The 69,945-nt window shown below is 62.2% G+C and overlaps 1 pseudogene; it reads right to left on the bottom strand.

The window, feature by feature from the left end:
- Positions 1–40,220: 40,220 nt before the first annotated feature.
- Positions 40,221–66,545, bottom strand: LOC123819510 (annotated as a pseudogene).
- Positions 66,546–69,945: the final 3,400 nt, after the last annotated feature.

Here is a 69,945-nt window from a genome sequence, read left to right as displayed (position 1 = left end):
ACTCAACAGACAGACCGCACGGAACAGAGAGAAGAGTCCGCAAATAACCGCGGTCCTCGGAGCCAAGGACCTGCCCCGACCCGTGCCCCCTGCCGTGTCGGGGTCCCGAGCTTGGCTGGGAAACTCGCTCGGGCCCCAGACGCCTGAGCACGGGAGGACGGAGTCGTGCACCGGAAGCAACTGAAGCAGCTTCAAGTGGCTGAGCCGCCGCACAAACCGAGCCACCCCCAGATCACGCCTGGAGTGCGGAACAGGGAATGAACGCCTCCGCAGCCTGAAGACTCTGCCTCAGCCTCCTCGTCTGTAAAGTGGGGAGAGAGCCTCCCTCTCCCGGAGGCCGCACTCTCCACGGCTCCCGACTTCTCTCAGAGTCGGGAGGTCCCCACGAGGCCGCTGGGCACAGTCTCATCGGTCGGGCCTGGGTGAGCCCGAGGTCCGTGCCCTCTGATCCTCCCGGGTGGTTCTTTCCCTGGTCGGGGGGGGGGACCCCCTCACAGGCAAGCGGGGACTAGTAACTCCACTGAAGGCTCGGGGGACGCTCTCCAGCGACCCTCCGTCTGCGCCTGCACAGCTGCCCTCTCTCTGGTCCTCGGCGTCCCGCGTCCCCTGGAATCCGACCTTGGTCTCCGCCGCCCAGCACAACAGCTGGACCCTGCCTGCGTTCTCTCTTCCCGAGCAGAGGGGGAAGTTTCTGGGCAACTGCCCCGTTCCTCTCGTTCGTCTCCACCTCAGGGACCACTGCCTTTCAGCGCCCGGGGTCTGGGTCTTCGAGACCACTGTGCAGCCCTCGCATAGCTCCCCCCACGCCCCACCCCCGTCTCGGGAGGAGGGTCACTCTGGTGCTGCTACCCTGTGTTGGTCAGACATGCAAGTCCTCATAGACCGGCGATTTTCAACCTTTCTCGTCTCACGGCTCACCCAGACTCAGGACTAAAATTCTGCAGCACACCAAGAAATATATTTTTTGCTGATCTGACAGAAATATAGGTATAATTTTGATTCATTCATACTGAATGGCTATTGTTGTGTTGGCTGTTGTCATTTTTTTTTATTCGACAACCTCAGGGAAAAGAGGTCCATGCCCCTGACTCAGTAGTCAGGTACCATGTGCTTTAAACACTCCAGCGGCACGCCGGCTGAAAATCACTGCTACAGACTCTATTCTCATCACGTCAGGACCCACAGTCATGGTGCCCAGTCCTGCCACGGGATTAGAGGTCAGGAACCTCGTCTTTATTGTAACACACGGGCCAGGGGACAGAGAAGGTGAACGGCGACAGAAGTCGACCTCCCTCCCTCCCCCTCCCCGCGCCCCCGGGGCCATCCACAGGCCTGAACTGACAGCCGGTGGCGTGATTTCCTAAGGGCGTCGAACTGGAGTGCTGGGCGGTGTCGTGAAGGTTTAGCATTCCATCTCCGGGAGTGTAACAGGGTGCAGCCGGGGCCCCCCTCAAGGGGGATTTGTAATGGGGTCCAGAACTCGGGGTGTGCAGGGAAATATTAAAAATACATAGGATGTCCTCACCCCCACCAGCCTGAGCTGGGGGATGGGATGCATGGAGCAGGGCCACGGAGAGTTGTTTTATCTATCAACAGTTTTGCAAATAACCCCCCAAATGGTTATTTAACAGATCTATAACCTTTGACTGGTTTCATGGGTATGTTGAACAGCTGTGGCCATGCTCTGAGCCAGGGGGATGGGAGTGACTTTGACCCAGGATGTAACCGAGAGGCAACTCCCCCGGTCACAGCGCCTGCGTGAGAGCTTGGCGATGACTGGCTCCACCCCACGGGGCCACGCCTGCCCGGACTTACTACGGCAGCCCAGGGAAGCTGGAAGAATACAGCAATGCTGGCGGGCCCAGCCAACTGTGGGAGGAGTCGGAAATGGGGCTGCAGAGGGAGATTCGCACCCAGATCTAAACCCAGACACGCAGGCATGTGGGGGGAACCATTTGGTTTTGGGGCTGCCTTTGCCACGCAGCTCAGGGAGCTGGAAAGCAGATGTAGCAGCCATGCGGGGCTCTCTCTCTCAGCAGTTTGGAGGAATGCAGAAGAGACCCTGTGGGACGGAAAGGGGTGAAAGGACTGTTTCTGGTGGGCCAGGAGAAGGTGCCGCGTGGGTTCGGATTAAGGACTGGAGGTCGCAGCAGCGACACAGCTGATGGTGCCGGGAACCTAGGGAGGCCTGCCAGCTGAGCACGGATTACTGGGAAGGACCAGGGGCTGCCTGAACCACGGACTTCTGTTTCTTCTCCTGAGATGCAGTGCCCCGGACCGGGCAAAGGGGGGAAGGAAGGACTGTGTGTTTGTGGGTGATTTAAGGGACTTTGGGATTTTAATGAAGACACCAAGTCATTACACTTAAGTCTGTATAACTTTTGAATAAATAGTTCCTTTCCTTTCCACCAAACTCTGGCATTGATAGCCGTAATTCTCTGGTGGTGGGCAAGGAGAACCTAGTTCAGGGGGACCCTGGGAGAGGGGGTCGTTTCAGAAACAGTATCTCATCCACCCCCACGGGTGCGTTCTGGAACAGGAGGACACTCAGGGACAACAGGTGTCCCTTCGTGCACAAGAAGGACATCTGGGGGAGAGTCCCACCCAGAAGGGGGCGTGTTTCAGAGGTACCACCCTGGGCCCCGACTGGGACGGAGCCTCGCTGGCTGGCGGGACCAGACTCCGCAGCTTCTTCGACTCCGTCCTTCTTTTACTTTTCTGTTTGCAGTGCAGGGACAATGGCTACCAGCTTTCTTAACCAGAAAGGCTTTTCAGTGTCGGGTTCTTGTTTCACGGACACTTCACAAGCTAGAGCTTCAGTGTGGAAAGGAGTGGAAGGCTATCGGGTGGAACAAAGTGCGAGAGGCCCGCCCGGGAGAAGCCCCGCCACCGTTAGTGTAGCGAGAACGGTGTGCACCACGGCGATGTGGCCTGGCAGCCGAGGAGGGTGGACTGGGATGCACATGCGTGAACGACGACGACTTCACTGCACTAGTCAGTGGGGGTGACGGACGCCACTGAGTGAGCATGTGCACTGTGTGGCCGTCGCATTCAAAGTGACTGAGTAGAGCCATGAATTGGCATCAAATTTTGTGTTCAGCTTGAGCATTCCTCCACGGAAACTATTCAGATGATCCAGAAGGCCGTGGCTATGGCAACTGGTGATTGGCAGCTTCATCACGACCATGTACCTGCTCATGCATCACATCTGGTGCAGAGTTTTTTGGTGAAACATCAAATCACCCAGGTGACTCAGCCCCCTGACAGTCAAGTTGTGGTGCCCTGGGACTTACGGCTTTTCCCAAAACTAAAATCTCCTTTCAAAAAGAAGAGATTTCAGATCATTGATGAGATTCAGGAAAATAAGACGGGGCAGCTGATGGTGATTGGGAGAACTGTGGGAGGTCCCCAGATGCCTGCTTTGAAGGGGACTGAGGCGTCCTTGTCTTGTGTACCATGTTTCTTGTGTCTTCTTCAGTAAATGTCTCTGTTTTTCATAGTACACGGCTGGATGCCTTCTGGGCAGTCCTCGCATTTCAGAACGTTGTCGCTCACACGGGCGTGGGCTGGGGAGAACGGGGGGAGGGCGGCGGCGTGGTTTCAGGGACAGCACTCGGTCCCAGCCGTCCCCGGAGCCCGCTGTCTCCCTTCCCTGTGTGCGCTGACGCTGACGTGACCCCGACGCCTCTTTAAGCGCCAACATCCTCTTTCCCCCAGACGTGTGCCGTCTCATCAAGTAGCGAGGAACTGAAATAGAAAGGGAGAAAACTGAAGGAAATCTGGGTAGGAGAACAACACTGGATTTAAGAATCAGAAGGTGGTTTTGAGTCAACAATCTCTATTATGCGGCCTTAGGCGGGGAATCCTGTAGCCTGTCTGGGTTTCATTACTACTTCTATCTCTTGAGCAAATAAATGATCCATTCAGCTCACCTGCGATGGGAGAATATGTGAAATAAACATAAAAGTACCTTGGAAGCATAAATTGCAACTGCCCAAGGCCACAAAAAGCATTACTAAAGGAACTCAAAGCAAAGATCCCATGTCGAGGGTTCCAGACATCAGAAACATCCCGACACTGTAAGCATCCGGCTCAGTTGATTTTATGTGAAAAACCGCACGAGGGGGATAAAGGGAGGGGCGAGGTGCTGCGTCGCGTGGCCCGCGCCGTGTTGCTCCGTGGCGGTGGCAGCCGCATCTGTGGCAAATGGCGGACACTCATGGTGACATGGCCGTGAGGTCAGGAGGTGATGCTGTGCACGACGGGATAATTCTGCACGGTTTCCTCGCTGGGCCTATTACAAATACTGAACTGTTCCCTGCGACTCTGGTCGTGGGGCGGAGCCTTCCCGTGGCCATTGTTCAGACTCTGAGCGTCTGGGTGAACGGCCCCGGGGACCCCGCCCGCCCGCCCGCCCGAGGAGGGTTCCATCCCTTGCCCAGCCACCCCCCCGCCCCCTCTCCCAGGGCGAGTGGAGAACCCAAAGCGGAGGCCTCCTCCCACTTCTCATGGGGCAGCGAAGGCGAGGCACGTTTTGCGTGCCCTTCTTCCCGCCCCCACCCTCCCGCCCGGAATAAACCGGTTAGCAAGGCAGAGTGTGTGAAAAGCCTCGTGGAGTTGCGAGGCTGGGTTTAAAGAGGAAAAGGGTGAAAGCCATCCCTGTGTGGGGCCTGCTCTTCCTCTCTGGCAGGAAGGGACGCTGCCCGGGGGCCCCGGGTGGTGGGGGCGGCGGCGGGGGCGGCACATGTGGCCCCCAGCACCGGCCGGACGAGGCGGGGGCCGTCCGCTGTCCAGGCAGGGAAGGCGCTGCCCCCCCCCGCCCAGAGCTGGACGTGAGCGGTGCTGGGGAGCAGAGGGAACAAGCAGGGGGCGGGAGGGGGGGGGGACTCTGTAATGACCAGGGGGTGGAGCCAGACCTGGGCTCTGCAGAAGGGGGCGGAGGGCCTGTCCCACCGATTCCGGGGGCTGGCAGGGATGACGCCCGACGCCCGGGAGGAGCAGGCGCTGGGCCCTGTCCTGCGCTGCAGAGGTGGTTTGTCGGGGGTGGTGGGGGGACCGTGCCTGAGAGAGCATGCAGGTAGGGGTTGCCTGAGGCATCCAGGGCGGCCCGTGGTGGGTGGGACCACAGCACATGACGCGGCTGCAGGCCGCACTGTGCAACAGATGCCCCGTAAGCACATGCACGGTGGGGGGCCGGGGTGGGGGGTGGGCACCAGGAGGTCCTCGGGGCCTGGCCAGCCGTGCCTGCCATCCACTCTGTGACCCTGCACTGACCCGGCGGGAAGCCCTCTCCGAGCTGGAGGAGAATGGGGAACAAGGCCGTGGGAAGCACAGCTGGGCGCGCCCGGCCCTGCCCCGACCCTCCGTCCCTCCACACGCTGGTGAGAGCCCGGGGGCCTCCCTGGCCTGCAGCCCGGGCCGCGCTGCCTCCCGGGAAGGGCCTTGGGACCGTTCGGCCTGGGCCTGCGCCTCCCCAGAGCTCACCCTGCGGCCGGCGGGCACGGCCCCGTTCACGGAAACAAGGAATCCAAGTCAGCTGCCCCTGTCGGTGGCTGTAACCGAAAAACAGACACCCGGCGCTGACCGTGGAAACAGTGTCCCCGGTTAACTAAGGCGCCGGCAGCCGCGCACAGAAGGGCGTGCGGAGGGCGTGCGTGAGGGGAGGTCCCCATCGAAAGGGATGTGCGGCGGTGCGCTCTGCTACGGTAACACGGGCATTTCAGTGTCTGCGGCACACACACACACACACGGTGAGTCAACGCAGAACAAGCTACTTTTCCCGTGTGCAACAGCAGTGAGGTCGTCTTCCTTTAGAGTTTCAAGTGTGCAATGATGGTGTTTCCCAAGTGCAGCCGGGCGCAGAAAAGATGAACCACCGCCACAGTACCGGCCACCCGCGGTGACAGATGGCAAAGACCGTGGAGCGGCAGAAGGGAAGGACCCCGGCCCCCTGATGGAGTGGGACGGCCCCCCAATCCCGCGGGGGCCCCCCAGAGCACAGGTCCCCAGCTCCGCCGGACGTCCGGGCTCCCGGTCTCCGTGGCAGCCGGCTGGCAGTGCTGCGGGAGTGCAGGCAGCCGAGCTTGATGGGCAGTGAGTGAGTTCCCATTAACGCCTCCCGAGACAACTCTCTTTGCAGACACTGAAATGGAATCTCTTGTCATTTTTACACGTCCCAGAATAGCATGCACTTTAACGTTTATTGTCAGCCTTTAAAAAAGACAAGAATTCTCAGACTCGGGCGTACAGGGACAGGCGGCCGGCCGGCCGGCTCGGTGGGGGCGTGCTCCTGCCCCGGCACCCGCCGTGCAGCCCCAGACCCCGTGTCCTTTCAGGCTCTGTGCACCCACGGGGAGAGCCTCCCTGTGTGGACTCGGGGGGCTGGGGTCTGCTGTAACCGGCAGAAGCAGTCCCAAGAATAGGCAGCTGCCGCAGTGCTGGGGGGCTGCACCCTCACGCCCCCCACAGCTGGTGGGGGAGGTCCTACATGGCCCTGCCAGGATCTGCCCCCGGACCCCCCCCCCCCGACACGGCAGCTTCGCTCAGCTCCCCCCCCTTCCTGTCGTTTCCCACTCATCTCACGCGACTCCCCGGGGGAGCTCTCTCTGCACGGTCACCCGCACGGGGACCTGTGCCCGGCTCGGCTCTGGCCGCGGGGACCTAGTGGGCAGCAGCCATCCTCGCTCCAGGGGCCCTTTCTTGGGCTTCACTGAGCCAGAAGGGGCGGCGGGTGGTGGCCAGGGCGGCGGGCGAGGCCCCCGCACACAGTGGCGAGCGGGCGCTCCGGGGCCGGCCCGCTCACCCTGGACCCCAGCACAGCGCTCCTGAGCCTCAGGTTCTGCGTCTGCGACAGGGAGACAAGGAGGTCCACAGGGCTCTGCCCAGCACCCACAAGCACTCCGTGGAAGTGAGGTGTGAGCGTCGCTGTCAACATGCGGTCCAGGCCGCTGCAAACACTGTGACTCGCAAACACCCACGGTGCGTGTCCTCTGCAGACACTGCGTGTCTGCTGCTCGGTGGGGCGCTCGCTGGACGGCGTCTTTGCGGGGACGCAGGAGGTCGGGGCTTCTATCTACAGCACGAGGACAGGGTCAGGCGCAGGTGCCGCTCTGAAAACCCAGCAGCGAGTCAGGCCAAGGGCTGTGCTCTGAAGCCAGCCCCGGCCGGACCGCACCCCTGCACCGGCTGCTCCCGGGCTCCCTGGGGATGTTGGTGTTGACCGCTCGGCCGAGGTGCCGGGACTGGAGTCCCGAGGTTCCCGTGCAGATTCCACGCAGCCGCACACGAAGCGCGAGCCGCCCCTCGTCAGAACCACCTGTGTTCCGGCGCTGCCAGCGAGAGGTGTTCCACACGCCGCTCCGGCCCCTTTGCTCTGGCCACAGTTTCCAGACGACCTGTTGGGGATAACCGACTGGCTTTGTCCTTGGCCATGGAATCCAACCCTCCTGGGTCAGTTTGCTGGACGCCAACCCCGCCGCCACAGTGAAACGTTGGGGGGGGGGGGCGGGAGGGGACAAGTGGCTGCCCTGCTGCCCCCCACAGGGACAGCGCCGGCTGGGGTCACACTCGTTTGGGCTTGGTCCCGGCGACTCTCCCTGGTCACTGCAGCACCCGACACCCAGGGCACGTTGTAGGCGTCACTGCATCTCCCTGCGGAAACTGCGCTGCAGCCACTCGGGTGCCTGCGTGAGCAGGTGGGCCACCCCTGCTCGGGGAGGACGTGGGTCCGCTGTGCGGTGTGAGACCCTCCCCCAGGAGCCTGCTGGCTGTGCCAGTGGGGGGCGGGAGGGGGCGGGGGGCGGGGACGAAGCAGAGAGAAAACACTGCACATTCCCGGTGATCTAATCCACACGCACATCCTGCCTGACTCACCGGCTTGGGCCGACCACGTGAGAGTCCCCTGACTTAAGTACTTAATACGTGACCAATAGTGGGACGGTATTTCTGTGAGCCAGAGCTCTGATTCAGTGGCACAGATTTTTTTTTGTTAAATTCAACCTTCTTTTTTGTGCCACATTCAGCAGCTGCTCTCGGTGCTGAGCGTGTGTGGTCGCTTGCACACCCGGCTTCCCGGTCACACACGCGCTCTGTTTTCAGTGAGTCGGCACTTTTTGGGTTCTGCACGGAGGCAGGGCGGCCCCGTGAGGCCGAGGAGGGCCGGGGGCCTGGTGCGGGGCCCCGCTGAGACCTGGGGGCCCAGCTGCGCTCGTCCTGCCCGGGGGGCTCGGTGTGAGCCGAGCTGTTCATCAGAGATCCACAGAGCAGGACGCTAGTCACAGTGGTGAGGACAGTCACAGTGACACGTCATCACTGCTGTGACAGGGGAAGGAGTCTGGTGCCATCTGAATGCAGACTCTGGCGAGTCTGGTGCCCTCTGACTCGCACAGGCTGCTGTGGGCGTCGGTGGGAGAGGGGGTGCGGGGAGGGGAAAGCGTCCTGCTCAGTGGGGATGCAGCTGGACCAGCTGTGACTGGGCGCTGGCAGCCACCACCCCAGGCAGGACTCTGTCCTCCCCCAGGGACCGGGCCCCGGCCCTATGATCTCAGGGATGGCTTCCAGGTCCTTGAGAAAGACACTCATGAGTGGCAGGAGCTACGTGGACACGTCATGGGCGCACGGGAAGGAGTCAGGGGGCCGCCCCTTTTCCGTGGATGCCCTGAGAAAGGGCGGGCAGGGCCTGCCTCCCTCCACCGCAGCCCTGAGCTCCCCGGGGACACCGTGCGGGGGGCCAGGGTCATCCCAGGGATGCGGCCTTGAGCTGGCAGAAGCTACGTGTGTTTTTCTGCTCGAGTCCTCCAAGGCCAAGGCCGAGGCCCCGCTGAGAAGCGTGCTCCAAGGACCTGCCTGGGGTTCAGTCCTGGTCAGTCCTCGCCACCGTGAAGCAGCAGCCCGAGGTCAGCCTTCAGCAGCAAAGTCCCTCACGACCTCTGTCCTCTGGGCCACCACCGCCCTCGGCCCCCAGGCCTCCAGCTGCCAGCCAGGGTGGCCCCTCAGATGTCCGATGTCCTTGAAGAGCATCTGAGCTCCAGGGGCTTCCTTCCAGCCCAGCCTGAGGGGCTCTGGGCACAGGACGTGGGCTTCCTTCCCCTCCCGCACCCCGCCTTGGGAGCCCGCGCCCGGCTCAGCCGAATTCCGTGCGCTTGCCTCCGCCTGTTCCCAGAAAAGCCTTCCCTGGCCTCCAAGAGCGGGGCCCGGGGGTCCCACATACCGCACCCCCACCCCCCACCCCGCCCCGCTGTGCCGTTTATCACTGTGTTTTGGTCCCCGTTTAAGCATCCCTCTCCCCGACGCAGCTGTGCCGTCCCCCATGTGCCTCCAGCCGCGGGAGGCCCTGCCCTCCGGCGTCCCCTCGAGGGGCCTGTCCCACACGGGGGTCTGCGTCCCGGCTCCCCGCCTCCTGGACGGGAGACCGTGGGCAGGCCGAGACCCCTCTCCCTGCTGAGTCCCGTCACCTGTGACGTGGGGTCATGGCGGCGTCCCCTCGCAGGGCTGCCCCAAAGGCGGGGCAAGGGACGGGTGTGCCAGCCGAGCGAACCGGCGTGTGCCCAGCGTCTCCGCGAGCCCGAGTCCTTGCTGCCTCTCCCCGTGGGCAGGGTTGCAACGCTTGCCTTCCCTGCTCTTGTTCTGTGGCTCTCAGCAGTGAGTGAGGGACAGAGGGGCAGAGCGCCTTCCCTCCCCCCACCCCCGAGTCCCAGCGGCCGGTGTCTCTCTTGAAACAGAGGAGGAGATGGGGCAGGGGGTGGGCAGAGTTGCCCCTGGCCGGGCGCTGTCCCCGGCCCCAGCGGCTCCCTGCCCTGCGTCCCCAGCGGTTCCTGCCGGAGCTGTCCCGACTTGGGTCTGGCTTTCCCGGCCCAGCACACACCCTGGGGCCACATACACACACTCATATACACACTCACACACGCACACTCACATACACACACACGCACACTCATGCACACATCATTCACTCTCACACTCATGCACCTGCACACTGACATACACACACTCAAGCACACACACTCGCATAGAGTCATATACTTACATGTATACATACACAGTCACACACGCATGTAAACACACTCACATATACACATATTCATATTCTCACACTCATTCTCACATATACACACTGATGCACATGCTCACAGTCACACACTCACATATACATACAGTCACACACTCACACATGTAAACACACACACACATACACATTCATACTCTCACGCTCACACACACACACACACACACAGTCACATGCTCACACTCGCTCCAATGAAACACCGTAGCCAGGACGGAGTTCCAGCCCGCAGCTCCCAGCCCCCTGGAGCGTGGTCAGAGATGGGGGCCACAGGCTCCCTCCAGGACACTCTCCTCCCGTGGCTCCCGTGGCCCGGCCTTCTCCTGGCCCCCCGCCCCGCCCCTCTGGCTTCCCCCCAGCTCGCACGTGGGCTCTGTCCTCCTCTCCCTCCCAAGCCGTCTCAGGGGCCGGGCGGGTCACTGCACCCTTAGACTTGACGCCATCCTGCGAGGTCATGCCTACTCGCTCCAGGTCCAGGCACCTCGTGACGGTCAAAGGGCACACGGGCCTCGGCCGCACCGCCCAGCCCCTCGGGTTCCAGAGGGGAGACGAGACCCGAGGGACCCTGGCCGCCCCGCACGGAGAGGCAGGAGGGAGGGACGAGGGACAGTGGAGGTTGACTGCTCCCCCGAACCAGACTGAGGGGACCCAGAGCTGCCGAGGGACCTGGGCGGGGCGGGAATGCGACTCCTTCTACAGCCGGAAGTCCGGGCTCCGGGGCCCAGTGCAGTGGCGAGGGAGGAAGGTCGCCTGCCTGCACCTGCCGCCCAGGGAGACGCCCAGTCCCCTTCCTCACTCCGTCTGGGCCTCCGCGTCCGCACTGGGAGGCGGGACGCTCTCCAGACCCGTGCCCCTCAGCGTGGCTCTGCACGTGGCCGCCCGGGAATCCGGGGGAAATGGAGACTCTCTCTGTGGGACGGGGTGGGGTCTGCAGCTCCGTGTCGCCACCGACCAGCCCCCAGCGGCTGCCGAGGCTGCCAGGCCCTGCACCGCCCTTTGAGTGGTGGCAAAGGGCCGGAGACAGCGCGAACGCCTGCTATTGTGCGGCTACAGATTATCCAGGGGACACTGGCCTCCTTGTCTCGTGCCGAGGACCAGCCCTGCCCGGCTAGGGACGGCCGCTCGGTGGGGCCGCTCGGTGGGGCCCCACGTGCAGCAGCGGCAGGCGGCGGCGGGCACGGGTCTGGAGAGCCGCCCGCCCGCCCCTCCCTTCCGCTCGGGCCCCGCATCCTCCGCAGCCCCGCTCCCACCTCCTTTTCTTTCTTTTTTTATTGCTTCGTGATGTCCGTGGCAAGCAGGAAGACGTGCCAGGGCAGCCAGGCCAAGGCCGAGGGAGTGCGCGAAGGGCCCCACGGCGGCGTGCGGGCAGGAGGGGGAGGTGCGTCTTCTGGTCTCCTTGAAACGAGCGGTTCCGGGCCACGGGGGAGGGGGCGGCGAGCGTTTCAGGGAAAACCCAGTCGATGGTGCAACAGCTCAACGACACGTGACGAGGAACGCTGAGCCCGCATATCCTGTTGACCAACTCGGAAAGTGTGTTCCCGTCCGCAGTGTCTGACACGGAGATTGTCTGAGAAAACTCGCAGCAAACGGTGGCCGGGGTGTTTGCTTTACGGAAGCTGTCACTCACCACCCCGCTGTCCCGGGGGAGGGGGGGGAGCAAAGGGGGAGGGATGTGTGGGCTGCACCGTGTACACGCACACAGATATTCACACCTACACATGGACCTGCACACACACGAACACACACACTCACGCCTTTTAAATGGGCAAGGAAAGAAAAAGATTGACCGAGGAGTGACCTTGAATAGGAACCTCACCTCCTTCCTCCCTCAAGAAATTACTGTCCTCTCTCTTCAGTTCCCCTCCTCCAACCACCCACGTGCCCCGGCGCCCGGGCCTCGTGCCCGTCTGTGCCTTGTCGATGTCCCTGGGCGGCTGGAGGGCAGCGGGTGCCGCCGGCTTCCCTCTGACCTGCGTGGGGCGGCCGGAATGGCCAGGCCTCCCACGGAGTGTTTTGGGGGACGCCGGGCCAGGGCCTGGTATCGGGGCGCGCGGGCCAGGGGTCCATGTGTGCCTGACCCGCGCCCAAGACCCGAGCCGCCTCTGGTCCACGCCCAGACGGACCGGAGGGTGAGTCCCCCGCGCCCCGCAGCGTGGGCCCTCACGCGGAGACGGCTCACACAGCACCCGGCTGTGTCCGTCCGCTCCTCAGGGGCAGGCCGGGTCTGACCTGCAAGCCTCTGACGCCCAGGCCCACGCGGCCCGGGGCAGCGGCCCTGAGTCTTTGGGTGAGCTTCTTCCATATTTTCCATCGATTCCTCCTCGACTAGAAGGGGTGGTTCTCGTGCTACTGTGATTCCTAATAAGCAGTGTGTGCTGGGAGACGCGAGCCCATGAAGGGGACGGCAGTGTCTGGCCTGGGCTCAGCGGGCCGCCACCCGGCGTTCCTGGGAGAAGGGCCTGAGCTGGGAGGTCAGGTAGCTGTGTAGCTGAGCACAAACTCCCAAATAGCGACGGCTCGATCCAGGCCAGCAGGAAATTGGTGCAGAGCTGATAGGGCAGCTTCACAGTCGTCAGGGAGAGAGGCTCTTTCTTGCCTGTCACTCCTCCATCCTTGGCGTAGCTTCTGTCTCCTGGCACAAGGTGGATGCTGCAGCTCCGGTGGCACATCTGCATCCCAGCCAGTAAGGAGATAAGGAAAAGAGAAGGACACGCTCCCTCCTTCAGGTGGCCCTTCCCAGAACGTGCACACACCACTTCTGCTCATATCACGTGGGCCCAGATTTAGTTACAGGGTCAGATGTAGCGTCCAGCATGGCCGTGAAATGTTGTCTTTATCCTGGGTGGTCAGAGGCCCAGGTAAAAACTCGGGGAGAGATGGAAAAAGAGAGAAAGTGGATGGTGGGGCCACCCTGCCACTCAACCTGGTTCAACCTCATCCGGGTTCTAACCCCCCGAAGGGCAAGGTGGAGGCGTCTGCCCGTGGGCTGCTATAAGAAAGTGACTCGGGCTCCTCTGTCCCTAGCGAGAGTCCAGCAGCTGGAGACGACCCGGGGCGGACAGGGTGCGTCTGGGATGGGTCACCAGGGGGGGTTCTGTCGGCCTCGAGAAATCCACCTGTGTTGATTAAATATCCCTCTTTTTTTTAAGATTTTATTTATTTATTTTTAGAGAGGGAAGGGAGAAAGAGAGAGAGAGAGAAACATCAATGTGCGGTTGCTGGGGGTCATGGCCTGCAACCCAGGCATGTGCCCTGACTGGGAATCGAACCTGCGACACTTTGGTTCGCAGCCTGAGCTCAATCCACTGAGCTACACCAGCCAGGGAATAAATATTCCTCTTATTTTCAACTTTCCCTTTGCAAAACGTCTAAAAATTGATTCTAGAGTTAAAACACCAAACGAAATGCAGGCTCGACTTTGCAGTAAGTTAGACGGAAACCCGTCTGTGTCCCTGATGTCCCTCTGGCCGTGTGACCTCTCATTTCTGGAGAAAACGCTGAGACAGAGGTTGCGTAACCTCACGGGACTCCTTTGCCGGTAAAGAACCGAGTCACCGCTCTTAATCCAGGACAGTCTTGCGACACCCGTCACATGACACGAGTGCTCAGAAAAGGTCTCGAAACACTTCTCCTGGAACGCGGAACTGGGGGCGGCCTCTTCGAAGACCCTCGGGGACTCGGGGGAGCGCCCCGAGGAGCACTCGCCTGCCACGACCTCTCCCCTCCCCGGTGGCCGGCCTCCCTCCCTCCCTCCCTCCCTCCCTCCAGGGTCCCGCTGCCTGGAGAGGTTCGCCCAAAGCGAGTGGGCCGTCTCTCTCTCCTGCTGTGGGTCAAATGGTGCGGGCTGCTGGCTCTGCTCCCCCAAATCTGCCCCACGGCTGGACAAGGGGGTGGCACTCCCGGACCTGCCCCTCCCGCTCCTGTCACTGGCCACCCTCCCGCTCACCACCCAGTTTCTCGGGAACCTTCAGCACCCAGCCCCCTGCCTTCGTCCTTGGTGAGGTTGGGGACCCTGCGGGCAACTCGTCCGCCGCCCTGGTCCTCCTCAAATACAGCAGCCGTCCCCTCTTCTCCAGGACCCCCAGCCCCCTCCGCACACTCCAGGTCTCGGCGTCACTGGGAGCTGCTCTGCGGCCTCTGGGCTCACCCCCCACCTCGCCCTCGGACGGACCGTCCTGCAGCGTCGGCTGCCCCCTGTGCTCGCAGCCCCTGCCCCGTCCTCCGCCCCGTGCGGGTCTCCGGTCCTTCGATGCCTCGGTTCCCTTCCCGGCTGGAGCTGCGCCCTGGCCCCTCCTCAGACCGTCAGCCCGAACCCAGCAGACGCCCTCCCACCCGCGCTGCAGGGGCCCTTGAGGCCCGTTCTCCCCCCGCCCCGTCTAGAAGGATCCGGACGCGGCCCGGCCCCCACGGCCGCTCCGCCCTCCTGCCCGGGGTGAGGCGGGACGGGCGTGGGTGCTCAGAGGAGCCGATTGGGGCGGTGGGGGGTGGGGAGCTGTCCGTCCAGGGCTGCAGACCGGTCCCTCTGGAGGACCGGGCGCTGCCGCTCTGGGGGGCTGGCAGACAGGGGGGAGGGGCTGGGGGGAGGGCGCCAAGGTGACCGCAGAGGCCTCGGGCGGGCGACTCGAGGGCAACGTCCCAGGTGGGGCAGGTCACAGGGATATCGCGGTGCCTGGCGCTAGTGACAGAGGGGAGCTCTCGTCACCCTTCCACCCGATGGGGTGAAGGGAGGGGGCCCTAAACAGAGCCCCGAGGGGGAATCTGGGTGGGGAGGGTCCCACGGGAGGGCCCCACCCCGGCGGGACGGCAGCCTGAAGGCCCACAGGGACCCACGGGGAGGAGGCGGGACCTCGCTGTCCTCAGGCTCAGCATCGGCACAGGAGGCCTGAGGGCGAGGGGGCCTCTGACTGCGCCCGCACAGGTCAGCCCCCCGGGCGCCTGCCGGAGGAGGAGGAGGTGTGGGGTGCGCACGGAGGGACCACAGGGGGGCGAACTCACAGGGGCCCACTTCTGGGGCCCTCCCTGCCCCACACCCTCCTCTCCTCCTCCTCATGCCCACGACGCCCACGACGCCCACGGACACTCAGGGCTGTGAGGCTCACCAGCACTAGTCGGGACCCCGGGAAGGTGACAAGTAGCCACCATTCATTCAGGACGTGACATGGGTCGTGGACCGGAATCAGTGTGTTCGTAGGTTAACTGACTTAATCCTCACAGCAACCTTAGCAGGTAGGTTAGGGCTCAACAAAGTAAGAATAAAGAAAGGAAAAAGGATAATTCACCCAAAGTTGCCTCTGAGGTAAGTAGACTCAAAGGGCCCAGGGTGGTGCCTCAGGGCGCAGCGAGTTCTGGAAGAAGCGTGGCCATTACCGTTCAGGCCGCCGTGTCCCGGAGCTGCCCCCAGGATGCTGTGAGGGAGCCGTGGCTGTCCCCACCCCCACCCGAAGGCGCCTCCACTCCGGGAGGGCCCAGCGCCTGCCCGCAGCGGCCTCCTGTGTGGTGTCCACCCCTGCTCGCTGTCCCAGCCGCCCGTCCATCGGGCAAAGCTCACGGTCACTCTCCCGGTCAGCGGTGGACAGGCCAACGTCCCAACTGCCTTCTGTTTACTCTCCCTGGAGTGTCTCCCAACCCCCAGTGACTTTTCAGGAAAGGTGGGCGTGGGCTATCGGCCAGAGGAGGCCGTCGGCGTTTCCGTGACCGATTCTAATGCGGACTCACCTCCCCAGCACCTGCGAGATCTCTGCGTCGGCTGTAACCTCGCCTGCTCCTTCCCTGGGGGAGAGTGGACGGGCCCGCCCCGCTCCAGGCAGGGCCGCGTGGGAGTGGCCGCCTGCCCTGGGGCATGTCGACACGGCCAGCCCCCACCACCCCCGTCTGGGTTTTCCGGGCCAAATCAGACAACTCGCGAAGCTCACACGGGCTCAGCCCTTCCGGCCGCGTGAAACGTTTTCATCTTGCAAGGGGGACCCAGAACCTCTTGATGTGGAATGCACGGAATTCTTGCGTACAAGGCCCGGGACAAGGAGTGTCCCAGGAGCCCCACAGCGAGGCTGGCTGGCGGCAGCTCGTCCGGGGACGGGTCCGGCACCGTCTGGACTCTGCGATCTCGGGCAACCTCACTCACTCGTTCCTCCTTCCAGAAACGAGGTGACCGGGGCAGGAGCAGGGCCCGACGACCAGGGCGCAGTCCTGGAGCACCGCTGCAGGCTCCTCCCCGCCCCGCCCTCCTCCCCGCCCCGCCCTTCCTGAAGCTCCCCAGCTCCGCCACAGAGCCGTAGGGGCTGGTCTGCAAGGGTCTCCTCCGCACCCAGGGTGCCTTTGGGCTTTGAACCCTGCCCCTGCTCTGCCCACATTCCATCCACGCTCCCCTTCACACTCCCAGTGGAGGGGCTTGCTGACCCCTCCACTGCAGAAGCCCCCCGCCCCCCGGGCAAGGCACAGGTCAGGGGCGGCTGGCCCAACACGGCTGGAAGTGACGGGCCAGATCCCAGTTCCCCCCGTCTTCGGGCAGCTGTGCCCTCCTGACGGATTCGGGTACATGTCGAACCAGATGGGTCTCCACCAAAGCGTCACCGTGTTTCCCTAGGGACGTGGCAGGACCTCCGGCCGGGCGCAGAGGGAAGGTGCGCACTCTGTGACTGCTTCGGCGGCGCTCTGTGGACGGGACATGGCCCTCTGAGCCCAAAGTACCTCCTGGCCGGCCGTTAACCGGACACGCCTTCATTCTTGGGGTCCCGAAAATGCAGGGCACATGACGCGGGTGGGGGGCAGGTGCTCCCCTCGAAAGTTCACAGAAGAAAGAGAAGAAAAAGTTAAAATAAACTTGGCAATTACTTCACGGAAGGAGGGAGAGGCTCGGGGTTCCACGAGGGAGTGGGGCCACGGGAGTTTTGTCCTCAGGGACGGGGACGCTTCCGAGGACCAGGCTGCCCCTGCTCCCTGCCCCGGAAGGTTGAGCCCTGGACCAGGACCCCCCCCCACCCCACCCCTGTTCTCACCCTGGGGCCGGGGGACTAGTGAAGCCAGAGGTCAGGACCCACAGCGACCCCGACCTCAGCACTACGGTCTGGGCTGTGCTTCTCAAAGCACCTTGGATTTGGGAGCATTTTCTTGTTTATCTCCAGTGTGTGGTAAATCTATATTTTTATAAGTGACAGTAAGAATGAGTTACTGAAAAATGAAATAAAAAAAAACATAAAATAAGCTCCCATTTTTATAGTATTGGATTCAACAGGCATAAAATTACATTTCAGAATTATAAAACAGACAAGGGTTGCTATGAAAAGTTTCTAACCACATGGTCTCGACACCTGTCCCTGTTTTGCTGTGGGCCACCCCAGTGTCCTGGGCCCTGGTCAGCAAAGCATGTGGGTACGGGGGGCCTGCCATGCAGCCCCACCTGGGCCAGGGGTCGGCCCCTGGCCTTGCTTGACCGTTCTGAGCCTCTGTGGTCTCATCTGCTCAATGGGCTGATACCCTTTGTCGAGGACGGGGAGGGTGGTGGCAAGGCCCCTGAAGGGGACCAGTATGTGCTTGCTGTCCCGCCCCAGCACGTCTGTCACCAGCTGTGTCAGCTCCCTGCTGCCGCTGCAGTGGGTCCCCACCGACCCCAAGGCCCCACCCGGACGTGCTCCCCTGCGACTCTCGAGGTCAGAAGTCTGTGACAGCTGCCACTGGACTGAGCCCAAGGTGTTGACAGTGCTGGGCTCCTCCTGGATGGTCCAGGGGAGGCCCCTGCACCCCCCGGCTCTCGGCCCCTTCCTCCCCCTCCAGAGTCCGCAGAGCAGCACCAGCAGTGCGCCCCGACTCGGGCCCTGCCGCCGCCCTCCGCCATCTGAAGGGCCTTCGAGATCCCGGGAGACCCACCCCGAGGGCTTAGGGTGCTCCCCGCCTTTCAGGGTCAGCTGGTCAGCAGATTTAATTTCATCGGCAACCTTACTTCTGCCTTGTCAGGTGCATCACACACTCGTACTCACAGTGAACACGCTCGTACTCACAGTGGACACACTCGTACTCACAGTGGACACACTCGTATTCCTAGTAACACACTCGTACTCACAGTGGACACACTCGTACTCACAGTGAACACACTCGTATTCCTAGTGAACATACTCGTATTCCTAGTGAACACACTTGTACTCACAGTGAACACACTCGTATTCCTAGTGAACACACTCGTACTCACAGTGGACACACTCGTACTCACAGTGGACACGCTCGTACTCACAGTGGACACACTCGTATTCCTAGTGAACACACTTGTACTCACAGTGGACACGCTCGTACTCACAGTGGACACACTCGTATTCCTAGTGAACACACTCGTACTCACAGTGGACACACTCGTATTCCTAGTGAACACACTTGTACTCACAGTGGACACACTCGTACTCACAGTGGACACACTCGTATTCCTAGTGAACACACTCGTACTCACAGTGGACACACTCGTACTCACAGTGGACACACTCATATTCCTGGGGTTAGCCGTGGGCACCTCCGGAGGGCCCACTGCTCTGCTCCCCGCACCACCGCCCGTCACTCCTCCAGCAGACGGTCCGAGCGCTCGCGCCGGGGTCTGTGCGGTGCTGACACGAGGGAGGTACCGGGACGGCAGGGGGAGGTGGGCCCGAGGGCGCGGAGCCTGGGCTCCGGCGGAGACGGGCACTTCCCAGGTCGTCGGCAAGTCCCGAGGGACGGAAGGGTATTCCGAGTGCCTTCGCCAGGAGCCCTGACGCCGACAGAGGCAGAAAGCCGTTTGACCTGCCACTCTGAGGGTGGGTGTTAGCAAATAATGTAAAGGAAAGTATTATAGCAATGGCCGGAAACCACCTGTATCAGAAAAACTTGGGGAGCTTCATAAAACCATCAAAATCTCAGAGTGCGGGGCCAGGCGTCGTGCCTGAGCGCACAGCGGGCGTCTAACAAGCACCAGCTGACAGCCGGCCAACAAGCTATAAACTGCCCAGGGGTTCCGCTTTTCCAAGGAAGCGAAGGTCAAGGATCTGTGTTTATTGCACAAGAGCCTTGCAGGGGGAGGGTTCTGCCTGAAACAGTCTCCTTCTGAAGTTGGGCCAAGGGCTCTGACTCACAACAAGGGTTTGAAACGACTGGACAGACGCTGGCGTGGTACCCCAGCCGCCGAGAGGGCTGCTGTGGTCAGAAGCCCCCGGGTCCAGCGCTGAATTATCCGACGCCCACCGGGCAGAGAGGGCGCCACCGCTGGCAGCAGGTGGGCCCCGGGGGAGTGCCCCCCTGGTGCCGGGTAGCGGGGCGGTTGTGTGGACTCCCAGCCAGCGCCGGCCTGGGGTGAGATGCGGGAGGACAGGGGCCCAGCGGGTGGAACGGGGCAGCAGGGGTCCGAGAAACGGGAGGGAAAGAACCACGGTGAGGGTGACGGAGCTGGCTGGCCACTGGCAAAGCCAAGGGCCTGACACAGGGCGATGAGCAGCTGAGAGCGGTTGAATGACGACCAGGAGCCGAGAGAGACGCCGGAGACACTCCCCGCGGCAGCACGGCGGAGGGCCCCGCCCCCGCGGGAGGGCTGAGGGAGTCAGGCAGCGGCCGGGGAACGGGAGTGGCAGCCGACCTCCAGGGGAGGTTAAGCGAACTGTGCCGAGGTCGGGGTACTGGGGGAAAGGACGGCCTCGGGCACATGAGACAGGGGCCTGTGGGTGGATGCCCCCAAAACACTGGTTCCCTAGAGGACGCTCAAGGTTCTGAACCTACAGAGATGGCCCAGTCCTCCCGACTACAGTGTAACACATCTGCCTCGCTCAAGGAGGTGCAAAGGTCTGCTCCCCGTACGACAGCACGCCACCCCACACCCCAGGGCCCGCCCCCCACAGCCTGGCCTCGGGATCAGCGAATAGGGCTCAGCCGTCTCAGGGTCGGGTTTTCCGCTGTGCACAGTGTGTCCAGCCCCTACGCCTTCCTCTGAGTCCTTAAGTTCACCTTCTAGCACATCACGGCCGTCTCCGCCGGGCTCCTCCACTCCGTCGGCCCGGCTCCTCTCCCGTCCTGCCAGGGGCCGCCCTACTGTCCTGCTCAGACCGCCCGCGGAGCCTTCTGCAGGGTGTTCAGCTCCCGGATCAATAGATTCTCCCTCAGGCACCTGTCTGCTTCGCTCCTGGTAGAGGCGTAGTCATCCCATCTCCATTTAAGTCCTCAGTCGGTGCCTTGCAGACCCTGGCAGGTGACAGTGCGCCAATGCAACCCCCCCACCCCCCGTAGGCAGCAGCCTCGGTCACAGGTGCGGGGACAGCTGGAGCACAGTGGCATCACTCTGGGCGCGTGGCACAGGGTCACTCGTGCTTTCACAGTCCACCGGAAGAGGCACCTCAATGCTTCACGTTCACTGGAAAAGTGCATGGCACGTGTTCATCATCTGTGTGAACTTTCCCGTCATCCTTAACACCTAGTCTGAGAGGGCCCGGACGTCCCACGCAGCCTCCGTGGGCTACTCTGCCGATGGCACTGTATCAGTGGGACCAGGAGAGCAGGGAGTAGCTAGTCCACTGGAGGCCCTGGCGGGACACGGGACGGACGTGGGAGCTCTGGACACCTGAGAGAACCCCTTTGCAGGGCTTAGGGAGTGCCGGCCCACAGCCTGAGGCAAGATGGGACACCCTCTCCAAAGCGAAGGGAAGTCAGTGGCTTCCCGCACCCCCGACCACCTGCCGAGACACTCCCGAATCCAGAGGCAGGTCATCCCCACCTGGGAGAGCTGCTCCCCCTGGTGCCGTCAGGCCAGGGACCAAGGCGGCCAGCTCTGAGCAGGGTCCAGAGTGGGGTGGGGGCTTTGGAGCGGGTCCCGGCAGCAGTGCCTGGACCACCGCTCCCGCCCGCCAGGTCAGGGAGCCGGAGGGTGGGCGCCACATCGGGCTGGCCCACAGGTAGGACTGCAGAACACAGGGGCGCTGTGCAGGTGGGAGCCCAGCCCCCCACCATCCGTTCCCCTCTCACCAGCACCCGCCCTTCAGCCGGCACCTTCCCGACCAGCCAGCAGAGGGAGGAGGAGCCTGGGCCGAGCTGGGCCCCGGCGGTGAGCCCCTGTGAGCGCACGGAGGACGCATCCCGGTGGCCCGCTCGCTACACTTGGCCCCGGGGCCTCGGGACAGGAGCGCAGCCGCCGACAGACAGCCATGACTGGGTTCCATGACACCCACGCGGAGCTCTCCAACCTGCAGAATCATAAGATAGTAAACCAGTGTTGCTTTATGCCACTAAGAGAGTGGACATTTGTTACAGCAGCCACGCCAAACGCGTAAACAGGGCTGTCTCGCTGGGCGGGTCTTATGAAGTCTGTGACCGGGGTCATCAGTCAGTCAGCTGTCACTCTGGGTGTCGTTCCACTTGGCCGAACTCGGTTTCATCCCCTGAGCGTTAACTCAGGCTCCCTCGGAGCCCCTGAAGGGCAGGGTGTGGCCCAGCTCCAAGGAAGCCGGCGTGGGTGGGTGGGGGGTAGAGCCCGGTGTTTCATAGCCGTGATGGGAGCGGTGGGTGCCGCCCGCAGCTGCAAAGGGCGGGGCGGGGATGCGGAGAGGAAAGGACCAGGGCGGGAGGAAGGAAGGGAGCAGGAAAGGAAGGAAAGAGAAGCAGAGATGATGATCGAACACAGAAGGGAAAAGCCGTCTTTCAACAAATGTTTGATGTGGTTGGGGTCACAGAGGCCAGAAAGGCGGCCCCGAGGTTCCCGTTGAAGGTGACCCGCCCCCTGGGTGGAGGCACACAGCGGAGTATGGTCCAACCCTGGAAGAGAAGACCCCGGCGACACACTTTTGCACGGATGTTGCGAGTGAAGTCAGCCGGTCACTGAAGGAGGAGCCTCACTCACACGAGGCCCCTGGAGCGGTCGGATTCACAGGCAGAAGGTGACTGGTGGTTTCCAGGCCCGGGGGCAGGGGAGGAGCCCTCGGTGTTCGGTGGGGACAGAGTTTCAGCGGGGAGGGGGGAGGTCCCGAGGGCGGATGGGTGGCGGGGATGGCCGCACTGCAGCGTGAGTGTTCAGTGTGACACCCACCGACCTGCGCGCTGAGACGACCCCCCCTCGGCGCCGCGGCCCCCACCCCGAAGCCCGCCTCCAGCCTCTCGGGCGGCTGCACTGACATTCACATCAGAATCAACATTTTTTTTCGGTGAGAAAGCGTATTTTTGGTACTGCTAAATTTATAGTTTCCCTTCCTCCTGTGTCTTGAACTTTCAGGATGTGTCTGCATGGGGAAAGTTTCATCAGAAATCTATGAAATGAGTTAAGCACACAGCAACATTTGAGAACACACTTTGGTTGATTCCCTTTTGTTTTTTAAAGCAAAACTAAAAAACAAACAAAAAAAAACATTATTCGGGTAGTTGCAGAGAGGCATGCTTCCTTTCGCTCACGAGGAAGGATGGTTTTGTCTGTGGTTGTGCGGCGTCGCTGCGGCCTGCGCGGAGCAGAGCGGGTGGGGGGTGGTGTCCGGGTGGGCCTCGGTGGCAGCGATGCCCACCCCCCCGAGCCCCCGTGGGTGCTCTCCTCTTAAAGCAGCCCAGAGCCTCTTTCTTAAACTGGCCTCCACGCCCAGCCTCCTGTTCACACACTGACATTTGGCTAGTGCCTGAGGTTTTATTTTTAGGCTTTGCTGAACTGAGAGCCGTTGCCCAAACCATCGAGCGGAGGAAACAGACCCCGGTTACTTGGACGGGCCCAAACTGCCCGTGGTGGATGTGGCCCGGGGGGACTGCATGGGAGCATCGGGGTCTTCTTCCACTGTCTGCTGACAGTAAACACGGGCTCCCACCGTTTCTACAGATGCATGTGTGTCTGTGTGTGCAGTGTGTAATGTGTAATAAAATACATCGCAGTCTCACGTCTTCTCCCAAATCCACGGGAAGTCGCCCTCTCCCAGGGCGGTGGTGGGCCGTGGCGTCCGTCCATCTGGTCTACCTCCCAGCCATTCCCGTCTCCCTTCTCCGGTCATGTTTGCTGCCCTGCTCACCAGGCTCCGTCTGCCGGGCAGCAGAGACTGGGCCGAGGGACAGTTGTGTATCTGTGGCCGCACAACCAACCACTCCAAACTGTGTGACTTCACAATAAGTCACTTCCCACTATCGCTCGTGGGTGCCGTGGGCCAGGGATGCGGACAAGGCAGAGCGGGATGGTGTGTCTGCCGCCACGCTGGGCAGTGTGCACGAGGCCCCACCACAGGGGCCCCGGGGCAAACCTAGTTAGTGACTCTCTCCCCGCAGCACCCCCATCCCGCCGCAGGGCCGGGTTTAGGTTGCAGCCCCCCAGTCCCCGCCAGGCACCCTGGAGCCCGGGGCAGAAGCACCTTAGAGACACAGCCGCACTGCTCTCCTGGGACCCTCCGGAGGGCCTGGCGGGCCCGCTTGGCTGCGACCTGCTGGAGGTGGGTGCCCGTGGCACCTCCAGAGCACTCCCTGTACACCGAGGCTTCCTTCTCATTTCCTCTGACCACACCGGCGCCAAGCAGGAAGCAGACAGGTTTTTCCTTCCCCGTGGACGTGGGGATGGGGCTGTGGGAGGGCCCGGGTGTTGGGGCAGCGAGCGTCCGGCAAGGACAGAGTCTGCTGTGTGCGCACTGCTCCCTTGTCAGGGCGGGAGGCACGGCCGCACCTCCCCCCCAGCCCAGTACCCTCAGGCCCCCACCCCCAGCCCAGTACCCTCAGGCCCCCACCCCCAGCCCAGTACCCTCAGGCCCCCACCCCCAGCCCAGTACCCTCAGGCCCCCACCCCCAGCCCAGTACCCTCAGGCCCCCACCCCCAGCCCAGTACCCTCAGGCCCCCAACCCCAGCCCAGTACCCTCAGGCCCCCAACCCCAGCCCAGCCCCTTCCTTCCGAGGAAAGAAACCGCCGACTCTGGCGGAACCAAACAGACTCTGTGGTGGCTGGATCTTTGGCACAAAACCTTTGTTTCCATCTTTTCCTGCTCTGAGTTCATTTAGGTTTCTCTTTCTTAACTAGGAATGCACTTTCGATGTGCAAAATCTGCTGACCACATTCTCTCGGGCTTTTCCTTCCCGCCGGCGCGGGAAACCTACTTTGTTCAAACGGCGCCAACTCCTAAGCCGTCTGGAAGGCCCCGTTTCCCCCACATCCACCTCCTGGGGAGCGATGATTATCTGTCCCAAATCACTGTGTTTCCGGTGGAGACTTTCACGCCCGGTGGATCGGGAGCCCCGGGGACAGTGCGGTCTGCCTGGGCCGTGGGCCCGGGGCGGGGGGCGGTGCCCGCAGAGCCCTGCTGGCCGTGAGAGTCTCCCTTCTCCGTGCCGGGTTCCGTCGGCCCACTGCTGGGCCACTGCTGGGCCACGGCTCACCCACGGCTCAGCCACAGCCACGGGCTGTTGCCACCTCGGCGAGTCCTTCACCCAGCTAGAACCTCCGTCTCCTCATTCGTACATGAAGATGCTGTCTCCCATTCCGGAGCTGTTGCCCGTAAAGAATGATGCTGTGAGTGTGGACGCGCTTCTAAAAAGTTAAAAAACGCTAGGTGACTGTTGAGACGCATCCGGAGATAGAGGGACAGAGACTGGGAGGAAAATTCCGGGAGACGCCAGGAGTTCAGAGGCAACGTGTGCCGAGAAGTGCGTCCCGGAGGACGCATGCACTTCTTCGATCCTAGAAGTCGGGGATGCCAGACCGCAAGGAAACTGCGCCATCACAGCACACACCAGCGGGCTGGCTGCTCCCTCACTGCAGACCAGGGGCACCCAGATGGGTATTACCTTCCACGACCTGTGTTCCTTCAGCAGCCCTATGCTCCCGTCACACTGGAACACAGCCGACGGCTGGAAAATCCCTCACCTTCTCAGGACCAAGCAAGGTGGGAAGGAAGTGGAAGCAGAGGGAACAGCATGGGCGGGTATGCAGAGGAGGGTGAGGTAAACGCATTCGTGTGAGGTCTGGGATGTGCAGTGTGGGTGCTGGGTGTCCTGTGGGGGGTGTGACTGAGACCGGTGGGGGCGGGCGGGTAAGGGAAGGGCAGGCGAGACACACGGCATTTCAGAGCAGCGTGGGGCGGGGGCGGGGGGTGCCGAGAGCTCACCCTGCGATCCCGGCACCGCCCCCCGCCGGCTGGGGGAGTTGTAGGGGCACCGTCCCCAGCCCCAGGCCTCGCAGCGGGAGGGCGAGGGGGGCGGGGGCGAGGAGAGCCCAGGGTGCAGGAATCGGGGCTGTGCATCAGGTGCCAGAACATGCAACAACAAGCAAGCGACTTCAGACTGCAGCACGAAGCTGTCGGGCTGGACGTCACTGGAGGCGTTTTCATGAGACGGGAAGAGTCCGCCCGGGTCTCCGCTCCCCCCCCCCCGCCCCCCCGGTGGCTTCTCTTCGAAGCCCCTCTCACACGCTCCTCTCTTTTCCTCCTTTCCCCACGTTGGAGCAATTACCCCAGGAGGCCGTCAGACTGCGGCGGGTGTCGTGCCGTGGGGGGGCCGCGTGCACGGACCACAGCCGCGGAGCCTGCGGACGCCTCCGGGTTGTGAGACCAGGCGCCAAGGACCCGCGACCGCAGACCGACACCTGGGCGTTCGGTTTCAGCCGGTGGAGCGCCCTTCCTCCCGCTGTCCCCACACTTCCTCTGTCCACACCCTCTCCCCGGCTCCCAGCCAGCCACGTCCGGCCGGCCCGGCCCTGCCGGGACCCACCCGCGTTTGCTTGAGGAACCTCGTAGCATTTGCCAGGCGCTCCAGCTCGTCTCTCAGCGCGGAGAAACCTTCGAACCCAGAGCTGCAGCTGCTGAAAGGTGGACGCGGAGACAACGTTGGTAAGGGAGAGACGCGAGATGCCGAGACCAGCAAACGAGAAGGTGGAGACAAAGCAGGCGCTTCCCAGGACGGGAAGAACCGGACGGAGGGCTTTGGGAGCGTGGACAACAGGGGGCAGTGCTGACCGAGCGCATGGGGTTCTGGGTAGGATGGGGCCTGGCGAGTGTGTCTGAGCGGCGACTCTGGAGAAGGTGACCTGTCTCTGAACCATTACAAATAGAGGAATAAAACTGGTTTACTTCGTTTTTTTTTAAATGTCCGTCTGAGTTCAGGCAGACACGCTGGTATAGAGACATGTGTGGACAGTCTGAGAGAGGTTGTGGCAGCTAGAGTCGATATAATAACACCAAATGGGAAAACGTTTTTTCATGCTGTGATGGCCTCAGTGGAGAGAGACAAAGGTGCGACTGGATGCCACCTTCACTTAAAGGGCATGACACTTCCCTCACCCTGAACCCCCCAACACACACACACACATACACGCACGCAGCGGATACATGCTTTCCACACTTCTAGACGATAATGCAGTTACAAATTGGACCTAATGTCTCTAATTCTAGCAACTCACCCTGAAGACATTAGTGACGGGTGTGCGAAGCGCACTGTGCAAAGGGGCCCCGTGCAGTGCGGTCGTGATGACGCAGGAACGGGAATAACCCCGTGCCGACCAGCGGGGGGTTCAGTGAGTGCGTCACGGCCCACCCACAGGCTGAAACACTCCACAGAACTTTTACAAGGGGAGGTCGACCCTGTTGACAGGGAAACAGGTCCCAACACCTTAAAATGAAATGAACGAAAAACGAGCCATCTATATTATGATCCCATTTTGTTTTTAAAAATATGTGGATGCCCGCAAACATTGAAATATGGAAGAACACATGTCCAACCATTGGTCTGTTCGGTTTAGGGTTAGAAAACGACTTTCTATTGTATTGCTTCCATTTCTACGAGTAAAACATAGTAGATTTTTTAAGAAGAGAAATGCCAGGCGGATAACAAAACACGTGCAGCCACCTCTCGCTGGTCTTCTGTGTCAGAACTGGCCGTCGGCCGGCTTTCCCGACGGCGGCCTCAGCCGTAGCCCCGTGGAGACGGCTCCCACCGCCGTGCACGGGAGAGGCCGGCCCGGTGAGGGGCTTCTCCCGCGGTCCGTGTCATCACCCACCGCAGAATCGCCTTCTTGCCGGGAGACATCCTGTCCTCCAAAGAGTCTGCATGCAAGGCAGCTGCTAACCATGGCCTTGAGCAGTCCCCCTAGCTTAAAGCCGCGTGGGGGGAGGGGTGGCATCGGGGTGCAGGCCTGTGAACACCGCCGGCGGGCAGCCTGTGTGCAGTGAGACGCCTGCGAAGGGAGGGGGAGGGCCCCGGCCGCCCAGCCTCTGCGGTGGGAGCACGGGCTCGGAGGCAGGACTCAGGACACCCGCAAGGCCAGCTGGCCGGGAGTCAACACCGGGGCCCGGAGCCCACATTCGATCTGAGTTCCCAGAGCCAATGTGGCCCGGTGGGGACCACGAAACCAACGGCCCTGCAGAGAGAACGCCCCGCCTTCCTCTTTCTTATCTCGGGGTCCTGCTTGGAGTCATGGCTGTGCCCGTCGGGGGACAGGCGTGTGAATTCTCCGTGCGAAGCCAGGTCCCAAGGGCCCCGCTGCTGGTGGGGGCGTCGAGTGGGGGCTGGAGCAGAGGCTTCACAGGGAAGCGGTATCTGCAGCTGGCTTCCCCCTGTGAGCCCCTCGTGCGCCGGGGAGAGGGTGCAGCTGGGCCCAGGCTGCACAGCTAACTCGGCCACCAGCCATCGCTGCGTGTCGAGCAGGAGCCGAGGCAGGACACTCGAGAGCTGCCAGAGTCCACCTGTACCTGTACAGCCAGGCCCAGGGCTCTGGCGCCGTTTCTGCTGCCGGCCAGTGGGGAAACCTCTCTCCCTCCTCCCCCCGAGCCCACCAGCATCCTCTCTGAGGCACGGAAGGTGAAGCACCTCAGAGGTTGCATCACCCCCCGTGCTGTTTTCGGGTCAAAAACACACAGCTCTGCGAGCAGCCTTGTGAGAGCAGCCCGCGGCAGCTGTCCCGAGGAGTCCACACCCCTGGGAACAGTGGCCGGGGTGGGGCCGGCTCCTTCCCTGCCCCAGGGCCCGCCTGGGGGTCCTCCAGGGCGCCGTCAGCTTGTGGGAGCCGGGCCTTGACCGAACTCCTGCCTTAGAAGCTCATCAGAAACCACAGCGGCCCCAGTTCTGCTCAGTAAAACCAGCGACAAACTCCGACTCTCACTGTTGAAACCCACGTGGGCCCGGGGCCCTCCTGACTTCCTGGGCCGTGCACGTCTGCACGCCCCTCTCGGCGGCACACACACAGCCGTGACGGGCAAGGCACCGCAGGTTCGGACAGAATTTTGAATGCGACTTCCAGGGGTCCTCCTGGCTGGAACGGTGACACCTCTGTCTGGAGGGAGCAGAGGCGTCAGTGAGGAGCAGGCCGTGCAGCCGGGCGGCTGGAGTTCCCAGTGCAGCTGGAGCCCCGTGGAGGCCCGGGCTCCCGGGGGGCCGGCTCTGGGGCAGGGCAGGGGCTTCACTGGGGTGGGGCCCGGGGGTGGGCCCTCTGGAGGGGCGGGCACAAGCAGGACTGCGCGGAGGCAGACGGTGGCATGCGGAGCAGTGTCGTGCAGAGCAGTGTCAGCGAAGGCCCGAGTGGACCCCCCAGGAGGCTGGAGCTGCCACAGGCTTCCGAGTTAACCTGAGGAGGAAGGAGGGGCTGAGCCTTCGGACCCCTGAGTCGGCCCCCCTCGGGATGGGGGCTGCTGGGGGCGCAGTCCTGGGCCCGGGTCCAGTGGCTCCCTTCAGCCAAGGAGGTCCCCAGGGAGGGCTGGTGGGCTGCCTGCAGCCCCAGGGGCGGCGGGGGGCTGGGGGGAGCTGTGAGTCCTTTGTCCCCGAAGGGGCCCCGGGGCAGCGTCCCTGCCGGCACCTCCTGGACGCGTGACCCTGAGCAGGGCACGGAGCCTCTCCATCTGCGTGCTCATGCACCAGCGCCCCAGGTGCTGGTGGTGCCCCCTTCCCGGGCTGCGCGCCCCACGGGGGTCGGCACCTCTGGGGCACGCGCCGTGTGCTGGTGGCCCACCAGGGCCTGCTCCGCGCACTGGTCATCCCGCGCCTCCCCTGAGGGCCGCGGGACGGGACCCTTCGCGTGTTGGGTTCCTCGGGGCCCTGGAGCCCTGCAGGAAGACAACCCCTCAGCGACGACCCCTGAGCCCGCCGGTGGTCGCCGCCACCGCCGCCGCAGGGCCCGGACCCTGAGCCACAGCACCGGGCCCGCAGGCTCACACTCACACCTGACGTTCCCACTGAGCACCGCTCTGGGCAGGACCTGCGGTCGTCCCCTCAGGCGTCCTTCCCACCGCCCCCGGGCGAGGCCCGCTCCGGCGTCTTCAGTGCCGTGGGGCGAGGGGTCTCTCTCTCTCTCTCAGAAGGAAGGGCATGTAAGAGCCGTGTCTTCCGGACCTAGCCAGCCGCTCTCGGCATTTTTGCAGGCACCGGGAGGATGCCTGGGAGGACCCCGCCCCTCCGGCGGGGCTCTCGGGGGACGACTCCAGGCGGGGCCTTCTTGGCTGGGCCGCTGCACTCTGTGTGGGCTGCGCCTCCCTTGAACTCCCCGCCGCCCTGCGAACCACCCGCCCCCAGCCCCTCTCGGCGGGGGTGGCAGTGCCTGCCCACGCCCGTGGAGAGCCCTGTAACGACTCGGGTTCCGGTCCCGCCCAGGACTAGCCGGCGTCTGAGACAATGAAGTCACTGTGAAAAGCCTCCCAGCTTTTCGGGCCCACGACCTATTTTGCCATCAGGGAAGGTCAGATGGAAACTTATGCTACATGGAAACCTCAAATTATTTTTCTGCCTTCTCACCAATAAGCCCAGTCCCTCCCCCCGCCCCCCGCTGCCCTGACCCAACCGCTGCGCTCCCCTCCTCCCTCCTGCCAACCGCCCGCCCCGCCCCGCACTGGTCGGCTGCCCGGCCGTCCCCGCAGGGGCCAGGGGAGGGAACGGTGGTTTTCCACTGCGCCCGTTCCAAAGCGCAGGCGAGCGCCCGGGAGCAGCTTCCCAGTTTGCACTCGGCCGTGGCGACGGCGGCCCCGGGAGGACGGTCTTTCCAGGAAGGAGGCAGCCGCCGCCGCCGCAGAGCGAGTCTCGTTCTTTCTCTGCTGCGCACACACACTGTCGTCCCACACTCGCGGGGACAGGGTCCCTCCTGCGCCCCCGAGGGGGTGGGGGGAGCTGAGCGAAGCGCTCTGTCCAGAAGCACGTCCAGGAGAGGCCAGGACCAAGGGGCCCCAAGGGACACTCCCGGCTGCCAGCGCTGGGGGGAACCCCAGGAACAGCAGGGGTAGCGGCCCAGGTCCTCGTCTACTCCAGAGCATGGGCCACGCTGGCCAAACTACGTGGCTCTTTCCTCCGTGACGTGAAAAGGGCCCCGGATCGGCTGCCCGGAGGGAGGCCGGGGCACAGACCGTGAGAAGAAGCCGGGGTCAGTTGGACGGGGCGGGGGACCCCAGTCGGGAGGGCAGGGCTGCGGGCCAGGCCCGGCACACGCGCGCCGTCTGTCCTGGGCCCGGGACCTGGCCCGTGTCTCTCCAGGCCCACTTTCCGCCCTCTCCCCGCCCTCTCCCCGCCCCACCGTCTGCCCCGGAGGCTGCCCTCCCTCCGTGGGCTGAGGCCGCAGCCACCTGGCCTCTGGCGTGCGGTCGGGGCTGGGCCCTGGCAGCCCCTGGCAGGAGATCAGAGGGCAGGAGGGTGGGACGCAGAGTTCGGTGCCCCGGCCCCCTCCCCCGCCCGCTCTCTGGGGCCGGCCGCCTCTGTCCACTGTGGCTCACCGCCCAGCTGCACAGCCACACCCTGCGCCGCAGGCCGGCTCCTTCCTCTCGTCCCGGCTCCCTGCAGCTGCGAGCTCTGGGGAGACAAAGAGAAAGAGCGGCCCTCCGTCTTCTCCGACCCCGTGCCGTGCCTCTGTGGAGCCCCCCCCCCACAGGGGCTGCTTCTCGGGGCCAAGTTCGGGCGTGCCTGCAGGAGCCCTGAAGGATGAGCGATCAGGTTCATCTTCGGGGTGTGCTCAAGGGGAGGGGCTCTGAATGTCCCAGGGCGCCCCCCACAGGCTCGCAGAGGAACCTGACACCTGCGAGGAGCAGCAGTTTCATTCTTCCCCCCGAAGCCCAAGGCCCGCAGAAGTAGGCCGTTCATCTGGTCTACCTCCCCCCCACGCCCTCAGACCAAACAGGACCTCCGCAGCCACTGGGGAGAGGACGGGGAGGCCAAGAGGGCGACGTGACTCCCCGCCAACGCTCCAGCCACCGCGTCTCGACCTTATCTGCTAAACACGACTTCAGGCACAAACTCCAGAACAGCCGAGGTGGGGGCGGTCCCAGAGGAGCCCGGCGTGTGGAGCGGGAGAGCCCGCGCCGTAGACTTGGAAATGACCACGACGTCCTGTGTGACCTCAGCGGTGGCCCGTGTGCCCAGGGGAACCCGCGGGAAGTGCAGGAGGAGCGCTCTGCCCACCAGCCCGCCGTGCCCCCCCCCTCGTTGTAGGATCCACCCCTTCTTACAGCCCGCTCGGGAGGTGACGCCATGACAGCACTTTTTACCACGTCCTTCCCGCCCAGCGTGGGCCGCCGCCGATGGGCTTCACACGGACACCTGCCCAGGAGGGATGAGCCTGCCGTCCAGGTTAAGGAAGCGAGTTTCTCTCCCCTGAGAGTTTGAGCCCAGGACCCCCCACCCCCGCCTCTGTGGGCAGCTGACTCGGGGCCCTGGAGCGGCAGCCCGGCTGCCCGGGGCCACGGAGAGGCTCTGCACGGCTGGAGCCACGAGGACAGCGGACTGCGACCCTGTGGGGGGCCAGCCCACTGCCGGGGGAGCCACGGGGGGGCGGGGCGGCCTCGCGCTCCCTCTTACTCCGGTTTGCAGTCTCTCCACAGGCCCAGCAGGCTGCCCTCCCCCCGCTCCCCGCCACTGGGTTTTATCAACAAACGCCCTTTCCTTGCGCTGGACTGAGAGTTGACTAAGTAAATAAACAGAGGAGAGAGGACAAAGCTTCCCCACAGAAAGCTCCAAATAACATGAAGATACGGCCCCTCCGACAGAGGGGGCTCACCCCTCCCTCCCGGGCAGGTGGGAAAGGGAGGGACAGCGCCCTCCGGAGGCCAGCACCTGGCGGCACCGCTTCCCCCAGGCGGTGAGGGCGACATCACCCGTCACACGGTGTCCTGTCCCCTGACCCTGACCCCTTGACGGGGAAAGGTACTGCGCCCCTGTCGCACCGTCCAGCACAGCCTGTGCCTGCAGGTCAGCGGCGGGGGTCGGGGCCGGTGCCGCCACTGCAGCTTCTGGCCCCGCGGGGAACTCTGCTTCAGGAACGGAGAGCACTCCGGCCAGAGGGAGGCGGTTCCAGCGCCCTGTGGCAGAGAGGAGGACAAACGTCCGTCACGGCGGTCTCGTCGGAGGGGCCGGCCGAGGCCCCTTGCAGGAAGGAGCAGGTGGACGGGGCATTGCCAAGGGGAAACCAAAGTCGGAATGAAGCTCGGCAGCCCCCGGCCCTCAGCGCCGTGGCGGGGGGAGACTCCATCAATAGCGACGTGTCCCTGTCGCCCGACGGTCCTGTTGCTCCCCCAGAGGGTGCGCAGAAAACAAGAAACCCATTCCACTGTGTCTTCCGCGGCCCCTTCGGTCAGCTCTGGGGGGCTGGGCTGCCCAGTGCGCCCCCAGGGGCAGGGCACTCCCCGGTAATTTCCTGGTCTGTCTTGGGTAACCCACGCAGTTCTAGGGTCACTTTGAGTCACAAATGACAGTTTCAGCTTAGCATTAAAATGTCTGGTCATCGGGCTGCGAACCAAAGTGTCACAGGTTCGATTCCCACTCAGAGTAGATGCCTGGGTTGCGGGCCACGGCCCCCAGCGACCGCACATTGATGTTTCTCTCTCTCTCTCTCTTTCTCCCTCCCTTCCCTCTCTACAAATAAATAAATAAAATCTTTAAAAAAATTTTTAAAAGTCGCTGTTTTAAAAAAAATGTCCAGTCGTATGTAATAGTGAAAATGTCAAATTCACTGTTAAGTCAAGGCATCCGCCCTCCTGTGGTGTGATCCGGGGTCAAGGGAGGGCAGGGTTTCTCTCCCCCCTTGTCTGTCCTCCCCCGGCCCCCGGCTAATCCCAGTTTCTGCGTCTCCGGGACCGAGGCCCCTGAGGGTGGGCCGGTCAGAGGCGGAGAGGCTCGCACGGAAGGCGCTGCCCAAGGGGTTGGACGCGTGGCCTCTGCTCCCACGGACGCTCACAGTGGCCTTTCCCACGAGCTCCGACCCTCCGGAGGCGGGGCGCCTCTCGCCCGCAGACCTGCACAGGGCGGGTGCTGCTCTTCCCTGGCTGGCTGTGTCCTTTCTTCCTCGTCCCCCAGAGATCCAGGGGTGTCCCCGGGGGGGGGGTCCCCTGCCATCTTAAGTTTCCTGGCCCCTCCAGACCACCTTCTGGAACAGGACCTAAGGTGACCCCATGCCCGCTCCTCTGGATTCTCATCCGGTGCCCGGGGAGCACTCGCTGGCCGGACAGACCCTGGGAGACCTGGCCTCCTGTCGGGGGGCCCGTCGTTTGGCCATGAGAGCAGCTGGCAGGTGGCCCCCCTCCATCCTGTGACCGTTCTGCGCCCCTCAGAGGCGAGAGACACGCACCACGCTGCTCTCCCCCGAGCTGAGGGCCCAGGCAGCCCCTCCCGCCCGTGAGGGAAGAGACGGGGTAGAGCTCACGGTGAAAGAACAGCTCGCTCTCACATCCTTCTCCATCCGTTTCTAGTTCCTGACCCCTCCCACCCGGAATGTGGAGGGGGGTTCAGAGCCATCCAGACTCTATCATTTCCCCGGGAAAGTTTCGCTCCAAACTGTGATCTCCACCGTCCGGGTGTTTCGGCTGACCCTTCTGTTTTAACTCTCTGGGCCACCCCCCCCCAGCTGTCCCAGAAGCCCACCACCAGCCATCCTCGGGGGAGAGCTGGGGTGGGGGCGGCAGCATGGTCAGCTTGTCCAGCACAGGTCTGGGGGACACGCCTACCCCAGCCCCTCTCAGATCCACCAGCTTCCCACACGTGACCTAAGCTCTAAGCCAAGACCAAGGGCGCCGCTTCTTCCTCGCCGTCTCCGGCATCTCAAACCACCAACTCCATTCCATCTCCGGTCCGCGATAAAACCGGCTCCTCGGTAAAAAGTGTCTGGTGTCCACTCAACACGCCTCCTTCTGCCTGCGCTCAGGCCCTGATGCGGGAGGCTCACAGCCAGAGGGCGGACAGGGCGCAGAAGCCCTCAGACGCCACGAGCAGACCAAACCCCCGCAACGCCCGGAAAGATGCAGACGCGGAGACCAGACCAAGCGGGCGCAGCCGGTCAGAACTCTACAGGCCAGCGAGGGCCATGCTCCACGCCAGGAGCGCAGAGGACGAAAACTGCGCGATCAGCAGAAACGGACACACACAGAACCTACAGCCAGTAATGGACTCACTCGTGCGAGAGGGACACTTCCTCCAGGGCTGAGGACAGGACAGGGGTGTCTGCTCTCTCCGCCTCCACTCAGCACCGGACCGGGCGAAGCAGTGCTCCAGTTTCCAGCCGGAAGGATTAGTCAAGAAAATAAAATAAAAGGCACCGACATTGGAAAGGAAGTAAGACTCCAGGTCTTTGCAAGTGAAATAATCTCATGTATAGAAAACCCCAAGAAATCAAACCACTAAGAAATAAGAGGATGAAAGTAAGATGTCCACACAGTTGCAGGTTACATGACCCGTGTTCTGAGCTCAGCTGTATGTCTGCACACGGGCAATACACAAAGGAAAGCTGCATTGAGAGAACAGTGGCATCTACAATGGCACCACGGAGAACGGAACACTCGGAAATAGTGTGAGCGACGGCGAGCAAGGCACGCACATCGCGAGCAACACGGCACGGAGGGAAGCCGTCGGGGGAGACCGGGATAACCGTTGCTCGGCCGCGGGGAGGAGCTGGTAGGTGCTACAGCCTCGGCCGCGCCGTGCTGCGTGAAGGAGGCCCACACGCTGTATGATTCCGTCCGTGTGAAGTGTCCAGAACGGGCAACTCCATGGAGGCGGAAAGGGCAGGGGGATTTGGGGGTACAGGGGGAGCATCGGCTGACGGGCACGGGGAGTTTCTCTGAGATGACGAGAGAGTTCTAACGCCGACCGCGGAGACGGCTGCGCGGCGCGGTAACTACAGTCACAAACCTGCCGCGGGCTGCGTGGCGCGTCCACATGTCCCCCCAGAGCGGTCCCTGAGGGGCACAGGGACACCGTCCCCTCGGCGAAGGCCCGCGTGGGGCGAGATGGACCTCAGAGCCTTCCCAAACCGTCACCAAACTCTCTAACCCTTGGTCCTGTGGGAAGGCGCGGCAGACGGGGCTGGTCCCTGGGCCCAGACACGGGCAGGGATGACGCTGCCCAGAGGCAGAGGCAGAGGGAGAGGGAGGAGACGGGACCCAGAGGGCCGTGTGGGGACATCTGGCTCCCGGCTGTGGTTCCAGCAGAGCCTCCCGGGTGTCCCGCCAGCGCAGGGCCTCCCGCTGCGGCGGGACTTGAGTCACTGGGCCGGGTGACAGGCCTGGAGGGGGATGGTGTGCCAAAGGTCCCATGACAACCAGGAGGCAGTGACCTCCTCCCTACCCATGGTCCGGGGTCCCAGGATGCCGCACGACACAGGGACGTGGGCTGTCGTCTTGGCCAGGGTCTCCTCGCCTGTGAGTTTGATTGGAGGCTGGGGAGGGGGGACCGTTAGCAGGGAAGTTTGGGGGACAGCAGGGCGGGGGGAGGGCCCTCACACCGGCCGCATACTTGTGTCCCACCCTCGGGACCCTCGGGGAGCTTTGAAGAGGGCCTTTTGGGGTGTTCGCAAGGGTGTCAGGGGGTGGTCTTCCTTCCTCAGCTCCACTTCACCCCTGGATCAGGGCTGTTTCCCAGGGGGTCGGCGGCCCTCGCCCCGGGGTGCCGGAACAGGTCCCCGCAGGCTGCATGGGGACAGAGGGCCCCCCGGGGAGAGGCATACACACCACCTACTCACTTACAGCCGCTCCCGCCTGGACCTGGCCACTGCGGCCACGGGTGGAGGAGGGAGCCACGTCGAGAGGGGTTGAGGCGGACGTCCTGTGGGGTCTCGGAATCAGCTGCAGAACGTGCAGGACTCGGTGGCCGTGAAAACGGGGGCAGGGGAGTCATGTTCAAGGGTGGTTAGAATTCCATGATGGCGACAGCAGAGCCCTCAGCAAGCCCAGGGTCACTGTGTGTGGCCTCAGGTGGCCGTGCAGGCTGGGCGCGCCCGTGACACTGGGCTCGCCTGGACTCGGAGGTGGCAGGTCGCCCCTCAGCCTGCTCCTCCCTGACACACACACACACACACGAACGTGTGCACACAGGCGCACACTACATGCACATGCCTGCCCACGTACAAACACACACTCCGTGTTCCAGGAACCACCCCCCACCTCTGGGGAGCCCGGGTGTTGAGGAGCCGAGTCCCCTCCCCCCGCCTCTCCTGCAGCTCTGACCACACACCCGCAAGCAGGGCGTCCACGGGGCGGGGGGTGCGGGGGGAGCGGGGGGTGCGGGGGGTGAGGGCAGGTACTGGGCGGGGGGGGCAGTTCTGACCCGGCGGCTCTGCGCTGAGGTTCCCAGGCCAAGACCTAGTCTGAGCAAGGGAGAGAATTTTTCACAACACCGCCCGTGTTTTTCTCCATAAACATCTTTATTGTACGATTCTGTCCTTGCTTTAAAAATAAAATCGTGGCGATGATGGTTTAAGAAGCACTTTCTGCTCTGCTAGGGAAGGCCACTCGTGTTTTCCTCAAGAGGCAGTCAGTCCTTCTGACGTCCTTCCGCTCCAGGAGCAGAGCAGGGGCCGGAGGAGGCGGGGTCGGGGCAGGACGGGCCAGGGTCCTGGGGCTCAGCACCGGCGTCCAGATCCAGGGCCTGGCCGCGCAGGGACCTGCTCCGGCCTGGACGGGAAGGGACCTGCGTGTCCCCAGTGGCTCCGGGCCTCTGCCAGACAGAGACGCGTTAACACCTGTGAGCTCCAGCCAGCCCCCTCACGAGTGTCCCCGCGTCTGGCCGAGGCTCTGTCGGAGGGCAGCGGGAAAACCCCGCCAGCAGGTAGCGCGTGCACCCCCTCTGTCCTGCATCGCCCGCCTGAAGTCCCACGGCCGGCGACCCTCTCTGAGCCTCTGGCTTGCGTCAGCGTCTTCATGCCCTAGTTCTTTCCAAACGCCGTACAAGCCTCGGTAAGAAAACTCTGCAGTGGTTGGTAGAGCACCTGCCGCACTGAAAATGCCGGACGGGAGGAGGACGTTAACACCCGGGGATGACCTCACGGCATTCCGACCGAACCCAAGGGGAAGCGCGCTGACGCTCCCCCCGCTCTCTGGCGGGGGATGCTAGAGAGCTGGAACGAGTTACTCAGCCACACTTCTCGGAAGCGGCGAGCCAGCCTCCCAGACAGGCCCGGAGTCTATTTCTAGCCACGCGGCTGCGTCACCGGGCGCGGTGGGGACGACGGGGGTGCACCGAGGGACGGGGACGCGAGGCTGGCTGGGAGGGGGCCCTGGGGACACTCCGGGTGGGCCAGCTCCCCGGTTCCTGCTGCCCCAGCCGGCGGCAGCAGGTCAAGTGCAGACACAAGGCTCTCCTAACGGCCGCGCCTCCCTGTCGCCCTTTCTGTGCCCTCTCTCCTGCTGGTATGACCCTGGAAGAGCCTGCTACAGGACACAGGCCACCTTCGGCATGTAGGGGCAGTGTCTGGTTCCCAGGTCTCGCATACAGCAGGTGCCTAATAAATGTGTGCAGCCTCCACACGGTCCCTGGGAAGCGGACGGAGGTGTCCCCGAGCACCCCGGCCCCGGGCTCCCTCCCCGAGACCGTCTCTCAGCGGCCCCCTCCCCCCCTGCACAGGACCGAACTCACATAGTGACGCGCTCTGAGAGACTCCGGCCGTGCAGAGCGCAGCCCCGCCCCCAAGTTCAGGGACTGTCACCGATACAGGCCGTCCTGGAGGAGCTGCGACTCTGCAGGCACGGCTGTGCCTGCGCGAGACACCATTTCAGACTGACTTTCAATTTCCAAGCTTCGATGTCCAGCTGTGATGAACCGGGCGCTGCCGACGCACTCAGTCCATGTTTGGCTGGAGCCAGCAGCACAGGGCAGGCCTCGCTTCCTTCTAACGGAACCCGTCTGCGGGTCAGCAGGCGACCCCAGAGCCCCCGGGAGAGGCCTGTCCCAGCCCCGCGTTCATCCGGGATTCAGCGCGGGGTCTGGGCCTCACGCTGGCGTCGGCTGCCCCAGCAGGCGCGCACGAGCCATGTTGGCGATCCCTGGAAAGCGCTGGCGTCTGTCCGGTCACAGTTTCACGGGTCTGGAGCTGCAGCATGGACAGGACAGAGAGGAGAGGCCCCAGACCTCTGTGCGCGGCCAGGCTGGTCGTCCCGGCTCCGGGGAGCTGACGGCTGAGGCAAGGAAGAGGGCAGCAGGTCACGGAGCCAGGATGTCCGGCTTCCCCACAGACACTGGCCTTCTCCTCGCCCAGTCGAGGGAGAGCGACACCCACAAGGGCACCCATGAGGGGCTCGAAGCCTCCTCCCCGTGCTCTGCTGCGGCCCACGCTGCCCCTCTGCTCCCCCTGAGAGGCCAGCCGTGTGGACCAGGCCCCGGGACGAGTCTGTCCGAGTGACCGAGCCAGCCTTGGCTTTCAACGCTCCTTCCCGCTCCTTCCTAACGGGGTCAAGTGCGGACACCCTTGCAAGGGGGTCTCTGTGACTCGGGAAGCCAGGCATGTGACTCGGGGACGCAAGTCAAACACACATTATTATGCCAGGTCATCGTCTAGCTCACCTGGACGGGGGCATCGCGGAAGCACTGAACAAGCTTTTCCATCCTTCGGGGCTTCAAGCAGTCGTCTCGATCGCACGCACCGGAAGAGACGGAGCCAGCTGGCGAGACACGGCGCGTGCGGCGCGCACCTTCCGAGGGGGCCTCGCGGGGCCGCTCTCCGGAGCCCCGGGGCGTTCCCCGTCTTTGCAGGTCACAGCTAGAGACTCCACGGAGGGAGAGATGTTCCAGGAAGACGCCAGAGCACACTCACCAACTTGACAGATGACCTCCTGCGCTGGCTGCAGCAGGTGCTGGCTCACACAGAGGGAGAGAGAGAGAGTGACAGAGAGAGACAGAGACAGAGAGAGACAGAGAGACACACAGAGAGACAGAGACACAGAGAGACACAGAGAGACAGAGAGAGAGACAGAGAGACACAGAGAGACAGAGAGAGAGACAGAGAGACACAGAGAGACACAGAGAGACAGAGAAAGACACAGAGACAGAGACAGAGAGATACAGAGACAGAGAGAGACACAGAGACAGAGAGAGACAGAGAGACACACAGAGAGACAGAGACACAGAGAGAGACAGAGAGAGACAGAGAGACAGAGACAGAGAGATACAGAGACAGAGAGACACAGAGAGAAAGACAGAGACACAGAGAGACACAGAGAGACAGAGAGAGAGACAGAGAGACACAGAGAGACAGAGAGAGAGACAGAGAGACACAGAGAGACACAGAGAGACAGAGAAAGACACAGAGACAGAGACAGAGAGACACAGAGACACAGAGAAAGACAGAGAGAGACAGAGAGATGGAGAGACAGAGAGACAGAGACAGAGAGACACAGAGAGACAGACAGAGACACAGAGGGACACAGAGAGACAGAGAGAGACAGAGAGACACAGAGAGACAGAGAGAGAGACAGAGAGACACAGAGAGACACAGAGAGACAGAGAAAGACACAGAGACAGAGACAGAGAGATACAGAGACAGAGAGAGACACAGAGACAGAGAGAGACAGAGACAGAGAGAGACAGAGACAGAGAGAGACAAAGACAGAGAGAGACAGAGAGAGAGTCCTCAGGGAGAAACGGCCAGCGCCCTCCCCCGTCACCTCCAGCTCCCCCATCGGCCCTGCTGCAGCCTGCGGGCCGGCACGTCCGCAGCATGTGGTGAGGGGTCTCAGCCTGGCCACATGTTCCGCTCACTCAGGGTCAAGGTCAGAAGCGGAGGCCGGCTCCCAGGGTGGAGAGCCCCTGAGATGAGCATGTGGCTGAGTCACAGCAGACACGTCAACACCCAACTGTGCAGCCATGGCTGAGCACTGAGGCCCGGCAGGCCCAGGCTGCCCTTGGGCTTTGTGTGTCAGCGCCCATCCCAGTCGGCGGCACACAGTAGGTGGTCAGTAAGGAAGAACCCTCAGGCTGTGCCCGGAACCGGCCGGGCTTCAGGGTCGGGCTGGCCTGTCGGCAGAGCTGGGTGGCAGCGGGATCCGGAGTCAGCCGTGTCCCTCAGGGACCCCTGTCCCCCGGCTCTGTGACAGCAGAAGCCACCACCCAGGTGGCGGGGCCCTGAAAACCCTGGTGGGGGCACTGCGGGGGCTCTGCAGAAGGGGCATCTCCGTGACAGTGGACATAGGCAGGCTCCCTCCTGGCCTCGGACTTGGCCTCATGGGTTCCAGGTCCGTCTGGGGCCCGATGAGAGGTTTTGCCTTGTCTACCTGCTGGCCCAGCAGCCAGACACACGAGGCCACCGCAGGCGCTCTCAGCAGGAAGGTGGTGGCAGCCGAGGGTGCGACGACCATCAAGGCGTGACGGCTCTCACTGGGCTAGCTGTGGTGGCAGCTGGTGGCCAGAGGGCCCTGGTAGGAGAGGCCTGGCCCTGCAGAGTGGGGCCTCCACCCCCGGGGCATCCCCAGAAACCTGCTTCCTGCTGTCGGGTCTGGGTCGCTGTCCCCAGAGTGTCCGTCTGTGCCATGGGTCCCCAGGAAACTGCAGGCTTTTCCCCAGAGAGAGCTGAAGTCCCAGTGACTTCGTTGTGACTTCTCTGTCGTCTGCAGTGACCAACAGAGAAATCTTGGGGGGAAGAGCTTGCAGAAGGGGGTGTCGGGTGGCAATGTACGACGAGGACGGCCCCACCAGCTACACGCGGTCCACCCGGGAAGAACAGGAAGGAAAGGTTGAACACGCTCTTCCCCAATAGATGGGTGTGTGGGCGCAGCGGCGACAGCCCTCGGTCAAGGTCCCTCTGAGTGAGCAGGGTGCGTCTTTGTCACGGCGCCAGAGCCCACACTTCCTACCAGTCTTCCACGGATGGGAGGCTCTGGCACTCCCAATCTGGGGTCGCTGTGAGCTCGTCCCACCGAGGCCCTGTCCTCTCAGTGATAAGCTGCTCTGCTGGCCACGGCCAGGCTGGACTGACCGACTGCACAGTAAAGGCGGCGCTCAGGTGCCCCGTGTCCACCCCATTGGGTTGGTGTCTGATGGGAACAGTGAGAACCGCAGCTGGTCCCCGGGGGCAGTGACATTTGTCATGTGGCAGGAGGGTCTTCCCAAGCCCAGGTCCTCCTGTGCAAGTTGAAGACCAGCTGGTTTCCCACGAGCAGACGCCCCTGCTGGGGAAGTCGTGTCACCTTGGAAGTGACGCGGGGGCGCCTCCCACCGGTCATCGCTGACAGGTGTGCGTAGGTGGTGGGGACAGTTGTCCGGCCCTGTGGGAGGAGTAGGTCCGTGGGGTTCGAGAGGGTGATGGCGGTGGGGATGACATCCGGGGGAAGGGCCGGTAGAGGGGGCGGTGCTGGCCCTCGTCGTGCGGAAGTGAAACTCTCGGGAGGAGGGCAGCCACCGTGTGTGAACCACACCTGCGCGTTACCGACGTCGGCCTGGGAGAAGTGAGGAACAGGTGTGTCTGGATTGTGGGCGGGCGACAGAAAACCATCGTCAGGTGACCGATGAGCAGGTATGTGACCTCCTCCTGAGGACAGTCTCATCAGGGGTGTCTGATCCTCGGCCCGTGGGCCACACGCAGCCCACAATGGCTCCGAATGCAGCCCAACGCAAATTTGTACATCTACTTAAAACATGCTGAGACTTTTTTATGATTACGTGTCGCAATGTGTTTAATACGCGGCCCAAGACAATTCTTCCGGTGTGGCCCAGAGACGCCGAAAGTTCGGACGCCCCGGTGCGTCTTCCGCCTCCAGGCCTTCTGGTCCCACGGCCGACCTCCTGCCCTGCGGGGCCTTTCAGCCGAAGCCCCCTTGTCCTCCACTCTGGCGCCCGGCGGTCCACGGGGGAGACGGCGGTGTAAAGCGTCTCTTCCGGAAGGTCAGCCCCCGGCGTGGGGGCGGACGCGTCCTTTGGGTGTGGCCACACAGCAGGGGGAACACTGTCAGCCTGTGGCGCAGACCCATCACGGAGGTATGTGACCCCAGGCTCATTGCCTATGTGCTGGGGACGTCGGGGTTCCTCCAGCCACACTCCTCTCTCCGACCAGGATGGGCCCACGGTGAGGAGGAGACGTCACCTGGACTGGATCTCACGGGAAGAGCGCTGAGATTCGGACACTTTCCACGAGCGGCCGGGAGCTTCCGCCTCGGGCTGGCCCGTGAGAACCTCGCCTCCCCCGCGCCCCCCCCACCCCCCGACAGCTGCCCTGGATAAAGGGGAACCGCCGAGAGCACGGCGGCGTTTCATCAGAACTTTCCGATGACGCCGTGATGCCGCTCCTCCCTCACCCGGGCCTGCCCCCGTGGGCCACTCCCAGCACCTGTGCTGGTCGGGAACCTGGATCGGCATCGCCACCCGGGGCGTGTGAAAGCGATAACCTTTGAAGGCACGTGCCACACTTCTCAGTCAACATTGCAGGTTGGGGGTCTGACGACCTCGAGGTTCGTGGCGAAGTGTTGGCCTCCTGACTTCCCCACGGCCGGGCGGACTCTGCCCAGGGGAGCAGGTGCTGCTTTCAGTACCTTTTCCCCCCAGAGAACTTCCCCTGGGCGTCACTTTCGTTTCCCAGCAACAGGTTTTGGCCACGGGTGCGGCATGCTCACCACGCAGAAGGACATGTGCAAGTCTGCAAGGCGAACGGGCCCCCCCACCCCCGCCGCGCCGCCTCCAGGAAGCCCGGATGAGAAGAGGGGGGGAAGGAGTGCACGTGAAGAACGAACGCCTCGTTCTAACTGGGGGGGTTTTATTTCGGAGGTTGGTGTCACGGCCCTGACAGGGGAAAAGGGGAAGACTTATTCCCCGATTGTTCCTGCTTTAGTCGTTGGAGACAAGGCGTGGACCACAGCTCTGCGGCTTTGCCTCTGTTTGCGAGCAGAGGACTCAGCCACCCTGGCTCACGCACTCCTCATGACACGGTGACACGGTGACACAGTGACACGGAGCTCCTCGGGCCGGGGCTGCCGGCGGGGAAGGCGCGGTGAACGTGAGGGACGCTCCCACCGTCCAGCCTGTGTCCTCACGGCCCGAGTGCTGGCGCACTTTCAGTGGCTCTCGGCCCGGCCGCACGGTCGGGACACACACAGCCCCCTGCTGCGGGAGCGGTGGGAGGGCTGCGCCCTCGGGAGCTGGAGGAGGGGCGAGTTCCTCGGGGCTCAGCCTGCCCGCGCTCGATTAGCGCGCACCTCCGTGCAAAGCCATGTTAAAAATGCGGCTCTGTTGGTCGGACCTCCGTGACTCAACTACCGAAAGGACGACCTATCAGAGAAAGGAAGCCCGTTGATTTTGCGATGACTCATGTCGTCTCCACGTGGGTGGTCTGTCCTCCAAGGACAGGGACCGAACGTCCCCAAGCTGGAACCCCCGCACCCTTAATTCCTGTAAGTCCCGTCTTTTTCTGACCTGCTGTCCGTTATAGTATCTGGACTTCCCGGTGGGTGTCCACACAGGACGGCCCGGGGTGAGCTCACAGGGTGGCATTTGGGAACACCGCCTGGATTAATCGGGTTGCTGACCGGCGGCTCAGGTGCGCAGGTGCGCCTGGAACCACGCTCTCGGCCCAGTGAGTTTCCGTGGAGTCCAAGCTCCCTGTGCCCAGAGTCGCCAACACGGCTGGCGAGGGTTTCCGTTCCCCGTCTTACTCAAGGGGGAGGCCAAGAAACGGGAGAGAAAACAACCCTTCTCCACATTTCCCCGTCAAGAAGCAAGGTCGCTCCTGAGAGCCTGGAGTTCCCCTCAAGAGAGTACGTTCTGGCACTGACTAGTGACTCAGTTCCCCAGAAGTCCCTGGGGTCAAAGTTGTATTTAGCAAGTCTGCCATTTCCATTCCCAGGTTAAGGTTTATGAGTCACTGATGTCCTCCTCCGCCCAGAAGCAGGGGCCAAGCCACGGGTTTGGACGGGCGGGTGGCTCCCTGAAGTCCCTTCTCCGGTGGACAGAGGCAGACCAGTGTGAGCCCCAAAGGTCCGGTGTTTCCGTGGGGACGGCCCCAGCCCATGATCCCGGGGCGGGGGGAGGTGTTCCGGAGCCCAAAGGGCTTGCTGACCCCCACCCCTCGGGACAAGCGAGAGTCCACTCCCCCGGAAAAGGTGTAACCAGTTAGTGGCATCATCTAAGGACCGCTGAGCCCTGCGGAGCGGGAGGGGTCTTCCCGGGGAAGGAGCCATCCTCACGGTGGGAAGAGCGGACGTGAAGGCCGGGAGTTTCGGAGGGAAGCCCTCAGAGGGCCCTGCCCCTGGCTTTGAACTTTAGGAGACCAGCGGAGGTCTGTGACAGGGCCTGCTCTTGAGAGGGCGTTTCAGAGGGAGGAAGGGTGAGGCGGCAGCTGCCGTGTCTGGCGCGGAGAGTGCGGGACCGAGTCTGAGGAGGCCCCTCCCAGCGCCCAGCGGGGCTTGGAGGCTGGAGAGCGGGACCGGCGGAGCCGACCGGCCGCGGGCAGTCGGGCCTTCGAGGTTGAGAAGACACGTTTCGCCTCATTGGCTCTAAGGGTCTGGTTCTAGGGGGCACGGGGTGCAGGGAGGTGGTCGGGAAAGGGAGACGGGGACCACAACTGTGTGAGGAAAAGCACAGGGTGAGCCCGAGGAGGGCGGATCTCAGAACAGACTGGACATTTCCTTACCGCACGTGGAAGCCGGCCTAGCAACGTGTCTGACCGCCCTGCACACTCCCGCGGTGTGGTGGATGGGGTCGGAGAAGCCGCTCCCCGGAGCCCCGGGCCCCGGGATGCCGGAGGGGGAGGGGAGTGGTCTGTTCGCTATGGGTTGAGATCAGCCCAGAGATGTTCTCTCTCACAGATGGGATCTTTCTGGAATGTCATTAGAATTCCAACAGATAAATGTAGAGGGAAAACCAGAATGAAAAAAATCACCATTTGGCAGCCACCACAGCAATAAATGTTTGTTTCAGGCGAGAATCTGGACAGGGTTGCTGAAACTGGAGAGGAAACCTGTGATGAGACCCAGGGCGCTGGGAGGGGGATCTCCCAGGGGTCTTCCTGCAGGACGTTATCGGTTACGGGGGGCGGGGACAGTGCTTGGAGATGCAGCTCCTTCTCCCTGGGCGCCTCTCGGGGGCCTCCTCCGCTGCCGCGGCCTGCATGGCTGCTCTTCTGCCTCCAGGGAACAGAGGGGCGCACGTTAATGCGACGACGGAAGCAGGGGGCGCCGTGGCATTGGAGCCTGGAACGGATGAGACCTGCATTCGGATAAGGAGGCTGCCGACCGCTGGGTCTGCGGCGTCCGGGCAGGCCGTCCCGTCCCTCGGAGCCTCCCCATCTGCATTACAATGCTGAGACCATCTCGGCTGCAGACGCGCATTTGACCAGCCTGGCCTGTCGTCACCACATCGGCGTTCATAATGGCAGCCCGAGCACGCCCAGCTCCTTCCAGCAGGCAGGGGGGGTCCCCGCCAACCAGCTCCCACGGGCCGTCGGGCCAGTCTGCTCAAGAGGCCAGGCCGTACCCACTTTGTGTAGTGAATCGTGGCGGGGGGGTGTTAGGCAATCAGAAAGTTCTGAAACGTGCCTCACACGATAAATATTTTCCATAAAGATGGAGGCAGTTGCAGGCTGGAATCTTGGCGTGGGTTCTAGGAACTTGCATCTAGTTGCTTTGTAAATAAGCATGAGTTAGCACTCTGACTTGGCACGTCAGTAAATATTTGTTTAATGAACACATAAACTACTTTAACGGCACATATTTGTATCATGAAGCAATGGCAACAGGGCATCCACAATATTTCTGGCCCATTTACTTAACACATAAACAGCACCTAACTTCTACGGAGCCCAAAATATGTGTCTGGCACCCTCCTGGGGGACATTACCTAACTTGATTTATTTAATTTTGCTTTGGGGGGGTTGCTATGCCCATCTGACAGACTGAAACAATGGAGGCTCAGAAAATTGCAGTGTTTCGCCAACAGCCAACCCTGGGGGAGCTCGGTTTTTAACCCAGTCCCCGGTGACCCCGTGACTTACGACTCTCCCACAACTCCGCAGTGGGGGAGCTGAACGAGACTCTAGCCAACCAAGAGATTCACGAGATGCGCCCTCCACCCCCCACGGAGCCTGGCAGTGCAGAGAGGAGATGGGGGGTGACTGGGGCAGAGAGACGCCATCCTGTGACCTGGCCTGGCCAGGATGGTCGTTCTGTCCACTGTGTGGACTGCAAATGGCGAGCCGGGGAAAGACCATTTCTGGGTCTTCTGTTGGGCCGCCACTGTGGGCCAGGTAGAGATTCTGTCATGAGACACTGGGGGAAAGAGGGCAGGCCCAAGGGGAAGGGGTGCCCGCCCAGCTCCAGGTGGAGGGACTTTCCTTTCTGAGCCCCAGGTGGCCAGCGGGGAGCTTTTATTCTGAAGACCCGGCAGGGAGCTGGGGAGGCAGCCACGCCCTGGGCGGAGCCAGGGGCGGGGCATCGCCGTGTGGCCGGGCCTGCTGCGGCGTGGCCTCTGATGGTATCTTCCCTAAAATCACGTGGATGTTCCATAGCTCCACCAGAGCCCGTGTGGACGGGGCCGAGGGTTATGAGAACAAAACTGTCACCCTTGGCCAAAGGGCAGAGCCAGAATGCTCTGGAGTGTCTTCACCCTGAGGGCCCTTCTAAATATAGCCGCTGTGACCCTGACGAGGACCCGGGGCGTGAGTCCTTCGCGCTGATCTTTCCCACGGCGGGGCCTCGCCGCGGGTCATGGCGTTTAACTCCCAGCGGGAAAGAGAGCGTCCAGATGATCCCAGGCGGGGGCAGGGCAGAGGGGAGGGAGGCAGGGCTCCCAGGGCCTCGCTCTCCACGCAGGCCAGCTCCGCCGACGCTGCATGTGTTGCCCGGACGGCACGGTGGCCGACCCGGAGGGGCAAGGGAAAGAGAACTGGCCGGAAAGCTCTGTGTCAGGCAGATGCTCGCGGGGAAGGAGATTACAGAAAACCAACCAGCTCACAGAGGTACAGCCTCTGGGGTCCCACGTGGCTTCACCTGAAAACCCCAAAAGCTAAGGCTCCCAAGACGGCAGGCTCCTGTGCCCCCGAAGGTGGAGCTCCGACGGGAGACTCCCCTCTGTGGGCCCTCCTTATTTCTGCTCTGACTGGCACCCCCACAATGGCAGAGGGCAGCTAGGAACGGGTGTTTGGGTTCCCCCCGAAGAGGTGGGAAGCCTGGGGCCGAGCTTTGAGGTAGCAGGGGTCGGACTGAACGGAGTGGGGCAGGGCAGGTCCCAGGAGCGACGTCCCTCCTCAGCGGGAAGCGGTGGGAGAGGTATTTCAGGAGACCCGGGTTCCTGAACGCTGAGCTCTCCCACTAGCAATGAGCAGCCGAAACCCAGTACAAGTGTCACCCGAGAGGCTGTGACCCCTGGCCCTGCCGCCCAGCAGAGAGGCCCGAAGCCACGGCGATCCGGAAGCAAACACAGGTTCTCCGGGGCCTCACGCCATTGCAAACACACAGACTGCAGGTGCGTGCAAACTTCTGGCGTCTCTGGGCCACGCTAGAAGAAGAATTGTCTTAGGGCCACACATTAAATACACCGTGACACGTGATCACAAAAAAATCTCAGTGTTTTAAGTACGTTTACAGTTTTGTGCTGGGCCACATTCACAGCCGTCCTGGGCCGCGTGCAGCCCACAGACCGCAGGTCGGACGCCCCTGGTAGAAGAGTGGACATTGTGATGAAACTCCCAGATGCGGTCGCCTAAACGGTGGTTCATCGGGACGCAGCAGAGGGAGGATGGGGCGGCTCGCTTCCGTCCTCTGTGAGCGCAGCAGGCTGGAAGTGCCCTCAGGGCCACCGGGTCTCAGTCTGCACACCTGTGCATGTCACCTGGCAGGTCCTGGACTCTACAGATGTGATTCAAATGAGGGTCCCGACCTGGGAAGGCTCTCCCAGATTGTCCAGGTGGCCCCGACTGCTGTCACGTGCGCCCTTACAAAAGCCGGACACGGGGAGACTTGACCCAGGAGAGAAGAAGGCGGCGATGTGGCCGTGGAGACGGAGACGAGGACGAGGGGGAGGTGGCCGCAAGCCCAGGACTGCTGGCAGCCAGGAGCAGCCGGCCGAGGAGAGGCGGGAATTCTCCCCTCGAGCCCCCAGAGCGACCAGGGCCCGGCTGACGCCGCCCCGTGGACTGCGGCTCACTCCTGCGCCCCGGAACCGTGGGGCGCCCTGCCGCCGCTGTAAGCCACCAAGCGTGGGGCAGTTTACCCCAGCGGCGCCCACAGGACATTCTCACAAGGAGAAAGGACAAGCCGCTCTCCCTGAACCGGGAATTGGCGCAATCGCTTTCCAAAGAAAGAGCCAAGAGTTCCGAGGAAAAGAACACTTCTTGTAGCCCAAGGCCACGTCCACGCCATCCGATGGCCTCGGAGGCCCAGTGGCTTCCTAGACCCGGTTTGCTCATCTCCAGGGTCGGCTCCAGCCCCCACCACCTGCTCGGGGTCCGACTGGGAGGCCCCACGGCCGACCGCTGGTTGCAACAGTGAAGGGTGACCAAGCGACAACGCAAAACAATCATTCCTGCGCGTGCAACAGCATGCTCGGGCAGGATTCAGTGACCTGGAGCGGCAGAGCCAAAACGGCCGACACAGAAGTCTGGCAGAAAATGGCCAGCATGACAGCGGAGTCTCCTTGCCTTTGGGGGGGGGGGCTGCAGAGGAGACCCCGTGAATGTAGGGGTGCTGGGGCTGGGGCGGTCACCGACCCCCAAGACACTCAGCCTTCCTTCCGTGCTCGGGAAATTAAAGGGACAAAAGTTAATGATCCGGCGCGCTCTCCATTAAGTTGTGCAAATTAATTTCTATCCTATGGGGAATGCCTCCACAATTTCTTAGAATGCGTTATCCTGAGCGATACACCCAGGTCCTGGGGGAAGAAGTCATTCGACAAAACGCCGCAGAACCCAGACTCGACAGCCACGCTTGCTGGGTGTGGCCCTCGGACCCGGACCTCCGGCCGCAGCAGCAGGGAGAGGGGGACGCTCTTGCTTCCCCAGCAGCGCAGCGGCCAGGGCACAAGCACTGGTGCTTGATGGGAAGGAAGAAGGGGAGGCAGCGGAGACCTCACGGCCAGAGCCCTGTGCTCTTCAGCCGTTCTGGACCACCCCGACGGGGGGCGCCGGGGCGCGCGTCACCCCGTTAGCCCCCTGCTCCACGTGGGAGGGGCTCGTGCTGGGGAGAACGCAAGTCTTCCCTGTTCATACCGTCTCTGAAATGAACAGCTGCTTCTCTAAATGTGCACGAGGCTTCCGTTGCATTTTACATTGTGATGATTCCCCTCTTCTGTGTGTCCGTGTGTTTAATTCTTCGGGATGTAAGGGTTTTTTGGGGGGGCACAAGCTTTCGTGGTCTATCTTCCCCCTTTCAGGCGGATGGGATATGATGGAGAAAAGCCAGAATGGTCCTTGTTGACCTCGATGGGGTGGCACGGTACGGCGTAAAAAGTAGTGGGTTTGTTCTGGGATGAGAAAATGTTTTGAGCAGTGACAGATGTCTTGCCCACAATTATTTTGTCAAAGTGCGGTATTAGGCATGATGAACGGTGTCTAGATTTCCTTTGCAAGCTATATCCATACCGAGCCCCTGATTGAAATGGTCATTTTTTTTATTGATCTTTCAAGAGCAAGAAAGGGTCTGGGGTTTGCGGGCAAGAGAGACAGTGGTTTCCCCCCACCCCGGACAAGGTGGGAGTGTGCTGAGAACATGTTAGCCCTTTCAGGTCAAGGTTGAGAGAGGACTCGACCCCCAGGCCCCCCAGAGTCCCTCCCAGCGGGACACCCAGCAGGTCGTGGGCTGGAACCGACTCTTGCAAGGAGCAAACCGGGTCTAGAAAGCCGAAAGGCATCCCAAGCCACCTGATGACCAGAACGTGGCCGAACGGCTCTGACTCCTCTTACAGCCTAAATGGTTTCCCGCGTCTCGTCTCTCTTCGCCAACCAGACTGAAGGGGACAGAGCAGAGCACCTACTGCGCGCTCGATAAACGCCCTCGGTGAATTATTTCAGAGGAGAGGCCTGAGGGGCTGCACCACCTCGGAGACCCCACCCGCCGTCTCTCTTACCTCCCGAGTGCTTGTTCGAAGGCCGGGGGTGCGGGGAGGGAAACCAAGCCCTCGCCCCAGGGCTTGGAGCGGACCAGGTCCCCTCCCAGGGAGGCCGTACCACCACTCACGGCAGCAAAAGATTCGCATGCCGTCTGCATGGGAAAAGAGAGACTTTCTTCCTCTTCCCAGGTCACAGACCGACGGACATGAACGTTTCCCAACACACGAGCCACTCGCAGCTGGCGGGCCTTCGGGTCAGCCTGGCCTGCGCTGGACTTACTGAGAACAGCCCCTGCCCCCACCCCCCCCACCCCCGCTTTCTCGATGCCAGTTCAACGCTTTCACGTTTCCTAATTCTGTTTTATACGAATCGGGTTATTTCCACACTCGGCAAAGCACGCCCCAACCCCGGACCGGGCCAGAGCTAACATCCAGGTTTATATCCTCACCCAGCTTTCTCTGCACACCCCACCCCCTCCCCCTCCCCCACGTGACCAGTGTTCTTTATGACTCCTCAAGGGGAAGGTGTTTCCAGAAAATGTGCTCACGGAAATTTAGAAGTGTGGCCAAACATGTCCTGTGAATCCATCACCTCTGCTTTGCTGCAGCGGCTCTGGGTGTCCATCCCCCCTGGCCGGGCCCCCCGCCCACCCCAGCCTGAGGACGCCCCCCCCAACCCCGGCACCTGTGCCCCAGCCAGGACAGCCCCCCTGGCAACATTGCCCCCCGGGGGAGATGTGGTCCAGGACACGGGGGCTCCCCACAGGGCAAACAGGGGGAGCGGTTCCCGGGAAGCGAACGTCCTGCCCTGACCCCACTCCCAGGCTCACACTCTCCTTGGCCCCAGAGGGCGAACAGGACAGCCAGGGCCGCGGCCCCAGAACACCGCCTGCCCTGGAGGCTGGCCTCCCAGCAGGTGGGAGTAGAAAGGGGCCGCTCGCACGTCCAGACACCAAACGCTGTCCGCAGCCTCAGCCTCCCTCCAGCGAGAGTCCGCCCCGTGTGCCAGGATTTCTGCGTTTGGCCCGTGTGAGCCCATGACAAACTCCCAGAGGAAGGGACTGCCTGGGGGACAGGAGTGCGGGGCCCATGGTCGACACCCTGGGTTCAAATCCCGGCCCCGCTGCCTCCGAGCGGCATAGTGGAGAGTGAGCGGCTTCCCCTCCCTGTGCTCAGGGCCAGGCCTATCCCTCAGACACAGTCGCACGAAGAACTCGGACAGCGGCACCCGGCACGTCCCAAGGGCCATTAGGACGATTTCCCCGCTTCACAGATGAGGAAACCGAGGTTGCAAAGACACGGCACCCGCCCTCACGCACAGAGTCCGTCCAGATCTTCTGCCTTCCGAAGCCAAGGGCCCGTCCTCTGTCAAGGGCGGTCAGCAGGAAAAAGAAGCGGAAAGAGGGCACTGGACACCCGCATCACACGTGAGCTCTCCATGTCCACCCCGCAGACGCAGAGGGGCTGCGAGAACACACACCCCGATGCTGCTCCACGGAGGCGGGGCTGCGCCTGCAAGAGGCCCCCGGCCCCGGAGAGCCCCTTACAGCCCCCGGACCCCCGAAGAGCCCCTCACTGAGGGCAGCTAACACCCGCCACTGCCAATACCTGCTTTTTGGATACTTGCCCCTTGGTTCTTAAAGAACAGGGAAGAATGAGAGGAAAAATAAAACCGTAAGATAACTGGATTTTAATCCACCAAGGGCTTGCCTTCCCCTGGGTCCTCCCACAAAGGTCCAAAACGCTCATTCCCGCCGCCTCCTCCCTGCGACGTAACGAGGGGAGCAACGATGTAACCTCCAGCTTTTTGAAGACATTTGAACGACTATTATCTGCGTTTTATTATTTGGGATCAACCCTTACCAGTAAAAGTCATGCGCGCAACACACACACACACACACACACACACATACACACACACACACAGTTTCCAAAATGTGGGTAATACTGGATCCTACTGCAAATCAAAACTAGCGGGAAGTAAGCAGCCCTTAGCCCCTCCCCACCCCCCAATAATTGTCTAATTACTCATTCATCTACATCCAACTGGCTGTGTGGTGCTCAGAGGGGAAAGATCCAGGCCCTCCCTGGTTGAATTCCACCCCTCTGGGGAGGGACTAGTGGTGTCAGTAAAGACATAGATTAACTTCTGTGGGAAACAGACTCGGGGACGGGCCCCCATCCACCCAGTCCCTGGGGCGCTTCACCCGCCAGCCCACCGAGCCCCAGGCAGACCGCCGTGCAGACGGCCCCGTGGCCACAGCCAGTCCCGTGCCGGGCGAAGTGCTCCCCAGCAGTAAGTCTGGAGGCCGCAGGTCCCTGCAGCGGGGGATGGGCAGAAATGGCCCCTCCGTCGCCCTCAGGGACATGTGGCCAGGAACAAAGGAGGCGTGGCCAGGAACAAAGGAGGCACGGCCAGACTCCCGCAACAGCACGGTTCGATAAAGGGCCGGCCCCGTACGCCCCTGAGCGTCCCAATTCCTCTCAGGGAGGTTATGGGCTTCTAAAATCGGCCCGGCCCACTCAAGAGCCATCACCGGGAAAGAGAGAGTTCTGCGTCCCCTAATTTAGGGCGGGGCCACGGCCCGGTGCGCCGGTCTGCAGGCCAGCGTGTCCCGGGAACAGCACCGGGGACGCGTACCTGGTGGACCGGGAGAGGAGGGGAGCGTGCTGTCTGCCGTGAGTCCGGAAACAGGAGGGAATTATATCAGAGCCCACCCCGGGGCAGGCCCCGGGGGAGCCCCGCCACCCCGGCCGTGAGCAGAGAGAGGGCGGGGGAAGGGCCCGTGGCGCTGCACCTCCGACCTCAGAGGAGCGCCTGTGCTTTCAGACCGTGACCTCCCGCCGCTCGGCCCTTCCCTTCTGGGCCCTATCCCCCACTTAGGCTGTTAGTGGAAGGTAATTAGATGAACGGAGAGCACTTTGCGCACAGAAAATGCTAAGGGAGACTAATTGAGCCCCTGCCTTTGTTGGGGACATGGAGGGACAGATGTGGCGGGAGAAGCAGCTGGTTCGGCCCCGGCCCCGCCCCCTCCCGCGGCTGGGTCCCTGCGGTTCTGGGCGGTTTCTGCCTCCCCACCCCAGCCTGCCTTGCTCGCTCTTCCTGCTTTTTCAGGAGCAATTACTTTTTTCTACTTGCCAGGAGCGACTATGGTAGTCAACAAATAAAGCAATACAGGGGCCTCCTTTTATTTGTTTTTTTTTTACAGTTTTATTTATTTTTAGAGAAGGAAGGGAGGGAGAAAGAGAGAGAAACATCAATGTCCGGTTGCTGGGGGCCGTGGCCTGCAACCCAGGCATATGCCCTGACTGGGAATTGAACCTGCAACACTTTGGTTCGCAGCCCGAGCTCAATCCACTGAGCTACGCCAGCCAGGGCGCCTCCTTTTATCTGAACCCTTCAGTGCAAACAGTAACCTCAGTCCTCCCACCTGCTCCACCCTCGGCGGGCGGCAGCCGGCGGGGGAGCCGAGCGTCGGGGTTGGGCCGACTTCCGTCCGTCTGGGCCTCAGTTTCTTCCTCTGTACAGTGGGGTCAGGACCCCCGCGGGCGAGAGGACTTCTGCAGGAGAAATGAAACGGACCAAGGGACTGCACCCCGCGGAGCCCAGCATGGCCCAGGGAGGCAACAACCCCTTTCCACTGCTGTTTCGGAAAGCTGGGCTTCCCTGGGCAGGTCCGCAGAGCGGCTCTGAGGTGACAGAACAGGGCAGTAGTGCCTTCCGGAGACTGAGACACTTCCCAGGCCCTCCCCTGACAACACTGGGGTGTTCGGTGTCCACTGATCAAAGCCACACAAGACGGGCAGAAACCTCCCACAAGTTCAGGGCTTCTTCTAGTGCGTCGCGGTCCCTCAGCCCACACGGGTGCGCATACTGAAGAAACAGAAACACACGCGTGTGCAGAAGGCCGTCCAGTCTCGACGCCATGCTGCGGCCCCTCGGCCGGCCGGTGCAAGGTCCTGCTGCAATGACACTCCCCCGCAGGCCCCGGCCACGCGCCGGGGCCACTGGACGAGAGCACTCGCACAGTGAGTTATTGTCAGACCACCTGGGGGTGCTTTGCATCAGCTGCAAAGATAACCGGGAAATGACATTACATCGGGATTTAGGAGAAACTGTTTGGTCTTTATGTACGACGTTTTCGAAGAAGACACGCAGGAATGGCTGACGAGGCATGACCGTGGCTCTCCCCTCCCGCGTGATGGATCTCGCTCCCTCCCCCTTCCTCCCGCCGGTGGGGGGTGGATGGCCCCCTCTCGGGCGCCAGGGCGGCCGGGAAACCGAGCCACGCCGGTCACTCCTCCTGCCGATGTACAGTGGCTGTTTGGCTTATTGATTTATGGATGGACAGAGGGAAGAAAACCAGCGTTTTCGTAGCAGGGTCTCTTAGCATGACTCTCAGTTACTTGTTCGGTCCTTCGTCTGTCCGTCCACAAATGTGTTCCTCCATCAAACAGAGACGTTTGTTCGCTTCACTGATGTATCCTTAGCACTCGGAACACCAGCTACCACACAGTGGGCATTGAGCATTACTTCGCCCTTTCAGCAAATTTGTGTTAAGCACCCACTGTGTTCCAGGGGCTGTTCCAGGCTCTGGGGGTACAGAGGGAACCAAAGGTCTTGCTCTTGAAGCCCCGTGCCCACGGGCGGGGGGGGAGACAGAGCAAACAGACCCACGAGTCAGCCCGCACTGCACTGTCAGGGCCGGGGCGGGGGGTGGGGGGGCGCAGGGAGGGGCGGGGCAGGGGATGGAGAAGCGATGCCCTGGGAGCAGGGGGTCAGAGGAGGCTGAGCACAGGGCTCCGTGGCAGTGGGAGGGACCCACGTGTGAGCCACACACTAGTGTTAGCTCCGATGAGCCTTACTGGAAGGTGTGAGTTTCAAAAAGCTACAGAGTCTGAAATGTCTTTAGGTGGCTTCTGGTTTTCAGCCAGCAACGGTTAGGTCTCACGATCACGTTAACGTCTGACTGAAACACACCTTAGTGACCCGTTTGTTTTTCTCTGTGACACACCAGTGTGTACAGACACTAGCTGGCCTGTTCTCTCTGTGACACACTAGTGTGCAGACACTAGCTGGCCTGTTCTCTCTGTGACACACCAGTGTGCAGACACTGGCTGGCCTGTTCTCTCTGTGATGCATCAGTGTGCAGACACTAGCTGGCCTGTTCTCTCTGTGACACACCAGCATGCAGACACTGGCTGGCCTGTTCTCTCTGTGACACACCAGTGTGCACAGATGCTAGCTGACCTGTTCTCTCTGTGACACACCAGTGTGCAGACACTAGCTGGCCTGATCTCTCTGTGACACACCAGTGTGCACAGACACTGGCTAGCCTGATCTCTCTGTGACACACCAGTGTGCAGACACTAGTTGGCTGTGGTTGTTTTGAGCCGGGGTGAAGTTGTGGACGCTTCAACCAGGAGAGGACTTGAGGGCCACACGTCCGCTGCTGGGTGGAGTGACCCGGGATCCCAGGCCCTGTGGGGACGAGTACCTGTGTTCCGCTCAGAGGTCCGCGCTGGCAACCGCAGTGACAGGGCTCGCCCAGACCTGGAAAGGAAGAGAAACTCAACTCCTGCACAGACCAGCTGCAGGTGTGTCGGCAAACTGGAGAGCGACTGCACCAAGATTTAAAAACCACAGCAATTCACCAGAGTTTTTGAAGTACAAGGCTTCTTAATTCAAAACAGGCATAATTAAACGCCAAGTGAAAAGCAGGGCATGTTGTAGCGTTTGTTTAACTTGTGAGGTTTCGATGAAAACAGGATTCAGAATTATTTATTCAAAGGTAATTATGTACAGTGCACATTCGTGAGTGCGGACGGTGCAGCAGGGGATGCTGACGGCTGGCCAGCACCCTCTGTGCGGCCGGTCCAGGCCACCACCCCACCTGCAGCCCCCGCAGCCACAGAACCTTCCTGGAGGGTGCACGTGAGGGTTCGTCCTGGCGGCCGCAGGGAGTGAGTGATTCCACTGGCCCCTACGTACGTGAGGGAAAGACACACACCGCTCATCCCACCCCTGCACCCCCGGACCCCACCTGTCTCGCAGGAGAACAAATACATCCCGGCCCGATGGCCTTGCTGCATCGGCTGCGCGCAGAGCTCGCCCGCACTGCCGGCTCCTGGGGCACAGTCTGTTTTCAGTGACACGTAAACCCACTCGCGTTGCCCGAATGGCGTAGTCACAGACACCGCACCATTCACTGAGCATCTGCTACGTTCCGGCCCCGGCGATGCTCTGGAGCGTGCCTCGCCCAGGGGGCCACACAGAGTCCTCCGTCACGGCGCCCGCGTGCCGGCGGAACGGGACGGGACGGGACGGGGGTCTCAGTGCATGAGCAGGAGGCGTCGGACGGAAAGGAGCCGGAGAGTCCGTCGGGAGGTCACCGGCGCTCCGAGAGCATCTAAGCGAAGCCAGGTGAGGCCTGCAGAGTGGGGGTGCGGGCGGGGGGCAGTGTTTTGTGGGAGGCTCACGGGAGGGAAACTGGCCTGGACGGGGCGGGGGGAGGGGGCCCACAGGGGAGTCTCGGGAAGAGCACGGGGCGGAGGGAACGGCCACGGCAGGGGCGGCGGGGCCGGCCCGGTGACGAGTGGAGGGGGAGTCTGACATGGGACGGCGCACGCCCTGCCGGGGGGCCCCGTGAGACCGCCGGCTTCCCGAGAGGGCGGTGGGTTTGGGTGAGGGCTCAGTGGTCTCCCTCGGGCATGACAGGACCCTCCGGCTGCTGCGTCAGGGACAGACAGAGGGAGGGTGGGGGGGGAGCAGGGAGAGCGGAGGGGGCAACAGCCAGCATCCCAGACAGAGGTGGGAAGACGGCGGCCGGAGATTGTGGCGGTGAGCCGCCGAAGTGGCCAGTTCCGGGCGCGCATTGACGGGAAAGCCAACGGCGTGTCTGAGGAGCTCAGCGTGGGGGGCGGGGGGAGGAGGGTAGAAGGTGGCGAGGACGACCCCACGCTGCGCACAGCAGCCGGAAGGGCAGTGTCACCGGCCACGGGGATGCTGGCGCGCAGCTGGTGGGAGCAGGGGGAGGGGACGTCGGTCCGGAGCAGGTTGACTTCTGAATGCCCATTGAGACATCCAGCCACATCAGCCAGAACTAAACGGGTCTGAGTTTCTGTGATGACGCGTCACATGACATTAAAAACGGGCAGCTTTGTCACTAACGAGTTATTGCACGTCTGTCTGTATTTATAAATGTCTTCCCCGCCCTGGCTGGCGTAGCTCAGTGGATTGAGCGCAGTGGATTGAGGCCTGTGAACCAAAGCATCGCCGGTTCGAGTCCCAGTCAGGGCACATGCCTGGGTGGTGGGCCACATCCCCAGTCTGGGGTGTGCCAGAGGCAACCACACACTGACGTTTCTCTCCCTTTCTCCCTCCCTTCCCCATCTCTCTAAAATAAATAAAATCTTTTAAAAAATACTTTAAAATTCTACAATTGAAAAATAATGTCTTCCCGGAGGAAGCACCATGTGCATCCCCGGCCTCCGCCTCGTTCTTTGCTCTCCGACCAGAACCTTCTCGTCCTCCGCACTCGTCACCAACTCGTGTGCAAGTTCAGTCCCAAGAGATGTGATAGGCCGTCTCCCTGGTGGTCTAGGAGGTGGTCTTCCTCAGCAGCACAGGCAGTTTATGAAATACTCTAACTCGCGCCCCCTCCTCAGCTAACAAACAACTCTTCAAACAGAATCTGGGGGCGGAGGGCAGGAGGCACATAGGATTCGACACTTCCGTACCGGGCGTGACGTGGCACTCCGGTCACGTGGACTTGGGCAGGATTCTTCGTTCTTCTCAGCCCTCACGTCCTCATCAGGGAAGTAGGCGTGAGCGAATCGCTGTGTGTGATGAGTGACTCGAGAGATGTAGAGCACTCAGCTCGGGCTCTGCCTGGCACACAGCAAGCGTGGAAGAGACAGTAGCTTTACGTAACCCTCCTGCGTTAGATCTGGCTCTGAAGATGGGTGCGACTGCTTCTGGTGTTACCTACAAGCCACCTGGAGTGCTCTGGCCGGGTAGCTGAGTTGGTTAGAGCATCGTCCCGACACGCCAAGGTTGTGTGTTCGATTCCCAGACAGGACACATACGAGAATCGACCAATAAATGCATGGATGAGTGGAACAACAAATCAATGTTTCTCTCAAATCAATTAATCATTTAAAAAGTCATCTGGAGTGTGATGCTAGCACTTGGGGGCCACTCTGTAACGTGCACTGCACGTTTTGTTTATCTCAGCAGCGCCCCTTCACAATCTGGGGTGAGCCCTTAGCTGTGTGACGGTTGGGGTGCCCTGTCCCATGGCATCTGGGGTACGTCCACTGAGGAGTTTTCAGCTTGAACCCAAAGGGCATCCCTTGTTCAACAGCTACCAGAAATGCTCATCCATCTAATGTTCAAACGATACGGTTTTGGAAAGGTACAGTTCTAAAAGACACGAGGCGGACTGTTGAACTTCCAAGCCCCATTCATTCTGGTGTTTCCCTTTTACATGTTCCAGCCCATCCGTGTGTCTCGTGCCCGTGTCTGGAGGAGCTCACACCGACCGGGAAATGTCCTGCCCCGTGCCTGTCCCGGCTCGTTGTCCCCACCGCCACGCGTCTGAAAGCGGGACACGGCGTGTTTCCACGGCACTGCCCTTCTGTGGTGCCCTGCTCTGGCCCCTCCTGCCTCTGGAAAACACCGTCTTCCAAAAAGAGAGAGAGAGAAAGAGGAGGAAGGGAGGGGGAGAGAGAGGAGGGAGGGAGGGAGGGAGGGAGAGAAACAGAGAGAGAAAAGGGAGGGAGGGAGGGAGAGAGGGAGGAAGGAAGGAAGGAAGGAAGGAAGGAAGGAAGGAAGGAAGGAAGGAAGGAAGGAAGGAAGGAAACCTGCCACTCAGAACAGGAGCCAGTACCCTCAGGCCTCACGCCCGCTCGGGCCCAGTGGAGCTGGGCGAACAGCCCCACTGCTCTGGGGGAGACCTGACTCAGCGCCCCAGTCCCTCCGCTGCCCCCACTCACCACGCTCTCTGGAGGGATGACTAGTGCTTATCAGAAACAAGCAAACGGTCCTGTTTCCAGTACACACACAAAAAGTACAGTGTTATGGAGCGCCCAAGTCGAAAACTGGGAAGACGAAGCCCCCTGGTGGACACAGGCCCCGAGTGTGCACGGAAATCACTGCTCTCGCTCGGGCGCAGGAGCTCTCCGGGAACGTTTTTCCGTGCGCCCGGCGGAGGACCGGAGGCCGAGGAGGCCGCACGCCGGTACCGACCAGGCTGGCGGGACGGAAAGCACGCTGAGAGGGCTCCGAGGGGAGGAGATGCGCCTGAGACGCTGGGGCAGAGCGCGGGGAGCTCCTGGACTCCGGCCTGTGAACTCCCTTCCGGCGCCGGCACCGGTGGCGGCGCTGCTGCAGGCGAGGGCTGCCTCGCACCACCCCACCCCCGGGGGGGGGGGGGGCTGCGGGGCCCTTCCCGCCACTGCCTCCCGCTATGGGACGAGCAAGGAGAGTGGGTGGTCAAGGGGGGGGAACCTGCAGGCCTCTGACTGTTCGCAAAGCCAGAGACGCTGTGTTTCCACGCCCGGCCCCCCCGCTGGCTCCGTGTCTCTGGAGGAACCCCCCCACCCCCCCGCCCGCAACAGCACAGAGGCCGTGTGAGTTCATTCCCAGAACTGCTGCCCCTCCCCCAGGCTCTGCCACTGTTTAGCTTTGTTGTTTTTGGCAAGCCGAGCTCCAGAGCTTTAGTTCTCTGGTCTCTACAATGAGAACAGGAGCCCCGCGTGCTTTACCTACTGCCCCCCAGGTCGCTGGGCTCCCCGGCTGCAGCGGGAGGGGAGGCGGCGGACTGCCAGGGTCATGGGCAGCAGCCGGCGTCCCCTGCAGCTCTGACCGTGGGCCAGGGTCCCGGCCTCTCTCTGCCGCAGGGTCCTCGTCCTCCAAACAGCGGAGGCGAAAACGGGTAAATAAACGTAAAGTGTTGGGTCGGCCGAAATGTCTGTGTAGTTTTTCCCGTAAAATGAAAGTCATGTTTTTCATTTTCACGAACACCTGTATTGATTTGGATATTTGGAGTGTGTTGTTTATCTTGCATGCGATAGAACATTGATTATTCTCAATTACTGTCTTGATTGGATCGCTATCGACTCCAGCGGGTCTGCATGTCCGTGGAGCACCATCCAGTGAGGAATCTTCAGCGCGAAACTGCGCCAACCACTTCTGACACGTTCGACCCATGACAGCACCTTCTCCATACACTGCACAAATCTTTTTTTCTTTTTTTTTGCTTTTCAGTTGCATGAAAATACTAAAATACTTTCTTGAAAATACTGAAGCATAATGTGCTGAGAATGTTGCTGATGCTCTTCTACCTTCACTATTAAAATGGCTGCACAAAAATTCACCAATTTTGATCAGTTTCTTTTTAAATGCACGCTGATATGACAGCTGTCACGATACAATCTGACAAAATAGTTTTGGATGGAGTCAAAGACACCTGAGCGCTCCCAGAGCCGTCACACGGAGAAGACAAACGGACGTTTCGGCCGACCCACACCTGGACCGGCGCCAGGCCGGATACGTGGGTTTTCCCCAGCCAGCGTCATAATTACGTGAATGACAGTCATCATTAGTGTCTGATAGGCTTTGGAGTCTAGGAAAGGAGACATCCCTGTCTAAAATGATCCACCGAGTTTGAGCCTTTTTCCTGGAAAGAAGGAACCGGTCAGCACGGCTTCGGAGCCGCTCTCCGTTGCTGGGAAACAGGCTTCCTCGCGCTCCCGTGGGGAGGGAGTGCCCCTGCGTCGGGCGGTGGCTTTCGGGGCGTGAACAAGCCGGGTGTGCGACAACTCTCCAGCGGCGCTGCGGGTGGCCGGCCTGCGGGAGCACCCGGCGGTGTGTCCGGCCCGCTCAGTCTTGCTGGGCTGTCCTCGCTCGCCTCGGTGACCGATTTCCTCGTGGACGAGGCAGAGACCCTTCCCCGACACACACCCGGGCGAGGAAGTAACGAAAGTCGGCGACGTCGTGAGCTGCCCGCACGGCCCCTCGGCGTGAGCAAGACCAGCCGACCTCTGGCCGCCCCTCGGCTCCTCCTCGTCAGGTCAGGGTCGCGCTGAGACCAATGAGGGACCCTGTTTGCACCGGTCGTGGTCAAGAGGCCGAGGGGCGATGGACGGCGTTGTGTTTGCGCCACAAATGCCAGTGTGCACGGCTTCCTTGTCTAACACCCTTACAGCACGCCCCCCCCCCATTAAACTCAGTGTGATAGTGACAGGAGGGCGAGACTGCAGCTGTGCGCCCCGGTCTACACCCTCCGCCTTCACGCGTCTCCAGCCTGCACGATGTGTCGTGTTCTTCCCTTCCCGTATCCCCCCTCCGCCCACCGTGACTCAGGGCCGAGACAGCAGTGCCTCCGCCAACCGAGGCAGCTCCGCGGGCAGCGCACCCGGTGCCCCAGCCGCGTCCTCTCCGTGAGCGGCGGGGGCAGTGCGCGGGCCGGCGGGCACCTGGCGGAGGGCCGTGCAGACGGGCGTCGGCACTGAGCTTGTCGGTCTGACCCCGCGCCCCCAGACACGGAAACCCCTTCCCGACGAGGGGGGGGGCTGATGGACGAGTCCACCAGGGGCCTGTTTGTGCGAGGGGCCGAGGGGGCCCCAGAAACGCAGCCCGACTGAAGGCAGACGGAGCCGACACCAAAGTGGGGTCTCCGGCACGGGCCAGCTCTGGGGGCCGGGCAGCGTCTGTCCCTCGTTCCTGCGACGAACACTCGGTGCCAGACCTTGGGGGCCGGCCGTGGAGAGGGGCGTGAAGGGGCCGTGAGGCAGTTCCCACGCTGTCCCTCGGTCCCGACCCGACCTGCGGCCGCCACGCGGCCCCTCCCCTGTCCAGCAGGCCCCACGCCCTTGGAGCAGCGCCTGGCACATGGTAGCAGCGAAGTCTGATTTTCTGAGCTCCTCTGTCAGAACAGTGACGACGCTCTCCAAGCCAGAGCGGCGGGTTCACATCCAAGGCCTTGGAAGAAGGCACAGCCAGAAGGAGCAAGTTAAAACCAAGGAAAGCTAGTAAACGGAGGCCCTGGGAGTCCTGAGTGGAGCCAGCCCGAGGACGGGCTCCCGGCGCTGACGCAGGTGGCGCTGGGGTGGCGGCACATCGGGCCTCGGTGGGGACCCGGGCAGCCAGAGCAGCAGACCACCCCCCTCAGTCCCCAGATCAGGACAGGAGCCGACGGCGGCTGGCGTGTGGCAGCTGGGGTGGGGGGGCTCAGAGAGAGTGGAGGGGGTGTTCCCAGCACCAGCAAAATACGTGACACCGTATGGCCGCCTTATTTTATTTGAAACGGGTGTGGCTTTGGGGTTTTTTACACAATAACAGCTACCCCTTCTTGAGCCCTAAGCACACGCCAGGCATTGTAGGAGAGTTCTACTATTTTCTATCTATCTCTGTCTACTGTTATTCAGTCTTCACAGCTCTGCCTCCGGCCCCCACTGCCTAGATGGTGGCCAATTACAGGGCGAAGTATGGATAACGTGCCCGAGGCCCCACAGCGGGGTGTGGGGGGCAGACTCTCCCCCATCTGCCTCAGTCACTGTCCCGCCCCACTGGGCCCCCAGCCTCGCAGGCGGGGTTTGGCTGAAGAGCTCACACCTCCCTGCCCTCGCCGGGGAGGCCGGGGCTCAGGGATACAGTGCGAGAGTGCAGAGACACGGGACGAGGGTGACCCGCTTCAGAAACCTGACACTAACTCACCGTGATTCGCCGTCTCTCGGCAGTGCCCACCAGAATGTCGCGGTGCTAACTGTCCCCTATTTAAAGCCAGGAGGAGCATGCCAACTACACTCACCGTGTCCTATGTCATAATGTAGTGTTAGAATAACGCAGAAGGAAAGGAAGGGAGGGGCCCGACTGTCATTATGACAAATCAGAGGACACGGAGCACTTCCCCGGGGGACTTCAGTGGCTGTTATCACTGGAGCCGCCCCATCCTCAGTCCCCGATTCTGCCGACACGGAGGGAGTCTGGGGCGAACTCTGTTGTCCAAGTTCAGAGCTGTTTGCAGAGATAGTGCAGTTGTCAAGAGGTCCCTCGCTGTCGCCGTGAACACAGTAAACCCACTCGTTCCCACCTGCGACCGACAACAAGAACAGCACCAACACACTAAAACGGGATTCAAAACCTTGAACCGATTGCTATCAGAGAAACCCTAATGATTTTTCTATCTTTAAACTAGGGAAGCATACGATCATCCCTGGAGCTTTGAGCCTGGCAATCCCGAGCCAGTCGGAATGGGCGGCCCAGTTTTGTGAAGCGAAGCCGCGTCCCAGAAACCAGTGTGAGGAGGAACGGAGCACTTGGGCACCGCGGGCCAGGAGAGAGCAGGAGTTGCCTCTCTGAGTGCGGAGGCCATTTCTCTTTTTTTCCTTAGCAAATATTTCTTTATTTTATTTTATTTTTACTTTACTTTATTTATTTATTTTTAGAGAGGGAAGGGAGGGAGAAAGAGAGAGAGAGAGAAACATCAATGTGCGGTTGCTGGGGACCGTGGCCTGCAACCCAGACATGTGCCCTGACTGGGAATCAAACCTGCGATGCTTTGGTTCGCAGCCCACGCTCAATCCACTGAGCTACGCCAGCCAGGCTTGGAGGCCATTTCTGACGTTACAGCACATTGTGGGCGAAGGATTGGATCCAGCCTTCCTTCCGGGGGAGAACGCCCGCGGGAGCCCAGGCTGTCCTGTCTGTTTGCAGTGACGAGCTGTGAGGCTGTGGGCCGCGCTGCCGTACCAGTCGGAACCTCAGGTTTAGGCTCTGAAGCCCCTCCCCCCGACTGGCTCCCTCGGGTCTGGAGACCCGTGGGCCAGGGCCACTCTCACTTCCCCCGCACGGCTCCCTTCCGAGTCCAGGGTCCATTATTCCCTGCATCGTTCCTTGCTCGGGAGGTGACACCTGCCACCCCAGCCCCCGCCCCCCCTCCTCCTCCAGAAGACACCTGCGTCGTGGCGCATCTCTTAGCAGAGGCACCCGGCTCCGGCCACCACACATCTCCTGTGGACAGAATCCAATGAAATGAACTGGACCGAGTTAATCTGTCCAGACAGATCTCCCTCAGGGTAATAACAGCCCACTCCCGAGTGTTTCCTTTTCCCCCGGCAGGGTCCACCCTTCCGATTGTCAGTCTGAGGTCAGCATCCAGCGAGTTTGTTCGTCATTCCCCTTGGGTTTGCAAGCACCGCGAAATGTAGTTGGTCAGCAGGCCTCCGTGACCTCGGGGCTCTGGCGGAGCCCTGAGCAGCTTGGAGCAAAGCCGGAGCCAGGAGAACCGCAGAGCGAGAAGGGACCTTGGCCCCCGCGTGTCTGCGACCCACACACACGGCCGCAGGGCGCTTCCAAGGCCCCGCAGCAGCAGCAGCAGCAGCAGCGGCCGAACTCCTGCAGAAGTCTCTGGGGTTGTTTGTTTTGATAAAACGGAGCCAAACATTTTAATAGTTCAGCTGTGCCCACTCTCACGGCGACTTCCTCTGAGCGAGCATTCTCAAGCTCTCAGAAGTGTTCCGGGCGAGAGGTGAAAAGTTCAGGGGGACTCTCAAGGGAGGGGCGCGGCCACCTGTGCCCAGGTGCTGCACAGGTTTCTTCGGAGGCCCCCGGCCGAGGAGTTCCGGGTCCCGGGCTGGCCGCCGGTCCTGGCAACGGCCCTGACCGTAGGGGCAGGGGGTCGGAACCTGGCGTTCTCTAGGAACGGGCGTCTCCACAGGAGCCAGCTCCTTAGCACCCTCCTGGAGGAAGACACCCCTTTCTCGATGGGGAGGCTCTCCTCCAGGTCACATGGCATTCGACAGGCATTCAGCTGAAGGGCCTCGTGGGAACTGACTTACCCCTGGACTTCTCACCCTGGAAAATCGGCTCCTGACCTGAAGTTAGAGGACAGGATAGAACAAACTCGTAGAAAGTCTTAAAAGACTAAAAGGCACTGGGCCCCCTGTCACCAGTCCTGTGCGGGGGCATCCCCTGCCCCTGCTCTGCCCACCCCGCCCATGGCTCCCTCTCACTCAGGGTCCGAGGGGACGTCGAGGGCCCCCCCTACCCCGGGCCTCCAGGCCCGGCTGCTGCTCTGCCCCAAGGGAAGCTGCGGCCTTAGGGACCTCAACGCCTCTCCCCACGGAGCTGCCCCCTCGTTCTGCCCTCCCCCCGAAGGCTCGCCCTCACACCCACCCCGTGCTCCCCCCAGCTCCTGGAGGAAAGGGTGGGGACCTGCCGGCTCCCCTCTAGGCGTTAAAACAAAAGCAGCGGAAATCATTTTCTTACTCCCGATAAGAAAGCGACACCTCCCAATAACACCGTTCTGGCCCTGAGCGGAGAAACCCGCACACAGCCCAGACCTGACTGGTCATTCCGTGCTGAGCGGCCGGCGCATGGGCAGGTGCGTCCAGCTGCCGGACTGATGGCGCCGTGCAGACACCGGGCGTGGCTCCTCGGGGGCACCGCCAGCATCTGGTCGTTAAAGAAGGTGCCGAACGAGTGAGGTCGCCCGCTGGTGGCCAGAGCAGGCCCGCGTGGACCCCGGGGGTCGCACTTGCAGAGGGGCCGCGACAGTGGGCCGTTCCCCTAGAACTGAGCAGCCAGGACCGGGCAGGGGCTGGAAACCCAGGGCACATGCACGAAGGTTGGAGGAACTAGAGATGTTTGACCCAAAGAAGATAAAATCCAAGAGAATTTGGTAACTTTTATTTTCAAATATTTTAAAAGCTTCCATGGAAAGGGGTCCATCGGATTTGTCCTGTGGGCTGCCAGAGCCGGGACCTGGGTGGAGAGCCTAGGGGCAGACTCCAGCTCAGCATGAAGACCTTTCAACAGCGGGAGTCTTTTGAAGCTGCAAGGACCTAGCTCAGGAAGTAGTGAGTTCTCCGTCACGGAAGGTGTTCCAGCAACGGCTCCAAGGCCTCCCCCCGGGGCTCCTGGTGGGGCTGGACCCCCTCTCCCAAGTCAGCGAGGCCAAACCATGAATAGTTCATTTCCCCTCTGACCCCAGACACTCAGACACATTAAATGAGATTTGTCACCTGTTTGCCGGTGAATGTCACGAGCTTTACTCCTGGAAAATGAGGATTTGCAATATAACCGTGTTTTGGCAGTTTGTGTAGAACCAATTCACGGTCAAGTCCGTCGAAATATGTGCTTGGGACTTTCAGGCGGTCTTCCACAAGGGCCACAGAGCCAGCCGCTGGGACCGTGAGACTGGTGCCCCCAGAGGAGACCACTTACTTAGGGACGGTGTCCACCCAGATTTCCGCTCCGCTCACGGGCTGGAGACCACTCACCGCCTCCGGGAAGAAGCGGTCCTGCCACTTGGCAGGGGCTGTCCGCCTGTACCGGACATCCCCTGCTGTGACGTCCATCCCCTGCCGTGACGTCCGTCCCCTGCCGTGATGTCCATCCCCTGCTGTGACGCCCGTCTCCAGGGACATCCCACTGGGCGGCCGTCAGGGCGGCTTTTCTCTGGCACCTGAGCCGCTCTGCTCTGGCGAAGGCTCTGGGAGCTGGCCGTGCGCGGGCCGGGTCCCGACAGTGAGCGTGGCCTCGGAAGGAACGTCAGTTTCGTGCACGGCCTGGAGTTCACGCACACGGACACCGAAACACACACGCTCGCGCATGTTGGAGTCCAGACCCCGGAGCCCAATGTTTCCCTTCGAGCGCCCACAAGGGGCTAAGTGACCGTCAGGCCTGACACTCGGTTTCGGCCTGGCCTGTTCTGGAGCCCGTGCCTCCGGGTGAATGCCAGCCCTGGCGGCAGGGAACAGCAGTGGCTGACACCGCGCGCGGGCAGCTGCTCGTGCAGAAGCCAGGCCTCGCCCCCAGCAGCGGTAAACTCGGGGCGCAGACAGCCGGGGTGAACGGCAGGAACCGGCGGGGAGGGGAAGAAGGAAAGATGCAGGGCAGAGCTGCAGTGCGTCCCTAAAAAACTGAAGGACTTCAGGGGCGAGTTTATGTTTCTTCCCCCTTTCCGCCAGCTCAGCGTTTTCAACTCGGTTAATTCAGCAAAATCCACCTCCCGGCCGGCCGCCCCTGCAGCCCCTGCAGCCCCTGCAGCCCCTGCAGCCGACCTCCGGTCGCCCTGGTGGCAGCGCGCATGCAAACCCTCCGATCGACACGCAAACCCTCCGATCGACGGAACGCTGCAGGAGCACCCACTGCTTTCCACCGGCCGCTCGACCCCGGCCGCTGGCCCTGGCCGCACAGAGGGTCCCCGTGTCGTGGAGTTCGCCAGCAACCTCCCCTGACAAGGCGCTCGGTGTCATCACAGCCTCGGGGTGTGAACCACCACCCAGTCCTGCGGGCCACCTGCAAGTGCCAAGGACAGCCACGACCCGTAACCCCGGCGTGCTCCCGGTCACTTCCCTGCCCAGAGAAGGACCCGGGCGTTCCCATGGCCCCCGTGCCCTCGGGAAACGTTGCCGTTGCCTGGATCCCCAGGGGCAAAGCCAGCAACAGCCGTCCAGGACTGCTGGTGTCTCCCACACGCCCGCCGTCCGGGCTGGAGCGGCCAAGAACCGAGAAACCGAGACCCGAGGAACCCGTGTCCGGGTCGGATGGGCGTTCCGTGTTTGGGGTCAGTCATTCGCTTCTTAGAGTTCCAGACAGGAGAAGCGGGTTTCCTTCAAGGAGCTCCAGGCTCGAATCGGGTGAGGAACGGTGAGGAAAAGCTGGGGGGGGGGGGTTAGGTGGCAATGACGACCTGCGAGTGAGAGCCGGGGGCGTCCCTGGTGGCACAGGAAGTCCCCCTCCTGTCCCACAGCGGGGTGGTGGGGGGACGAATGGACCCGGGGCTCCCGGCAGGACTCACCCGTGGGAATAGTGGCGCCCGAGCAGAGCCCCCACCGAGACGGGCTCGCTGCGACCAGGCTAAGGCCTGGTGGGACGGAAGGGCACCCCGACGTGCGGACGGGGGGCGCTGGGACTGTGCACTCAAATCTCTTGGGTCCCAGGCCCCTCTGAACCACCTTCGCCTCCCGTGAGGGCTGGCATCCCCCCTCCTCCAAGAGGAGGCAGAGGCCTGTCCCCACAAGCCACACGTGACCCCTGAAGATGTGTCCCCACCTCGCCTCCCGGCCACTAGGCCCAACACGAAGGTTGAGTCACAACGTAACCTGGGTCGGGCACACGGGGTTCCACGTGGGAGGAAGGGACTGGACCATGAAGGAGCTGTGGATCTACCCAGAATGCACCGCCAGCAGCTGGGGGACACATGGGACTGAGGGGCTCTGGTCCCGGGGCAGAAACTCAAGATTGAAGGGGGAGACTTCAGGTCTGACCGCGCTCTCCAGGGGGTGCCGGCTAGAGCCCGCTGTGCCGGACATGGGCCGGGCTCACCGCTGAGGTGGCCTTTAGACGCACATGCACTGGCCGCTCTCCTCTGCTCACGCCCCCGGCCACATGGGGCCCCACCGGAGACGAGGGGCAGAGCGCCTGGGCTGGGAGCCCGCAGGACCCGCTTCCCCCAGGGGTGCGGGCTGCAGGCAGCTCCTCTCGGGAGCGGGGCGGCCGGGAAGCCCTCCAAATGGATGGCAGCCGGGGCGGCTCCCTCGCCACCACCTTATGGAGACAGAAGAGGTCGCAGGTTAGGACGGACACAGCCTGAGGGCCGTGGTCAGTGGCCTCCCGCAGGGTCAGGACCCTGGGACGAGACCGCTGAAGCAGCGGGCAGCGGGCCGGGCTGGACGCAGGGGTATCCGCCCGTGGCAGGAAGGTCTCTATGTTGCACGTTCACGGCCCAGAAAACAGCCACCCCGGGGCGGGCACCACACAGCCCGGCAGCGGAAGGGACAGCCAGCCTCGGTCACCTGCCACCCCCCCTCGGCACCAGGGTGCACGGTGAAGGACACGCCGTGGTCAGTCGCCGTTTGTTCGCCAACCTCCTGCACGGGCCCATCAGCCCCCCAGGGGCCGGGGCCTCGGCCTGTGCATGTCTCCCTCCCCGACGCCCAGCACACGGCTGGCACACGGCTGGCACAATGTGGCCCCTTTGATGACTCTGTTTAGATTCCTCCTTACAGGCTGGTGCCCTCATTGTCCAGCTGACCGAGTTCGTTGTCCAGAAATGTCAGTGAAATCGCGCCCCCCTGCCCTGGAGGGCCGCCTAGAGCCAAGGACGGGTGGAACCGGACCTGTAACATCTGGAGAGCTGTGTAGCCACCCTGGGGTGCGGCTGAGGCCAGGTCAGCCGGAGCCACAGCTTTGCCCTAAGCTCACCTCCTCGGCAGCCCACCCCGCCGGAATCCCTGCCCCGCCCTCTGTCTCTGGGGCACCGCCCCGCAGAGAGGCAAGCAGGCGTTTACTGAACCAACCTGAGCTAGCCTAGGGCACCCTGACTTTACACGCGAGTGAGTCCAGGCCCGGAGGAGCTTAGGGGCGTGGGTCAAACCAGCATCAGTGAGAAGCAGAGCTAAGGCAGAGCCCCCGCCTCCCCCAGCACGGCCCGGCGCTCCGGCTGAGACGGGAGTGTGTGGGTGGGAGCTGCCTTCTCTGCCGTCACAACAGCCACGACCGACCACGCTCAGCAGCACGAGCACACAGGAACAGGCCGCACCGCCGACAGGAGCACGCCCACTAGGTCTCTCCTCCACACCCTCCCATCCCCCACCCCCCGACCCCGTGACCGAATCCCCACCTCGCTCCGGGCTTGGACGGGCCTGCTGGAGGAAGCATTGTTAACTTTTCAAAACCAGGAAATGCTTTCTAAACCGTGAAACCAACCCCCGAGAACAACTCAATGACGCTAATAAACAACATCCCTGTGTT

The sequence above is a fragment of the Phyllostomus hastatus genome, unplaced genomic scaffold (genome assembly GCF_019186645.2).
Source record: "Phyllostomus hastatus isolate PE091 unplaced genomic scaffold, TTU_PhHast_1.1 phas_contig_329, whole genome shotgun sequence".
Taxonomy (NCBI): domain Eukaryota; kingdom Metazoa; phylum Chordata; class Mammalia; order Chiroptera; family Phyllostomidae; genus Phyllostomus; species Phyllostomus hastatus.
Note: the sequence above shows the minus strand (reverse complement) of the source record. Positions and strands in the feature narration are given on the sequence as shown.